Source organism: Marmota monax, unplaced genomic scaffold (assembly GCF_021218885.2).
Source record: "Marmota monax isolate L192 unplaced genomic scaffold, Marmota_monax_Labrador192_F-V1.1 WCK01_AAM20220418_F8-fsc01341, whole genome shotgun sequence".
In the NCBI taxonomy this organism is placed as follows: domain Eukaryota; kingdom Metazoa; phylum Chordata; class Mammalia; order Rodentia; family Sciuridae; genus Marmota; species Marmota monax.
The window spans coordinates 1,814-73,902 of NW_026692977.1; the positions used below are offsets into that span (position 1 = coordinate 1,814).

General features: G+C 41.7%; 1 protein-coding gene across 6 annotated transcripts; it reads left to right on the plus strand.

Moving 5' to 3' along the window:
- Positions 1–15,496: 15,496 nt before the first annotated feature.
- LOC124097793 (HEAT repeat-containing protein 6) lies at positions 15,497–36,901 on the plus strand. Of its 6 annotated transcripts, XM_046452349.2 has the most exons (14): positions 15,497–15,745; positions 17,887–17,994; positions 20,462–20,602; positions 21,043–21,158; positions 21,921–22,035; positions 23,475–23,576; positions 24,511–24,648; positions 26,556–26,854; positions 27,691–27,868; positions 30,144–30,257; positions 32,033–32,146; positions 33,918–34,031; positions 34,721–35,704; positions 36,429–36,901. In XM_046452349.2, the coding sequence occupies exons 1-10, from the start codon at positions 15,527–15,529 to the stop codon at positions 30,153–30,155; spliced, it is 1,428 nt and encodes a 475-aa protein (XP_046308305.1). In that variant the 5' UTR covers positions 15,497–15,526; the 3' UTR covers positions 30,156–30,257; positions 32,033–32,146; positions 33,918–34,031; positions 34,721–35,704; positions 36,429–36,901. The 6 variants fall into 6 exon arrangements, with proteins under 6 accessions (XP_046308305.1, XP_046308310.1, XP_046308306.1 ...); XM_046452354.2 differs by having other exon boundaries at positions 34,721–36,901; XM_046452350.2 differs by lacking the exon at positions 34,721–35,704.
- Positions 36,902–72,089: the final 35,188 nt, after the last annotated feature.

Sequence of the window (72,089 nt, forward strand, 5' to 3'; positions counted from 1 at the left end):
GGATTTTGGTTGACGTTAACTTTGGGGAGAGGAGAATCTAAAGACTAAGAATGTGAAAGTGTTGGAACCGTCAAGTTTTATTAAAAACAGCACACACTGTTGTGTTGGGCTTCAGTCCCTTACCAAAAACTGTTGTAAGACACCCAGGGGACCTGTGGGAGTTGAGCTATTAGAAAATAGCATCGTCATCTGACAGTGTCAGGGGCAAAGTTTTCCTACAGTCTGAAGACACAAGGATGCCCTCAATGGAAGAACAACTGCCTTCTGACGTGGTACAATTTGTGCAATGAAACATTGGTTGGCCCAAGAAATCTGTACTCATTTTCAGACTGGGGTCAAACTGCAAAAAGGCATTTTTCTCAACTCCTACTCTTACTCCTCTTCATTTGCAGGCTTTCATATTCACTCCTATTGCATGTTGAAATTCCAAGTGGCTCAAACATATTCCCGTCATTCCTGTTTCACACAAAATGCATAATGATGTCACCACCAAGTCCTTTGGGCCTCACCGAGCACCCTATAGGCCCCAAAAGTGCTATGGTTTTTGGAAGAGAGTTTCCCCCCACACCCCCCTATTCAAAAGTCCCCACATGGCTAAAAGGCTTGGTCCAACCACGCCTCTTGGCCTGTGGTTTTGGAAGGTTGGAACTTATAAAAGGTGTCAGGACCTTACGCTGCAGGAAGTAATATTACAGGGCCATGCCCCTTAAAGAGGGACTACTGTGGGGGCTACCCACACATACTCCTTCTCTCTTTTGGGGGGGGGGGGTTGTCTCCCCTGCTGTCATAATGTGACCCGTTTCCCTCCCCACCATGCTCCAACCATGAGGTACCTTCCTGGCCCTTGCCAACAGACTGCCAACAGCAATGGAGCCAATGGCTTAGATCTGTAAACTGATTCCAAATATAAACCTTAAATTCCCCGCTCCTTGTAAAACAAACAGCGGCTTTTTTTCCTCAGATATTTTTTGTCATCAGTGAAGTAGGCAATCTGACTAACCTAGGAATGAAATTTGTAAAATCTGCATTAAACAGTATGGGGTTGGCACTTACTGGGTAGATGTATATAACACTGTATTATTTCCCTTTACCATCCACTGGTGGCCCCTACTATTACTCAGAAAAAACATTACTGTGGACTTCTCTCAAGAAAACTAGGAAATCCCCAAAAGTACCCGCCAAGAGAAACTAGGAATCCCTCAAAAATTAGGATGTTAAAATAAACTCTCTTTAGGAGACAGCAGAGGAAGGTGAGTGGTGGTGACAGTGGTGGGTGTGTATTGATGGTGGTGGGGCAGATAAAAGAAAGAAGTCAACACTGGTTTCTCTTGAACAGTGGATTTTTGATGAATTAGAATGTCACATTAGCACGTTGATTTCAAAGAAAAAACACTTCCCCCGCTACAAACAAGATAAACTCTGAGGTTATTGTTTTTAACTCAGTGGGAAGTTTTTTTTCCCTCGCCGTCCCTATAAAAATCCAACAATACTGGCATACGCATTGAGCATGCACCTTTCCCATCCCAGTGGTAAGTTCACCTTAGGGTGCCCTTCAACCAACTCTCCAACACGTTGTGATTTTGCAAGAGCAATTTGCATATGGGCTTGCATCAAGCAACAGTAACAGGAGAGATCCTTGGGTGAGGAGGGAAGTTCAAAGGCCCTCACGGGGGACACGTAGATGTGGGGTGTAAATCACATCTGCTAGAATTGTGTCACATGCCATAGGATGCCATGCAAGGGAAGAAAAAAATGTGGTTGCATAGAAGATCGCAAATTAGGCCACGTTTTCCCTTCTCTCCCCACCGTCCCATTTCCTTTTCCTCCAAAATGATCTCCATGTCCTTTAGTAGTATTGAGTGGTTAAGGCAGAGAAGAAGTCCATTTTCCCCTCAAAACTCCAGAGGCTCTGTTGTATGAACTATCTCATCATTACTCAATGCTACACACGCAATTGTCTATGCCATCCAGAAAGGTCAGGCAATTCTATATCTAGTGATTGATTTTTCCACAGTGGCTTGTGTCCCCCCCTGACCCCAGTGTTGGCCCATACTGGGTCCCAGCTCAGTGGGGAGTAAGAGTATTTAATCTTAAGCGCGGGTGTCCTCCTGCCCCAACCACATTCACTCATCAACGGGGAACTTCACCTAGTAACATGATATTGTGTAAAATAACTTGTCTTCAATTCACTCAGGTGTCTGGCTAAGTTTTAGAATCAATGATCTCTGAGGTCCCAGTAAATTGGCTTTCTGAGTCTCCAGGGTTCTTAACTGGCTACACTATTCTAGGTCTGGTAAAAAGATAACAAGAGGTGTAGGCGGGACAGACATGCCTGTGTTCATTTCTCCAAATGGGATCCACCCGATCCTTCTTCCTTCCAGTCTGTGCCCAGCAAACTGTGCAGCCTTTGGTACCTCAATATGCTCATAGTTTCAGAGCGTAGGGGGCAGGGGAGTGGGACAGTGGAACAGCCAAGGTCCTTGGCCGAGTCATTGCTGGCCACAACACACGCCCTCACCCCGTGAAAAGTTTTCTCCAACTGGAAGCACGAAAGCCCTTGTGGGGTAGGGGAGAGTCTTCCCTAAGACCATTACCTATGCTCTTTGGTCACCTTGTGGAAAGTTTAGAGAAGACCTTGATTGGGACTTTATTGACTCTAACCTTGGCTAATGACTATTTTGGTCAGAAATTGATGATTACGCGCTGAGCCTTCTTGATCTCCATATGGACATCCATTAACCCCACATACAATTGTTGAGCTGGACAGTAATACTAGCTTTAAGCCCCTGGGGGTCCCCTTCCATAGGCCTCAGTTTGAGTATGTCAGGAGAGCAAAAATAACGTACAGGTTCTGATTCCTCTTTATTTATTTTGTAAGTATTTCCTTAATGAGTCCTGGTACACTTTTGGCACAAGCTATGTGCCCTACACCGAGGGATAGAAAGACACACATTCCCTTATTATAAAAAATAATTCCCAATTAGTAGCTGCCAGTTTTTTAGAACGTTCTGGTGCCAAAAACCTGAAGTGTAAAATTTTTAAGAAATTTCCATTCAGCCCTGCCCAGGCAACAAGGTAGGGACTATGATCCCAAGCTTACAGATGGAAGTGGGAAAGTTGAGGAATCCGAAAAGGAACATTAGTTTTTTTCCTTGAGGTCACACAACTAAGCAATGTGTAGAACCCAGTGTCACACCAGATCTTTCCCTCTCCAGAGCCCCTGAATCCTCACCCACTTCTGCTTATTTTGCATCAGTCCCTATTTGCATACCCTATGTCCTTTATGCACAGCCAGAAAAATAGGACCATGTTCTGTCCTTGCTCTCATAAAACCATAGTGTAACAGTTTTTGGCGGATTGGACCATCATCCTAACCTTTGATCCTGATTGAGTGACTCAAAATCCTCTAGTAGCACTTTAGCTTTTAACTCAAAAGTGGTTTTTCCTCTTCCTACTGAAAATCTTGATTCATGTATTGGGCCAACTAATGCTAGATGGGAGCAACATCCCCAATGACCCTCAATAAATTTGACTCCAGTCGCAGAGTCCAAAATTATTTTCTAAGCATTTTGGGACCTAGGTCCTGACAATAAATAAATGTGTTACTATTTTGGTTTCTGCCACTTCACTATTATTTTGAGCATGTATACCAAGTGCTCCTCTGTGACTTAGTTTCCTCAACTGTAAAATGTCCAATAATGGTACGGATGGGACCCCCTGTCTGTACTGAAAAAACATTTTAGAATATTGTTCCTAATTACAGTGGCCCCCGCCCTGAAATGCTCCCCACCCCACAAAATATACATAGAGCTCTCCACCAAGCTTTGTATGCACAGTAAGGGGAAGATGCCTAGCTCCAAACTGGGCCAACCAAATTCCTCTCCTTCCCTCTTCTGGTGATTCACTTTTCCTCCCACTGCCATGGCTTGAGCAAACTAAAGGAAAGCCTCAGCAGAGAAGTGAAAGCTTTAAATAGATGTGAATAAGTCAGGCAGAAATATCCCCCTTTGGCATTCTTCCTACTAAGTTTCTCCTTTTTGGCATTTGGAGTCTTACCTGACAAACCACCTCAACTACCCTTGTTTGGGAGTAAAAAAAAAACCACAAGAAAAACCATACAAACTGTGAAGAGTTTTACCTAAGAATATAAGTGAGTAGCATTTTTAATGGAATTGTGTTACACCTTTGGCTCACATCTCTGGGATGGGCTTTTTATTCAGACATGGGTCCTTGTTAGGCCTTCTTAGTTGATACAAGAGACAAAAAAATCTTTGAGGTGCTATAGACCAAGAAAGGTTCTTATTTTAACCACAGTTTAAATGTTTTTACTTAACTGGTAAGCAATAAAACTAGCTTGCAGTATAGTTTAAATCCAGGTAGGACAGTCCCCATGCATCAACAACTGGGGAATGGTTGGGGTTGCTGATTCTTTCTATGGGTATGTTGGGGAAAGCCTCAGTCATTTGTGCGAATGCAAATGGGATTGTGTTCTACTTGGTAGTACCTTGGGTGACATTTGGTTTGCACTTCAAATTTATGTTGCAACAATAGTCTCCTGTCCTTTTTATACCAACATGGTTCCTGGAGAATGTTGTGTTTCCCTCTATCTCCTTTCCTCAGAGTTAGAAGCTCCATGCAAGCAAGTGCCAAGCTTGTCCTTTGCTCCCACCAACCATTCCCAGCATTTAGGCCCAGGTTGTGGCCCAACAGTAAGGACATAAAGAGTTATTTTTTTTTTTTGACAAAAATGAATGCAGTTTTTTCATTCACCTGAGATGAAGACTTGCCTACAAGCCACAGATCCTGCGAGTGACCTCAGGGCAGGAGTCAGATGGAAGGCCTGTTCAGCTCCAAAGCTGTCCTTCCTGCCAGTTGTGTCTTTCTGAAACTTCCAACTCTGACAAACTTATGGTATCGATGCAGACCCATCGTCTCTCGTGCCTCCCCAAATCCCACCCACTACTATACCAGTGTGTCTGTTGACCCCAGTATTTTACCAAAATCCCCCTTCATTTCTTGCTCGTTTGTCTAACATGTGTTCATTTAATAATTACTGAGAATACATATATACCCATCACTGAGTACTAAAGACACACCAGATAAATAAGGGACCCCATTCAGCCATCAAGATTGTCAAGGGAAGAGAATTGAAATAATACATAATATAATAATAATAATAATAATTAATTAGTAATTAAGTCTAATATTCATGATAAGAACTATGTCAAATGCCAAGAGAAAGTTATTGTCCCAGGTGTTGGCGCTTGAGAAAAAGTTTCAGAACATTACATTGTGGGGCTAAAAATTGATATTAGAAGAAAAATGATTTGGACATACACGAGGAAGAAAGGAAAAAAGAAATTCAAGTTCAAAGAACAGCCTGGCTGTGTTAGTAAAGCGTGATGTACTAGGCAAGGTGCAGCAACCAGTCCAGAACAGTGGGGAGGTGTGTGCGAAGCAAGAGAGGAGGCAAGCAGGCAGGCTGGGAGCCATTTCCAAGGCTCCTGACAGGTCCCACTTGGGCTCTGAGCCAACCTACAGGGCCAAATAAGCACTATGCTCTTAGGGACATCCAGTTGAAATCAAGAATGGAGACAATCCCCCCCAAAAAATTAGCTTAATTTCAAACATTACTGTTGTCATTTCAACAGAAATATTTCTATTTCAAGTTTTAGTATTTTAAAAAATCTGGATGTACAGGGCTGGGGGTTGGTGGCTCAGTCGGTTACAGCGCTCGCCGGCATGCGCGAAGGCCCTGGGTTTCGATCCTCAACACCACATAAAAAATAAATAAATAAACAAAAATTAAAGGTATTGTTGTCTAACCAAAAAATAAATATTAAAAAAAAATCTGGGCTTACATATGGAGATATCATCATAAATTTATCAGTGTTTTAGGGTTCTCTAAATGTATTTATCCGGCGTTAGTCCCTGTTAGAAAAATTAAATATTAATTAACCTCAGTTTTGGAGCTAGGTCAAAATTGAGTAAAGACAGTTTGACAAACTGCTTTAATGCAGGCGTCTATAAACTGTAACCTCTTAACTCTCTCAAATTACGTGATTTATGAGGTCATTGTTTACCCAAAGGACCACCAGCTGGCAGCATTTCAGGAACTGTGACAAATGAACTGTAATAGGAAAGGTCTTTTCCTGTAGTCCCAGAATTAGGAACCCAGTAAAACATCAAATACCTACTTTCTCAAACTAAAGTCAACCATCTCCCCCAGGAACCTATAAAGAGGCTGCAAACTGATCCTGCTACCTCTAACCAGCCCAAACATCTTCTTTATCTACATTAATATATCTTCTGAGACACAATTCATGGCCAAAGTTGTACATGCCCTCCCCACCCCCTAGAATCACTGGGGAAGGAAAAAGAGTATTTTAGAAAATCACTCATCTAGATCAGAAGTTTCTGCAAGAAGGAGGAAATGAAATCTCACTCCTTAAGCTGGTTGGTTTCTACACCCATCCCACCTCCCACTCCAGGACTGCAGGATAGAGGCACCCTAGGAGAGGTAACATGTATATAGGAAATTGGGGTCTCAAACATGAAATACCCTACTTCTAAACAAGGCAAAGTGGAACTCTATCTCAAGAAAATGACATATATTCAGGCAAAGACCAGTGTACCTGCCAGGTGCCCAGCAGCAGAAAGCATTAGACGAAGGCAGAGGGAGAATAAGGTAGCCCACTGTGTCACCAGCAGGGATAGGGAAGCATCTCTGATAGCTCCCATGCTCTCAATTATAGAGGTGAAAGTTGGGAGCAGGGAGGGGAGACGTGCAAGAGCAGATGGCACCCTTGCTACCTGGTACCCGCTCCTAGATTGGAATTTCTCTGGACATACGTCAACACACGTAGTACATACCTGGCCCACAGCAGACATTTATACTAATATTGAAGATGAAAAATTGAATGAAGGTTAGTAATGAAGGTTAGTGCCCATCTTCCCACCCCACCCACCCACCCTAGCTTTCCCAGTTTAGGAGTCCTATTTGTTGGGTAAGAGGAGGTGTTCCCTGGCACAGAAGCTTGTTTAAGTAACATGGTGTTTCCTGGTCAGGTATGGTGTGGTCTCCCACAACGCCAGTTTCTGGGCAGGGCTTAGGCTTCCACGGTCCATAGGCCCTAGTTGCATGCCAGCTCAGTGGGTGGAAGGGTATAAATCTCAGCTACTCTGAGCCTGCCACATGTGCACCTAAGACTTCCAACAGCAACATGAAGTTGGGAGGCTTCCTTCTCCTTGTGGCACTCATCTTTCCTCAGCCTTGAGTTACAGGACGCTTCAGGCTGCGGTGAGACCATTGCAACTTTTGGGTGAGTCCAGCCAGAAAGTGGCCCTATTCTTCCAAATGAAAACTCTAGAACGTAGAATTTCAGGTACCAGTGTGTGCAGGAGGAATGGGGAGAAGGAGGAAAGATTCTCCTTAAACAGACATTGAAAGGACCCCCCCTACACACACACACACACTTTGGTGGCCACCACGCAGCTTCCCTGAGCAGGAGTTCTCTCCTGCCCCTGCTTTCTCTCCCTCTTTCCCCCGGTTCATTCCACCATCTGGACTCTCTGTTCTTCTCCTTCTGTCCCCTCATCAGCCATCCTCCATCTCCCTCTTCACTAGCTTCTTTCTTGAATTATCTGGAGAAAATATTTGCTTTAGCATGCTAAACATGAACCATCACGACTTCTTCTCCCTTTACCACCACCATTTTCAAAGGAGTATTCTTAATTCTCTGTAACTTGGTTCCTAACAAGCTTGAAGAGAATAATGGCTTCAGGAGAATAATGGGGCATGAATCCAGGCTGTGGATTCCTGCCGCCATTATTCTCCTGAAGCTTCTCCCCGTGGTCCCCTTGACAAATCCCCTGACTTCTCAATTGCAGAGTCTTCAACCTCCACAGCATCTACTATTCTTTGCCCTCCTTTAGTCCTCAAGCTTTCTTCTCTCCTTGATTATCTTTCACTGTATCTTATTCTTCTCCCTAAATATTAGAGGAATTCATTTACTCCTCTCTCTTCTTTGCTCTTTTCCCCCCACCCCATCCCATTTTGGTTCATTCTTTGAAAACTGTTTCTTCACCTGCTCCTTCAACTCTCGCTGCCTCCACTGTTTCTGGCCTGATTACTCCATCCATCTCAACAGCTTCAACACCTTTCCCTAACTCTAGAGTTTTCCTTTTGCAGTTTGCATGGCTGTTAAATCCTGCTCCATCCTATTCTCCCACACCAGAATGATCCTCCCAAGTGAATAGCCTCTCTTGGCCTATCAAATGAAATCCCAAGTCCACAGGTCCTGGACATCTGCCTGCCTTTTTTTGTTTGTTTGTCCCCTGCTTCCATTTCCTGCTTAGCTTCCAGCTACTCATAATACTTATGCAGACTTCCAATTGCCATTCCTCCTGGATTCCTCTTATTCCAGGGTGGGGAGTGAGACCGATGAGGTGCCTAGGGTTCAAGATTTAAAGCTGCACTAGATCGCAAGGTTGTGCACAAGTTCCTCCTTAAGTTTTGGACGCTATGCACGTCACTGACCTCCCCTCACTCCAACCCGGTTGCATTTTTCCATTGTGAATTTTTGCTAGTAATTCTTTTCTCACAACACTCCACCTGCCTCCTCCCACTAATTCTGCCTTCAAAATATCCCTGCTCTTCAAGATTCACCTTTTACAATTACTCTAATTGGAAGTAATGACTTACTTCCTCTGAGTCCCCTGAGTCCTCTGGATCTACCTCTCTTGGGACACTTGTGAAATATTGTTGGGGTTTTTTTTTAACATTTAAAAAAATTTTTTTATAATTGTAGACGGGCACACTACCTTTGTTTTATCTATCTATCTATCTATCTATCTATCTATCTATCTATCTATTTTACGTGGTGCTGGGGATCCAACCCAGTGCCTCACATGTGCTAGGCTAGTGCTCTACCACTGAGCCACAACCAGTCCTGCTACTTTATTTTTAGTACTTGGAATGTAAGTCTTATCTCAACTGTTAGATTCCGAGCTGCTTGTCTTACATCTCTATATTTCCTGAATAACTTCCTCTATGCTTGATATATAATAAGAAATCAACAGTAAGTACTTATGAGTGACTAAACTGCCATCAGTGGGGACAAGGGATCTTTGATGTCCTCACAACAAATCAACAACAGCTACTGGGAACATGGAGGGATCACACTAATTCCTATAAAGTACATCATAGACATCCCTCAGGGCCCTTGTTACACCCCTCAGATACTGCTAGTCAATCATGGCACTCTTTTCTCTCTGAACATGGATATGGCATCTGAGCCTGGTCAGCACAGTACCAAAGAGCCACCTCCATTGATTGGAGTTCACAATGGAGAATGAGCTTTATTTTTTCCAGCTAGATCTAAGGGCCCCATTTTACAGAGGAGGAAACAAAGGCCAAGAGAAGTCCAGAGATAGAATCAGGTAGAGCAATTCCTGAAAACAGCTAAGTAGCCAATCTAGGCACAGCATACATTCATCTACAGCACTGCATGATACTTTGCTAGAAGCCCCTGTGAGATCTTAACCAGATCTTTAGTCCTACTTCATTGGTTCCAAAAACCAATCTTGAGACTCTGGGAACTTGGGGACTCTCCACTCAGGTCAAGAGTGACTCCTTGAAATTTAGAGATGTACTCTTCATGTCAGGTCAATTTCACCATGTGGGCCAGCAGAAGGCCGAGGGACCAGGCAGGTCGGGGTGAATCCCACTTCTGTATCTATTAGCAGGCCAGTCACTTCTGTGAACCCCAGCTGCAAAAACCTATAAAATGGGGATAGTTAGACTGATCGCACAAGGTGACTGCAGGGGACCCTTGAAGATAGTCAGTAAATGTGAGTCTCCCCTTCCTTGCAATGTGGGGAAGTAAGGACATTCAGGGGGCCTCTTTGCACTTACCCTCCACAAACACAAACACTTTCTCCCCATCTGTAAGGTAGGCTTTCCTTTTGAGGTTATTTAACTGAGATATACAATACGTTAATGAGTATTAGTCTGCCAGTAATCATTTATAAATTATAATACTAAATTGAAAGAAAGAAGTGGAACTTCTTCCTTAATCCTGGACTGTCATCCCCAGTGCTTAAGCCTCAGGCACAGTGGTTTTCAGCTGGTCTGTTCTAACTTAGGGGCCTGTGCTGAGCTCTGCAGAGGTGACTGGGACTGTGGACCAGGGGAGCACTGTGTCAGCACCGGGTGTGGACATAATTGTGCTTCTGACTAAACACAGGTAAAAACATCCTGCTTCCCCAAACTTGCCCTACCCAGGCAGGTTGTACACATGGCTCCCTTTTAGACTTTCCAAAATTGGATGCGACAGAAGCCTGTCTTCTAGTAGCCTTTCCCTCTTCACCCCCCAATAAAAGATGTATCCCATCACAAGATAGTGATTTCCAAACTTTTAAAATAATTTCCTTACCCGGTATATCCTGGGGGAAAAAAAATCAGGCTATTTTTTTTAGGAAAAAAAAAGAAGATAAAAATAACCCATAATCCCACAACCCCCCAAAATGTCTGCTTAACATGATGATGCATATTTTAAACATAAATATATAATATGTATTTTAAAATGAGAATCTTGTACCTATTTCAATTTCTCAATTATTTGACTTAAAAATCACTAGTGAAAAATTTTAGTATTAAAAGTGAGTCTTCCATTCCATCATCTCTACTGGCATTAAGCCCATCATATATGCTCATGTACTTGGTAACCTCTAAGATAGCTCTTATTTTTATAATATTAATATGACTATAATGAATAGTAAAATAAACATGCCTGTATTAATTCTCTTGGGGTAAATTCTAAGAAGCATAATTATTGACCAAGTATAATTATTGACCATTTGATAGATATTGTCTTGTTGACCTATAAGCATCCCTCTCCTATAAAAGATATTTCAGGAATACATGTGGTAGTTTCTTTATTTTCAGTAGCTATTAATTGAAGAAAGCATAGTAAAAAGCCACCATGATTCAGTTTTGATTATAAATTAAGTTGTACTAAACACAATAGAATCAGTATACATTTTTAAAACAAACCATTTGTATTCAAAACATATTACTTGCCCAATCCACCTGCAATCCTTGGAATGCTCAGGACCTTGCTCGCCACTTGCAGCTGCTATGGATTTTCAGAATTGTATTCTGTGGATCCAGGTCCCCCAAACAGTAGGTCTCACATATAAATTTTTTGTCCATTTCTCAAAGAGTTATCTTAAGGGCCATCTTCTCTAATAACTGCTCATCTCTTCCTGTAGTTTCTGCCTGCAATGATGGGACTGTCTGGAGATTCTTGACTGGAAAGAGAAATGAAAATCAGGACCTGTGGATGGAGACTACAAGTAGTATGGAGGAAGGGAAGAGGAGGTGTTTGTTTCAATAAATAATCACTTTAAAAGCATCCACACTACTTGAGTTATTTGGTGAGAGGTGGCAGTGAAGATAAGGAAGGTGAGGAGGAAGATACATGACATTTGTTGAATATTTTCAATGCAACAAGGAATATGTTAAATTCTTCGCAAGCATTATCTAAGTTATTCTTTTTGTGGGGAGGGGGGAAATGCCAGGGATTGAACTAAGGGGCACTCAACCACTGAGCCACATCCCCAGCCCTATTTTATATTTTATTTAGAGACAGGATCTCACTGAGTTGCTTAGCACCTTACCATTGCTAAGGCTGGTTTTGAACTCGAGATCCTCCTGCCTCAGCCTCCTTACAAGCATATGCTACTATGCCCAACTTCTAAGTTATTCTTACAACAATCTTTTGACTATACTTATCATGACCATTTCATAAGTAAGAAAAGAGTTTGGGTAAATTTAGTAATTTGCATAAAATTAATTACATAATTTCATAAAATAGGTGTTGGGGCCTACACTTTTATCCTGTGTCAAACTCTGAGGGATAGGCATTATAACACAGTAATTAGAACCATCTACTCTGAATTTCAAACCAAGGCACACATGCAGCTGTGTGGCCTTCAGCAAATATCCTGACATTTTTGTGCTTCAGTTTCCTCATTTGTACAATAGTATAGACATCATAGACCTACAAAGAGTTTAGTTCTTGTACAGTGCTTGGCATAGTGCCTGACATAGTGGTCCCAACAGTTGGTTCCCCATATCCAAACAGGTTCTGAATCCATAGATTCAACCAGCTGCAGGATGAAAATATGTGGAACAAAAAAAAATTGTGCCTGCCACCAAATGTGCAGACCTTTTTTTCTTCTCATTATTCTTTAAACAATATAGTATAACAACTATTTACATGACATTTACATTGCAATAGATATTATGAGTAATCTATAAATGACTTAAACTACATGGTAAGATGTCTGCAGGTGATATGCAAATACTATGCCATTTTATATAAGGGACTTGAGCCTTCTCAGATTTTGATATCCTCAGGGGAGTCCTAGAACCAATGAATCATGAACTCCAAGAGATAACTATATTCAATAAATGTTTACTACTATTACTATTATTATTTTTACCAAATAGATGGGCTGTTGACCCTTAATTTTACAAGAATCTAGAACAAGACACAAGGCCAATTCTCCTTCCCAGTCTCTAGTTTCTAGTTTTAATCTGGATACTGAAAGTCAGCCCCTCATTTCTGTTTTTCCCCCCATTACAAAAAATATGGCAGGTAAAAATGTCTAATAATTTCTTGTTTATGTTCTTCATAATCACAGACCTAAGACTTAGCTGGCCTAGGTTAAAGTCTGATTTTGACCAATGCTGTTAATGTGGAACTTGACAAACTATTTAAGCTTTCTAGCATTATTTCATTCACTATAAAGAGAGAAAATAATAATATCTCATCATTTGAATGCAAAATTTATAAAAATTCATACTTTACAAAGCATTTTCATAAAAAGTGCCATCACCCAATAGATGAAAACTAGAGGGCCCTGGATAAACAATTAAAACAGTGAATTTACTCATTTTATCAACAAGTATAGGTGTATGCCTACTGCATCCATGTGCTTGCTAGCACTGAATATACAATGGTCAATGACACAGACAAGATTTGTGCCTTCATGAAACTCACATTCTAGAAGAGGAAACAGATAACATGTAAATAAACAAACAAACAAAAACAATAACTACAGATTATCATAAATAAAAAATATACAAGGATGTGAACTAGAGTGGGGGTATGCAAGCTTGATTTACGTTGCAAATGTGAAAGAAATGCAATTCCAGAATAAGGTTCCAGATCAGCCAATGAAGAAGTTAAAAGGGAAATGGCTATAAACTTGTTTAACACTCCTTACAGCTCCGCAATCACTCTAAGACTATTTAAATGTTGAGAGTACCAAGGATCAAAGATGTGTGAGGAAATTTTCTTGGGAGAGACTGTTAGTTTTCATAGTCTCAGAGTTGGAGGTGGGTGTTGGGGTGCTACTGTCTAACCTCAAGTCAATGAAATGGGCTTTCAAAAGTTTCCCTGAGAGCTTGATAAATTTTTCCTTCAGTTGCTGATCACCATGAAATAGGAATATTTATTTCTATCCACAAGGATATAATCTATCATGACTCAACAGATTGACATTGGTATACTTTACAATATCTGGGTCATTCAATATTAAATAACACTATATATGGGTAATCTATGTTGTAGCCTACTACAAACCCCTCTAAACCCAGATTATTCCCAGTCTCTTCACACCAACTCCAGTATGGTAAGGACCAGGCCTTACATCCTTCTATCCTAGGGTGTTGAACATCTCTTAAGCACTACTTCAAATACTTTTGGTCTTAAACGCTTAGAACCATACTTACAGCAATGGTTTACCTCAGTAAACTATTTAGTAGTGGTTGTCAAATATAACTTGTCAGAACCTTGCCTCAAACATATACTCTATATCCCAAACCATCTCAGTTTTGCCTCAGGGCTGCTTTAACTACGCAACAGGAGACTCCTCTAGGAAACATTGCACATCGATGCATGTTAACTACAGAGCTAATGCCTAGCCAGGTGATAATTGACAATAGAGGTCAAAAGCTGGCAGATATATGCTTCTGTCCTCCATTCCTCAGGAGGGAGTTCTGAGAGCATTCCATAAGATTTCTCAGAAATTCCAGAGGATTGGGCTGGGGCTGTAGCTCAGTGGTAGAGCACTTGCCTCGAAGGTGTGAGACCCTGGGTTCAATTCTCAGCACCACATATAAATAAATAAGATATTGTGTCCATCTACAACTAAAAACAAAAAACTCCAAGGATTGAGTGATAAGAAACTTCTTGCAATGCCCAACTCAATAGCATATATTTGTATTGATTCTCCTTCCTTCCCTGTTTATTCCTGAATAGATGACTCACATACCAATCTTGTCTGAGGCTCTATTTTGAGGGAGTCCCAACTAAAACATCTAGAGACTAGTTTCAGCTTTTGATCGTCTCTGAGAAAATGCTTGAACAGTATCACAAATACACATGCATACATGCACATATATAACACTTATGTACACTTATTCCAAGAATGAACAATAATATACAAGCATAATGGAATCTAAATCCAAACAAAAAAATAAACATTTTTCCCCAAAGAAGCTCAAATTCTTCAAAGAACTAGCTCTGCTAAAAAGCACATTCACAATTTTCAATGATGACCAGTGTTTTATTCTGAGGATAAAATATGTATATTCAGATGACTTCAAGATTTTTCCAGGAGCCAGAGGTGAAGATTTGTAGAACTCAAAAGTCCTAAAGATGCTTTTCTCAGTCTACCCAAATGTGAATGTCCAGTCTTCACCTCCTGGGTGACTGAAAACTGATCATTGTTTAAATGGCTATTTTACTTCCCATTCTCGCCTTCAAGCTTTCAGAAAATCTTGGGGTCTCCAATGCCAACTAGGTCACCCCCAGGCAGGTTATATTTTCTATAGTTCAATTTAAACTTCAAAATTACTTTCCTAGTGGTGAGAGGTGGCTCTAAGAACACTCACTGTCAGAAGAGAAGCAAAGGGAACAAAGAAACAGTCAGCTGTCACCAAAGTACTGGAAAGCTGCCCTATATTTTATTGGCCAGATTTTAATCACATAGATGGAATCAATTGCAAGGAATACTGGGTAATGTAATCTTTAGTCAGGGTGCATTTGTGCTTGGGGAAAAATCAGGGGTTCTAACACGCTGTAAGAGGAGTAGAAGGACTTCTGAGAACCAGCAGTTTCCGCCACTGCCATTTACTGCAACCCTTCTCCAACTGCAGCCCTAATCTGAAACTCTAGTACTCAACAGGACTGTCAGCCCTGCCCAAAAACAAACTTTCTGAGAGGACAAATAGAGACTCCACTTTTCAGCCTGCGCTCAGAAGAGGTGGGCGGGCGAAATATTTTTAAGCTGATTTCAGAGAGCACCTGCAGGGTACCCGGCTGAAGGGTACAGCAGTCATGGAAACCTCTTCGTTGGCCTGCCTTTCTGGTCCATATTAGGCATTCCGGAACTAGATTGCAGAACCCGGGAATGCCCCGGAAGTATTTTCCAGGGGCCTTACATAGGGAAGATGGCGGCGGTGCAAGTTGCCGGCTCGCCGTCGTGCGGGCAGCTACGAGAGGCTCCGCGGGAGCCGCCCCCTGAGCAGGACAATGGGTTCCGCCGGTTGTCGGCCAGGCTCCGCGCCCTGCGCCCGGATGACAGCAGCTCCGCCCGCACCGAGATCCACCTGCTCTTTGACCAGCTCATTTCCGAGAACTACAGCGAGGGCGGCGGCGTGGCCGCAGAGGTAGGCGCCTCGCCTGTGGGAGACCGGGAGCCGCGCTGTTGCCACGGCCCCACCCTCAGGGAACCCAGCTGGTAACTCCAGCCTGCCTCTCCTGGCTGTTCTCACCCAGCGCCCCGATGACTTAAATCCAGGCTGGCTTGCTCCCTCCGATCCTGGCATATTCTCTGCTGTCCTCCGTCTGAAAGATTCTGCAGTGGTTGGCAAACTCTCGTCTTTCAAAGCCCAGTTTGATGATTTCTGCTCTAACACCTCGCATCTGGCACCACCTTTCCATTCTCACGCTCCACTTTCATTCTATGCATCCCAAACGCTTTTGTCAATTAAATTCATAACTACTGTTTATTTAATGTGTACTTTACCATGAACCATTCCAGGAATCTTAAAGTGTGCATAATTATTAGGTCGGTTTTTTTTTTTTTTTTTTTTTGCCGATGGAAACATTGAAGTTCACAAAGATCCATTATCACGTTGTTGGCAAACAACAGCTAGAAGTGGAGCCTCAGTCTGTAACAAAGTCCCTGTATTTTCCGTTCTTCCTCTACCCCCTCTGCCTCCTCTTTAGAAGTTCTTTTCGCTATCCGAGAAATCTTTTTTATACACACCAAGTCTTGGATATCACTTAATAATTTTCTAAACACTTGAGCCACAGCCTTCTCATGCTCACAGGCAACTCAAGCTTGACAGTTTTTAAAAATGAATGTTACCTCTACACACTTTCATCCCCAATCCATCCCATCCTCCAGGACATGCAAAACACAAACCCTTGTTCTTTTCCCTTTCCTTTGACTTGGAGCCTGTCCAATCCAGATTCTTCAGAATCTCTTTCAAACATGTTTCTCAGTCCATACCATTCTCTTTGTTCCCATTGCTAGTGCCTTTGGCAAGATGACTCTAGCTTGGACTATTGCACTGGTCTTCTTCTAAACTGAATGCCTTCCTCTGGTCCAACCCTTTTGCTGTGCTGCCAGAGTGATTTTTTCCTTTGGTTTAAAAAAAAAAAAAAACTGCCTATAAAAATGAAAACCTGATCTGGGAATATCTATACATATGGTAAATGGTTGAAGCAAAATTGCCCAACAATGTATGCAAGTCAATATGGGGTTCAAGAAAGGAGAAGAATTTTAAAATATGCATATGTTTATATATGCAGAAAAAATCCAGAAGTGTTCACAGCAAGATAATAGTGTGAGTGGGATTAAGAAGAAGTCAGGAAGACTTTTGATTTATTTGTATGCTTTGATATTTTTGCAAAAATATGTGCTTTTCCAGTTTTCTCTCCTATCACTCCTCCTTCTGTGTCTTGTCTGCATTTCAAAGGTACTATTCTTGCTGCTGGTGTTTTGCGTCTCCCAAGTCTTTACACAGTTCCATTTTTTTTTTCTTGAAGTGTGTTTTTGATAGCTGATCTGTTTGCAAAAATTCTATTCATCCTTCAATTCATTCCAGATTCTATATAACTGTACACAATACTGAATAATCACTATTTTCCCACAATGTTTGTACTTAATTCTTTCAGCACTTAATTTAATTATTTGTGTATTTTCTGTCTCCCTCACTAGACTCTGAGCTCTTTGAGGTTCAGAAAAATGTTTGCTTCACTTTTGGAGCCCAAGGACCTAGCCTACTACCTGGCACATAGTAGGTGCTCAGAGCCTTTATATTCAGTAAACACCAATAAAGAATGATATGATTTGCAAATAGTTTCTTCTTTTTTTAATAATTCCCCAATTTTACGTAAAATTTATGTGTCGTTTCCAATTTTCCTAATGACATTGAAAATCTAGTTGGCTTCATTTTTTGATATATTTAACTTCATTATGTGCTTTTATATGCTGGAAGCCTTTCTTTGGTTATTTAATTCTATTGTCTATACATGGTAGAGACTCTGGAGTCTTTAGTTTGACAAAAATGATATTTATACTTTTTTCTTTTTTAGCACACCCTATTTTTGTGCTGTTATTTCATCTTTTTCTGCCTCACATTTCATTCAGATGTCATCTTTTCCCATTCTTCAGTATGAACATTCAGTTTAATTCTCCCATTTTCCTGTGTTTGGTGCGGGGATGGGGGTGGCTTTCACTTGATTAATGGGAATGTTACCTTTGTGTGGTTTTTTTGTTTGATTGTTTTTTTCTTGGTAGGATGTCAGTGCTCTTCTTGTCCAAGCTTGCCGACTGGTGCCTCTTAATCAGAATCATCTTGTCAGCAAAGTGTCTCAGCTGATCCACCATTTACTAAACAGATTACAGGTAATCATGTATGTAACTTTAGGATTCAGATCATGAACTTTGAGAATAAGCAAATGCTTTTGAAATACTATATCCATAGTAGGTATGATAAACTAATCTTTTGAGACACTAGGAAAAGCAAATGCCTCAGTATGATATTAAAACAAGCGAGGCATGGTGGTGCACATCTGTTATCCCTGCAACTTGGGAGGCTAAGGCAGGAGGATCACCAGTTTGAGGCCAGCTCCAGCTACTTAGGGAGATCCTCAGCAACTTAATGATACCCTATCTTAAAATAAAAAGTAAAAATACTGGGGACTGGGAATATAGCTTAGTTAGTAGAGTGAGTGCTTGCCTCACATGCACAAGGCCCTGGGTTCAATTCCCAGCACCACCTAAAAAAAAAAAAAAGTAAAAGTAAAAACATCGGGGATGTAGCTTAGTGGAAAGCACCCCTGGTTTCAATACCCAGTACCAAAAAAATGAAAATGATACTAAAACAAACATAACTCTGACCAGAAGAACATTATTCTGCACAATTCTAGAAGTTTGTCTATTAGAAGCATATTAGAAGTATTCCTGTTGATTCAGTAACCACTGTGTCAACCAGGCCTCCTGACCTTAGACTTTTTTTTTTTTTTCGTGGTATGTACGGTTGACCAAGATACATCTCAGGATTGAAATGATCCCAGAATTCTTTCCTACCAATATTTTTTCTCTTTCCTCAAACTATCATTTTTTTAATTTATTTTTTATGTACATAAAACCTAAGAAGTAGCTTGGGGAAGAGGGTACACCAGGATAAAAAGACACCAGTTATTTATATCAAGATCTAAACTGCAGCTCCCTACCTATTTCTAGAACCTTTTCCAACTTGCTAGATAAACCCACTTTGATTTTTAGGATTAAGACTGTTACACATGAGTACATGAATGTAATTGAGAGTGAAAAGCGTTATCAATTAGCATATGTCTACTAGGATGCTTTGGGTTCAAAAAACAGAAAAGTCAATCCTAAGTACCAAAACAATAAAAAAGAAGAAACAATTAATGCCACACTTCAAGTCCCAAAGGAAGCAGCTCTAGAGTCCCTTATTAATAAGAGATTTACTAGCATTTTTCCATTCTGCAGTCCTTAGTGTGTGTTATACTCAGCCTCTCTGATAGTCATAAGATGGCTGCCTCCATTCTAGGCATCCTATGCAAAATAACTAAATAACATTCCACAGAAACCAGATTATCCCTGTTAATTTTGTGTCTCTTTTATTTACAAATGAGGAAATTTGTCCCATAAATTCTCCAGTAGACTCTCCTGATATCTCATTGGAGACTTAAGTCATATAAACATCTCTCTAAACCAGTCTCTGAAAAAGGGAATGGAATTACCATGAGTGCTTAAAACAATGATTTCAACCTTGACTGCACATTAGCATCACCTAGAGGGCGTAAGCTTCCTAAATGATTACACTATGCAGCCACAGTGGACTTACTTCAGGGTTTCTGACCCTCGACACTATTGATTTTTTTTTTTAAACTATTGATGTTTTGAATTAAATAATTCTCTATTATGGAAGCTGTCCTGTGCATTGTAGGATATGTTTAGCAGCAATCATCACGTCTACTCATTTGATGTCAATAGCACCTTTTTAATTGTAACAATCAAATATGTCTACAAACATTGTGCCAGATGTTCCCTGGTGGTCAAGATTGCCTCTGGTTGAGAACTACTAAACTAATTAGGATTTGCTAGAGGTTTTATGTGAGAGAAATGGGCATTTGAGTAGAATCAGAACTCTGCCATGAGGGAAGGAGAACATGGATGCCGATAGGTAGCCAACAGTTTCTACTACATGAGATAGGCTGTTTTCAAGTTTAGAATGTTTCAAACTGATGGGAGGTGGCTTCCAAATATTGACTAGTCTCAGGGGTGTACTTGTGACACCTATAGTCCATAACCAGCTTTCTGGCATTTGATGACTATTTGTCCTGTCATGTCCATAAATTGATAGTTGGATTAGCCTGATCTTTGCCAAGAAGATTATAAAATAAGGGGGGACAGAGATGTGCCATTTCTCATTGTATTCCCTACACCATGCTAGCAACACAGTAGGTAGTTAGCAGGCATATTTATTCACCATATATTGAGTGATTATTATATATAAGGTAGTTTAATTGAATTAAGACAATTCAGTGTTTTAAGTCCTGTCGGTTAATATTTACAGCTATCAGTGTATAGTTAGTTCAAGGGAAAGTTACAAGGTTTTACTTTGAGTGGAGGGACTAAAGGGAGAAGTGAACGAGACCCTGGGACATGTCAAAGGCCTCTAACCTGATCAAACTTTCAAAGATTTAGAGGTGATCCTTTCGACCCCAAAAAGGTGGATATATACTCCTTGCACAACTTGATTCAGGTGAGCATAGATAATCTCTAAAAAGACAAAAACATTTTTAAGAAGTTAGATCATCTGTATTTTTTCCTCTCTCGGTAGGTGATTGTTGATGAACAGAACTTGGATTTCCTGATGGGATATACTATTTCAGCTATTCATCAGTGTAGTTCCTGGACACACATGGAAATCCTTCAAGCCCTGGCAGCTCTGGTTTACTGTAATGGCTCAAAATGTCAAAAGGTAATTTTAACTGTGTCCTGATTTTTTTTTTTTTTTTTTTTTTTTTTTGAAAGATGAGGAGCAGAGGCTTTGGAGTCAACAGACCTATCTTTAGGTTTTTATCCTGCCATTAATTGGACATGTAGCTTTGATTTACAATCTTAGCCTTGTAAATACTTGGCACTCTTAACTGTTAACTATCATTATTATCATTACCCATCATCTGCACAGCCGTGTCTAAAAAGCTTTAGCAACTACCTAGTAATGATCCTTCTGCCATTTTTTGGCATATTTACTACACCCATCTGAAAGATTTACCTAACAGCTAGTCTTTTTTTTTTTTTAATAGCTAGTCTTTTGACATTTAACTGCCCTTTAGTTAAAAAAATAAAATCTGTCTAAATTGTAATATTTTCCTGGAAGCTTTTCCTAAACCAACATTGACTGTTATTTTATTGTAGTACCTTCCAGACTTGCTAGGCAAGACCGGCCTCTTAACAACATTGAGTGACTTGGCTCAGTCTGACCCTGAAGTCAGGAGAGCTGCAGTGCATTGCATGGCAAACTTATGTCTCAGGTATGTGGATACAGGCAGTTTTCCCAGTAGTTAGAAGATAGTATCTCTCGGGCCCTTTTATAGATTGTTTCATCTGTCTGAAACAAGAGCAACTTAGAAAAAATATCTCAATTTGCATTTCCCAGGTTATTTAATAAGGTCATTATATGATGTGATTTTAATCAAATAAAGTTCATAATGAAGAAAAAATATATATGCTAAAAGTGATAGTCAATGTTTTGTTTTCTATTGGTATGAATTCTAGTCATATTGTCTTTTAGAAGGGTATAGTCGTACCAGTTTAAGCTCTGGTGAGATTTATCTGTCAAGGTTGGTTTCTTCTCTCTTAAGAAGATGTAATTAGTCTACAATATGCAGTAGAAAATGAACAGCACAAACTTGAATTTGTATCTAGGTAGCACAGTGGTGTATGGTGGCTAAAAATACAGGTTCAATCATGTGATTCTAACTCTACAGAACCTCTTTACATTATTTTTCTCTTAGAAATGAAAAGCAGAACTCAAAATTTCTCTTTGTCCATACTTCTTCCACTACAAATTTCTGTAATTTTTCCCTATGGAAACCATTCATCCTTCTTTATATTTACTGGAGACTGTGCCTGTGCTACAGCAGTAACTAACCGCCAAAGTGCACAGTTTTTCTAAGTATAGTCACATTCAGGGGTGTATTACAACTCTATTAGTTTTTATTACTGCTATTATTCTTTTGAAGGCACCATTTCAAAGGACACAGCCTGAGTTGTTTTCTCTATATGTGTTTTAGTGTGCCAGGACAGCCATACCTGGAGGAGCCCTACCAAAATATTTGCTTCCAAGCTTTCTTGACCACTTTACAGTCTCCAAAATCATCAGATATGGATGACATAACATTTTGCATGGTAGGTAGGACTATTGCTGATCTTACAAATTGATGTAGATATGTCTAGAAGCAAGAGTTGAACTGAGGCTGTTACCAACAAGTTTAATTTTGGCTGCTATGTTAGTTTTGTCTATATATATGTATATATATATCTACATAGAACGTTTGTAAGCCAAAAAGACTGAACCATATCTTTGGGTTTAAATTACAAGAAACCTTTTTTATTTGTTTTGTTTGGCATTTTAGGTTTTAAAAGAAAGCTCTTCTCATTCTTTTTCCTCCTGAGTATAAAAACAGTCTAGTTTCAGACTAATACCTGATGTTTAAGATGAAAGGGAAGAAAGTAGACTTCAATAATATCTGTACTATTTTATTTCTTCTTAAAAGAATTATATGCAAATATGGTAGTTTCTTAACATGTTTTAAATTCAGGTTGACATATTCATACATTACAGATCCAGGATAGTAAAAGTTTCTTATAGTCCCCTACTCAGATATAATCACTGGAGATGATCTGTGCTTTTAGATTTTTTTTCTCTATGTGAATGAGTATGTTTATCTTTTTAAAATAGAATCATGTTTAATATGCTGTTTTGAAACTTTCTGTATTTTTTTTTTAATCTTAATATCTGTGGTACGTTTTTTCAGTACCTCTTAATGTACTTCATGCTTTCTTATTTCTGTAGCTAGGAGATCTTGGGCAAATTACTTAACTGGTTAGAGCCTACATGTTCCTTGCTGAAATGGTACTAATGTAACTACATTGTAGGGTTCATGTAAAATATAAATAAAAATAGAGCTTTTAAAGTGCTTGACACAGTACCTGCAACTGTTGTTGCTGAGTTTCACATTTAGGAGGTTAGCTTCTTAGGTAATCATTCTCATGATCATCAAATTGGATAAAAATTGCTTTTTAAAAGTTTTTCCACTATTTCAAACAGGGCTACAGTTCACATCCTCCCCTATAGGGAGTAAGGATGGAGTCCTAGAAGTGAGATTACTGAATCAAGAAATCAATCTTGATCCAGAATTTGCCTTTAGAGATTACATTTTTATCATTTACCATCTGCTTCTACATTTACACCTTTGACTTTAAGAGCTACTGAGGTTGCCATATTGGAGAACTTCCCTGCTTTTGATCTCTACTATTACTTTTTCATTTCTTATCACAGTCTTCCCACTAAATCTCTTCCTTTTTATTTTCCTTGTCCACTATTTATATATGCTGGTTTATAAGTCTGTAGTATAAGACTTCTCAAGAGTACTCTTCTAGAAAATAACTCAAAGTGATTTATCAGGTCATTTTTCTGGATCTTAACCTCTGCTTTGTGTGTTTCAAATGGTTTTTTCATCATCTAGAGAATTTTCCTCTTCCATCTTAAGTGATGCTGAAGAGTAGATCCCTGGACAACCAAAATTTATTCTGCCTTCTAACTAAGTCTCTCTTTGTCCCCCTAGTTGTTACAAAATGCATTAAAAGGCATTCAGTCACTTCTAAATGGTGGAAAAATGAAACTAACACAGACTGATGAACTTGGAGCTCTTCTAGCTGTACTAAAGGTAAGGCACTTCTTCATTATGATTCGTGTTTTTCCCATTTAAACCCCAGATGTGAGTACCGTTTCATATCATCATTCAAAGGCTAACTTTGAAGGTATCAAAAGTTCTCATATATTCTAAGAGAGCAGAATACAATGTTCATATATATAAGCATAGTTAATATTAAGAATAGATAATAGCCTCTTTTAAATAAATATACCAAAATTTAAAAATTATCTTTGAATCTTAGGAAGGAACAAGTTGTGAGATTAAATCTGAAGATAATTTAATCACAGCTTATCTTGAACCAGCTTTTACCTTATTGTACTTGAGAAAAGAGCCAGGGCTTCTGCTGGCATCCTCTGTCATGTAGAAGGCAGGTTAATTAAGACATGTGTCAGCACACTGCTGTCACTAGCTTCCAAACCTGCCAAGCAGGAGGACATGAACTCACCACTCTGGGGATCCAGCTATCTCAGCCGAGACAAAAAAAAAAAGGAGCTTTTGTGCTCACCTGAAGTCATTGCTATCTGTGACAATATAGCTTTATTAAAACTAAAATTTTAACTTTTCCCATGTGCCATTTCTTTTACCCTCAAATAGAGACAGACAGCTAGATTTAGAGACAGATGACTAAATAAAAATGATAAATTAGTTTAAAAATTAGTGGATAGATAAAATAACTGGATAAGATGATGGGATTAAATAATTAAATAAAGTTATGCTAAAAATCAAACCTAATCTGATGTGGCCAAACCAGATCCAGCTTTAGGATAGATGAGATTAAGCTCTTCTTTAAGCCTTAAACTTTCAAGGTGTCAAAGTTCTGTCCCATTTTTATTACTTAATAGTCTTTAAATCTTAATCTGTTTGTGTCCTGATCCAGAGCATGCTGCATAATTCTGCTGTAAGATTTATATTTATGTGTGTGTTTTCCTTATTCATCACTTTTTAGAAAGCCATGTTTCATGGACTTCCTGGACTAAACATAGAGATGCCCACGGTGTTATACCCCACTCCACTTCCTCAGTATGATGGGCGACCACCTGTCAAACCACAACAGTCAGAATCCACTGCTTCTCGACCAACGGTGGTACATTTATGTCTATTTGAATTTAAGTTGCAGATTGTTTTGAATAGTTTGCTTTGTGTATTTTCTATGATTTGCATTGCCACTGCCTCAAAAGCCCACCTTGAACTTGATTTCAATTTAAGGTACTTAGCAAAGTAAATTTAAATTTATCAGACTATTGAAAGTACAATTTAAAGCACCTTATGCTCTAAGCGGTCCAGACAGTGTAACACCTTACAAAAATAAGCATTCACTTTATATACAAAATCAAGCATTCTCATCCCCAGACTTCTCAAAACCAAGGATCAACAAATTTTTTTCTGTTAAGGACTTGACTGGTAAATATTTTAGCTCTTTGTTGCAACTACCCACTTCATGGTCATAGTGCAAAAGCAGCCAGAGATGCCCTGTGTAAATGGAAGGGCATGGCTGTTCCAGTAAAACTATATTCACAGAAACAGACAATGGGCCATAAATTGGTAGCCCTTCTGTAGACCATTAGAAGACCACCTACCGGTCCGCACAATGTCTCTACACTTCTGACATTTACCACATTTCTCAGCCTTCCCTGATAGCTGCTGTCTCCTTCATGTTTCTGTTGGAGAACCTATAGCATACAGATATGTGGCCAAGATTTTACATCCAAAATGTAATACCTGATTAAAAAAAAAAAAAAAAGCTTAAGATTAAGAATTCTTTCATTCATTCACCTATTCAGCATTGACCAAACACCAGACATTGTGCTAATATACCATTGTGAAATATACCAACACTGGCTATTCTTAGGAGTTTGGAGGGGGAAGCAAAGATGCATATATAAACTTCATAGTAATATTAGGATTTCTTTCATCAAAATATTCGCAGAGTATTCAAAACACATGCAGGATACCCCGTCCAAATAGAGGAGGAAGAATCTTTTAAAAGCTGTAGTGACTAAACTAAGATTCAGGAGTGAATAACAGTACAGAGAGAGGAAAGAATGTTCTGAGGGAACAAAGGTACATAAGGGAATGAGTGTGCATAGCTCATATGTTAACTGTAGGGTAGAGATTCGGGTTCATGAAGGGAAAGGGGAGGGCAAATAAATGTGCAGCAAAGGCAAATCCTAAGGGTCTTGTATAGTATGCTAAGAATTTGGGTTTTTATCTTGTAGGTGAGGAAAAAATCTTAAATAGCAGAATGATGTGATTGAATTTGCATCTTAAGAGAACCACCATGGTAGTAAATAAAAGAGTATGGGTCTGGGCCACAGCCAGTAGTCTGAGGTAGAAATGATAAGAACCTTCCCTCTTACAGATAAGGACTTTGAAAGATAAGGACTTTTGAGAATTTGAAAGAAGGCACAAGTTTCAAAGATATTTAGATGTCAGAAAGAAGAAAGTAGGGAAAAAGAAACTGGCTTTTATTTAGCATCTTCTTCTGTGTAGCCCCAGGGCCCTAGTACCAGCAGTGTATGTAATGGATTACCATCTTGCATATCTTAATTGGGAGAGCTGAGAAAATAGGCACTAGCATCATTTCCATAGGCTTTAATCTCTATTGAGAAGGCTGAACACTTTCACTATGCTGTTCAAGGTAGGTGCCTCATACTTACAGATCAGGAAGGTCAAGCTCAGAGAAGCTAAGTGCTTTGCCCAGAGTTACAGAGGTAGAATTTGAACCCAAACCACATGTTTTGCTGTGACCCATGGACTTCATGCCTTATTTCTTAAGTCCAGGATGGTGTGTGTGAGTACTCAGCATTGTGTCTGATGCATAGATACTAAGTAAGTGTTACTTTTTTCTTTTCTTCTCTTAGTTCTTGTTTCTTTAAACTATGTGTTGGGAACATATTTAGTCATTTTCAAATGAGGAAGTACCAGTGATTTTGTTAAAAGTCATTTATAAATAATTATCATATGTATGTCTTCATTTGCTCCTAAAATCAGAATAAAAAGAAAAAATACAAAATTAAGCCAAAGAAAACCCCACAAGGAGAGGAAGAGGAAGAAGAATCTAGTAGTGAGATGGAAGCAGTCCCAGGCCCTGGCACAAGCAGAGTGAACATGCATGACAGGAACACTCGATGCTCCTCCTCCCTGGGCGTCCAAGGTTTGCCAGTAGATGGAAGTGGAACTCTGGGAAAAGAGCGGGTCTCCTCACCCTTCACCACTTGCAGCTGGAAAAGAGTCAGCAGTAGTGAGTCAGACTATTCTGATGCTGAAGGAGGCTTACAGGGTAAAATGAGGTAGTAGTATTTTGTTATATTTTTATACTTTAATATCCTAAGTTGCATGTCAGTTTATAGCTTTGCTTAAAAACCTGACTGCTACCTGGATTGAAACTTGAGAATTCTCATTTATGTGGAGCTTTGCATTACTCTGAACTTGCTTTGCTCACTTGATCTGTCCTTGTATGTTCCTTTCCCTGTTATAGTCTTTTCTCTCTTTCTTTTTGTTGCTGTTGTTCTTGGTGGGGTTTGTTGTTATTGTTGTTGTTTTGGCCATTTTGTATTTTTAACAACTACTCTTCTTCAAAATAAGCTCAAAAATCATATTCTCTGGGAAAACTTGTTCAATCCCTCCCATTCTGGTTTAAGAGCCCCTTCTGTGTGACCCTTTGGCTTAACCTCTGCCCTAGTGTATTTCAAATGTGTTATTATTTCTTGAGCTTTCCATCAATCACCTCCACTTAGCATGGGCAGGGGCTTCATTTGTCCTCCAACCCAGCATAATGTCTGATTCCTACATGGGGTCATTCATGGGATATTTGTTGAATGGGTGGATAGATATTCTGCAGTGTTTCATGTCTAATACTAGTTTCCTAACATCAAAATGTTGCCCTCTTATATTCTATCGAGTTGTGGTTTTTGTCAGCCTTAATACCTTATTAGATAAGCAAATTGTCTTAACATGTATTGATCATATCTTTAAAAAATTTTTAATATCATGGCAACATCTTTAGGGGTTATTTTAGGTTTAATTTCTCAATGTATGATTTTAATTGTCTAGAATAAATAGCATTTCATGTTGCATTTTTAAAAAGCTGTTTAAAAACTTTTCTTCCTTATTTTGGATATGAAAGGTCATACCAAGCCAAAGTTCGCCAAGGAGCATTAGCTTGTTTTCTTTCTACTATAAAATCAATAGAAAAAAAAGTTCTGTATGGCTACTGGTCGGCCTTTGTTCCTGATACGCCTGAGCTTGGAAGCCCACAATCTGTGTCCTTAATGACACTTGCATTAAAAGATCCTTCTCCCAAGGTAAGAGCATTTAAATTCTAAGCTTTATAACAGGAAGGGAAAATTTACACATTTTGTTTTTTATCTCAGCACCATCCAATCTTAATTGAATACTGCTCTGAGTAATCCTGACCCAGTTCCTGACTTGAGAACTCCTGGACAGATAAGAGGGGATAGGAAATGGGCTCTGTGAATAGCACATTGAGGGGAATTGTATAGAGGCCACTTCTTGCCCTCAGGCTTTCTGAAACCTGAGCACACAGAGTTGTAACTTGGGTATCTCCTTTGAGCTCCACTGAAGTTGCTGTGTCTCCCCTTTATGAAAATGTTTATTATCATGGAATTTATAATAGCAAAATATGAGAAATGGCTTAAACAACTCAACAAAATTATTATGGTACATATGGTTATAAAGGATGTGTAATGCTCAGAAAAATGCTCATAGTGTTTTGTGAAAGCACAAGACATAGAATTGTGTATGTAGTAGGATCCCACTGATTTTCTTCGTATTTAAAAAAAAAAATCATGTATAATAAATACTTGCTTCTTTTTTTAATTTTTTTTTCCTTCTTGTGGCAGTAGGGATCAAACCCAGGGCTTCACATATGCTAGGCAAGCACTGTACAACTGAGTAATTTTTTGTTGTTGTTGTTATATCTTTATTTATTTATTTTTATGTGGTGCTGAGGATCAAACCCAGTGCCTCATATGTGTGAGGCAGGCACTCTATCATTGAGCTACAGCCCCAGCCCCAAGTGAGTGTTTTTTTAAAATTTACTTTGAGATAGGGTCTCACTAAATTTCCCAGCCTGGCCTTGCATTTGGGATTCTCCTGCCTCAGCCTCCCAATTAGCTGCAATTGCAGGCTTGTACCACCATGCCTAGCTATAAATATTTGCATATTTTAATAAGAAAAAAATTATTTTTTAAAAAAGAAAAAGATGGTTTTGTTAGCCTGGATGGCTATAGCAAGATATTTCATGATATCTTGATATTTCAAATATCTGCCTCTGCTTAAATAGGTAAGTTCCTCTCTAGAAGTTAGTCTCAATCAAATAAGGAAAGTAGCCTGCTATTTAGAGTCCCCTTACAATAAAGTATATTAAAAAGTTATGCCAAATGGCATCTGGACATTCTCAGAACTAAACTACCCATTGAAAGTGAATAATTTTAATTAAGGTTTCTCCTTAAAATGGGTAGTAATCCACAATAGATTGGAACATCTTATAATCATGTGCTTGAATAGCTAATTACTGGGTAAAAAAAACTTCTAGATGATCCTTTGGAAGCTTATGTTAGCATTAATTATACACAATAAAATTCTGTGGTACATTTCAAATACTGTAAGTAACTAGATTAGCAGAAATTTTGCAGCTCACCTGAATCAATAATAAATGGGAGAAAAATGAAAAATGAATGGTAGCAAAGATACCAGTAATGAAGCCATTCTCCTAATTAAAGGGAAAACTACTACAAGGAATTTTAAATGCATATTTGAATGCTTTTCACTAGGGGGAACTGCCAGTGTGGCCAAGAAGATATTGCTGTGGGGCAAGTAGAAGCCAAGTTAACCACTAACACTCCAACTGCCTAGCTAAGGGAATGAGAAACATTCAATCTTAGGGGATGAATACAGAAAGGCTATGAGGTCATATCTGATGAAACTGAGTTAATTGTGAATTGTGCTGCTGTAAACATTGATGTGGCTGTGTCCCTGTAGTATGCTCTTCTTAGGTCTTTTGGGTATAATCCAAGAAGGAGAATAGCTGGGTCAAATGGTGGTTCCATTCCCAGCTTTCCAAGGAATCTCCATACTGCTTTCCAAATTGGCTGCACCAATTTGCAGTCCCACCAGCAATGTATGAGTGTACCTTACCCGCCCCCCCCCCCATCCTCGCCAGCACTTATTGTTGTTTGACTTCATAATGGCTGCCTTTCTGACTGGAGTGAGATGGTATCTTAGGGTGGTTTTGATTTGCATTTCTCTGATTGCTAGAGATGGTGAGCATTTTTTCATGTATTTGTTAATTGATGGTGTGTCCTCTTCTGAGAAGTTTCTGTCCAAGTCCTTGGCCCATTTGTTGATTGGGTTATCTGCTTTTTTGTTGTTTAAGTTTTTGAGTTCTTTGTACACTCTAGAGATTAGAGCTCTATCTGATGTTTGAGGGGTAAAAATTGGTTCCCAGGATGTAGGCTCCCTATTCACCTCGCATATTATTTCTCTTGCTGAGAAAAAACTTTTTCAGTTTGAATTCGTCCCATTTGTTGATTCTTGGTTTTAACTCTTGTGCTATAGGAGTCTTATTAAGGAATTTGGGGCCTGCCCCCACGAGATGAAGATGAGGACCAACTTTATCTTCTATTAGACGCAGAGTCTCTGGTCTGATTCCTCAGTCTGCCGTCTTGAAAGGTACCTAAACACGCTCCCCGAGGGAAGAAGCCCCTCATCCCTGGATCCACCATCCCACCTGGGGTTTCTGACAGGAAGAAGCCCAGAGCCCCCACCTCTGCCAGCTGTCAGTAGTTTGGACACCTGGGATCTCCAGGTCCAGGGGTAGCTCCATTCCCACCATTGATAGCAGGCCCCCAGCCTGGGCAGCCCAACCCACTCAGCCCTTGGTGCTGACAGACGTAGAAATCCCACCGTGGGGGCCCATGTCAGCACCCACACACATTCTGTCATGTATGACTAAAAAAAATAAGTAAAAATTAAAAAAAAAGGTGGCAGACTGGAGCTGTCTACTGCTGAGGCCCTGTGAGTACTGTTGGGCTTTGGGCCCTGGTGAGAGAGTAGGAAGTTCCTACTGGAGTCAGATGGAGGCCCCAGATGTGGGGGAAGGGGGACTGTGAAGTCATAATGGTGTTCATGAGGGTGGCCCCCAAGGGAGCCCCTGGCTGCAGAGCCAAGCCTGCCAAGGTGCTGGGAGAGGGCCTGGGAGGAAGGGCCAAGGAACAGTTGGCAGGCTGTGGAAGAGGGGGACACAAAGTTTGGAGGTAGGAGGGTGTCTCTGGGAGGAGAGAGCAGCGCCCACCCACTTTGGGCGGGGAGGCAGTGCTGGGGTGGTAAGGCAAGGTCTGGCTGAGGCCCACTGATGCCAGAGGCTTGGCCCCTCCCCAGGTAGAGGGGCGCACACATGGGCTGGGGTTGGGGGGCATGGTATAGCTGTCCCAGATGGCCTGGGACTCACCCATCAGAAGGCAGTGGATGTGCTGCGGAGCTTTCTGTTTCTCCCAGTTCAGGTCCTCAGTGGTGACTGGACAGGCCAGTTCCAGAAGTGGTGGCAGCCTCAGAGGTCCCCCTATTGATGTGACGGCAAAGGAAACTTTCATTCCTGTGGCCTACCCGTATTCCCCATGGATGAGCATTTCTTCCTTGGCAACGGCTGTCCCGCTCTGCCTACAGCCACCTTCTCACACTGGGCCTTCTTTGCCATCCATTTCCCTGCAAATGCCATGATCTTGTTATTTTTTAGTGCTGAGTAATATTTCATTGTGTATAAATGCCACATTTTTTAATCCATTCATCTCTTAAAGGGCATCTAGGTTGGTTCCACATTCTAGCTATTGTGAATTGTGCTGCTGTAAACATTGATGTGGCTGTGTCCCTGTAGTATGCTCTTCTTAGGTCTTTTGGGTATAATCCAAGAAGGAGAATAGCTGGGTCAAATGGTGGTTCCATTCCCAGCTTTCCAAGGAATCTCCATACTGCTTTCCAAATTGGCTGCACCAATTTGCAGTCCCACCAGCAATGTATGAGTGTACCTTACCCGCCCCCCCCCATCCTCGCCAGCACTTATTGTTGTTTGACTTCATAATGGCTGCCTTTCTGACTGGAGTGAGATGGTATCTTAGGGTGGTTTTGATTTGCATTTCTCTGATTGCTAGAGATGGTGAGCATTTTTTCATGTATTTGTTAATTGATGGTGTGTCCTCTTCTGAGAAGTTTCTGTCCAAGTCCTTGGCCCATTTGTTGATTGGGTTATCTGCTTTTTTGTTGTTTAACTTTTTGAGTTCTTTGTACACTCTAGAGATTAGAGCTCTATCTGATGTTTGAGGGGTAAAAATTGGTTCCCAGGATGTAGGCTCCCTATTCACCTCGCATATTATTTCTCTTGCTGAGAAAAAACTTTTTCAGTTTGAATTCGTCCCATTTGTTGATTCTTGGTTTTAACTCTTGTGCTATAGGAGTCTTATGAAGGAATTTGGGGCCTGCCCCCACGAGATGAAGATGAGGACCAACTTTATCTTCTATTAGACGCAGAGTCTCTGGTCTGATTCCTCAGTCTGCCGTCTTGAAAGGTACCTAAACACGCTCCCCGAGGGAAGAAGCCCCTCATCCCTGGAGCCACCATCCCACCTGGGGTTTCTGACAGGAAGAAGCCCAGAGCCCCCACCTCTGCCAGCTGTCAGTAGTTTGGACACCTGGGATCTCCAGGTCCAGGGGTAGCTCCATTCCCACCATTGATAGCAGGCCCCCAGCCTGGGCAGCCCAACCCACTCAGCCCTTGGTGCTGACAGACGTAGAAATCCCACCGTGGGGGCCCATGTCCGCATCCACACACATTCTGTCATGTATGACTAAAAAAAATAAAAATTTAAAAAAAAGGTGGCAGACTGGAGCTGTCTACTGCTGAGGCCCTGTGAGTACTGTTGGGCTTTGGGCCCTGGTGAGAGAGTAGGAAGTTCCTACTGGAGTCAGATGGAGGCCCCAGATGTGGGGGAAGGGGGACTGTGAAGTCATAATGGTGTTCATGAGGGTGGCCCCCAAGGGAGCCCCTGGCTGCAGAGCCAAGCCTGCCAAGGTGCTGGGAGAGGGCCTGGGAGGAAGGGCCAAGGAACAGTTGGCAGGCTGTGGAAGAGGGGGACACAAAGTTTGGAGGTAGGAGGGTGTCTCTGGGAGGAGAGAGCAGCGCCCACCCACTTTGGGCGGGGAGGCAGTGCTGGGGTGGTAAGGCAAGGTCTGGCTGAGGCCCACTGATGCCAGAGGCTTGGCCCCTCCCCAGGTAGAGGGGCGCACACATGGGCTGGGGTTGGGGGGCATGGTATAGCTGTCCCAGATGGCCTGGGACTCACCCATCAGAAGGCAGTGGATGTGCTGCGGAGCTTTCTGTTTCTCCCAGTTCAGGTCCTCAGTGGTGACTGGACAGGCCAGTTCCAGAAGTGGTGGCAGCCTCAGAGGTCCCCCTATTGATGTGACGGCAAAGGAAACTTTCATTCCTGTGGCCTACCCGTATTCCCCATGGATGAGCATTTCTTCCTTGGCAACGGCTGTCCCGCTCTGCCTACAGCCACCTTCTGACACTGGGCCTTCTTTGCCATCCATTTCCCTGCAAATGCCATGATCTTGTTATTTTTTAGTGCTGAGTAATATTTCATTGTGTATAAATGCCACATTTTTTAATCCATTCATCTATTAAAGGGCATCTAGGTTGGTTCCACATTCTAGCTATTGTGAATTGTGCTGCTGTAAACATTGATGTGGCTGTGTCCCTGTAGTATGCTCTTCTTAGGTCTTTTGGGTATAATCCAAGAAGGAGAATAGCTGGGTCAAATGGTGGTTCCATTCCCAGCTTTCCAAGGAATCTCCATACTGCTTTCCAAATTGGCTGCACCAATTTGCAGTCCCACCAGCAATGTATGAGTGTACCTTACCCGCCCCCCCCCATCCTCGCCAGCACTTATTGTTGTTTGACTTCATAATGGCTGCCTTTCTGACTGGAGTGAGATGGTATCTTAGGGTGGTTTTGATTTGCATTTCTCTGATTGCTAGAGATGGTGAGCATTTTTTCATGTATTTGTTAATTGATGGTGTGTCCTCTTCTGAGAAGTTTCTGTCCAAGTCCTTGGCCCATTTGTTGATTGGGTTATCTGCTTTTTTGTTGTTTAACTTTTTGAGTTCTTTGTACACTCTAGAGATTAGAGCTCTATCTGATGTTTGAGGGGTAAAAATTGGTTCCCAGGATGTAGGCTCCCTATTCACCTCGCATATTATTTCTCTTGCTGAGAAAAAACTTTTTCAGTTTGAATTCGTCCCATTTGTTGATTCTTGGTTTTAACTCTTGTGCTATAGGAGTCTTATTAAGGAATTTGGGGCCTGCCCCCACGAGATGAAGATGAGGACCAACTTTATCTTCTATTAGACGCAGAGTCTCTGGTCTGATTCCTCAGTCTGCCGTCTTGAAAGGTACCTAAACACGCTCCCCGAGGGAAGAAGCCCCTCATCCCTGGAGCCACCATCCCACCTGGGGTTTCTGACAGGAAGAAGCCCAGAGCCCCCACCTCTGCCAGCTGTCAGTAGTTTGGACACCTGGGATCTCCAGGTCCAGGGGTAGCTCCATTCCCACCATTGATAGCAGGCCCCCAGCCTGGGCAGCCCAACCCACTCAGCCCTTGGTGCTGACAGACGTAGAAATCCCACCGTGGGGGCCCATGTCAGCACCCACACACATTCTGTCATGTATGACTAAAAAAAATAACTACCAACTACCCCCTCCCTGATCTCACACCCCTCCAAGCTCTCCCCTCCCCGACCCCAGGGACTGCAGTTGACTCCAGCACAGCAGTCTACACCCCAGCCTGGAGTGGGAGAGACGGTGGAGACAGTGTGACCTCCAAGAAGACAATAGGTCTGCTCACAAAGGAGGACAGGCACATGTGGGAAGTTAAACAGCCACAGACCAGAGAAGCACACACACACGCACACTAAGCACAAACAAGCATGTTGTATCTTTTTCACACGGTAAGCTGGAGGCTAGCAACGCAAGCCCCAGAGGACAGGTGTGTCACGCCGAAAATCCTGATGCTGCAGGTGCTTCTCCGGCACCCAGCCCTCTAATATATCCTTTTTTTTTTTTTTTTTTTTTTGGTGACAAGTCACTTCAACACCAAGGCCCTTCAGAGCAACTTCATTTATTCAAAAGCTCTTCTGAGCAGATCTCTGTTTGCTCCAAGGATCTATCTGCGGTTGACACCTCTTCTGTGGTTATAGAAAGGCGGTCTGAACATCTCTAGGCTAACTCATTCCGGTTGCCAATCATCCAGAGAGCCTGGGCATCCAAGACTCAGCAGCGCCCATGGAAGTCCAGGACGATCTGGGAGAGAAATGACACAGGGGTGGGAAGTGAAGAATCTCCATGGTCAACAATTCATGGTCTAACCCAGCGCCTAGCACTCATCGTCTAACCCAGCACCCAGCACTCATGGCCTAACCCAGCACCCAGCACTCACTGCTCCTATGGATGCATGCACATGTGAAACAACCCAAATGGACAACGAAGGGGATGTGACAAAGAAACAAAATACTGTTTTAGCTTAAAATGCTTTTTCACACTTTTTATTTCTCATTAGTGAGCATTTTAATTTAACGGTCCCCGATTTCCAGCTTCCCTTCCTTCCTATCGCTTCCTTCTGCCAGCTTGTTCTCCGACCCATCGGATTGCTCTTCCCTGGTGTCCCTGTTTTCCAAACTTCGTGCCACCGTTGTTGGTGCTGTTGTTTTTGCAGTGCTGGGCATTGAACACAGGGCCTTGCTCTTCCGCTGAGCTACAACTCCAGCTCCTGCCACTGTTTCTCTGTCACCTCCTGCCATGCCGGTGCCCAATTTCACCTTTTGGATCCTATCCCTCCTTTAGGGCTCCTTCTCTAGCCACCTCCCACTTATCTATAGCCCACTCATCCTTATGGAGACCCTCCTCCCACTGAGGACCTTGACACTCTGCCCTCTGGGCCTGTCTCACCACCGCCCTAGGTCACTAGTATTCTAAAGTTAGAGAGACAGCGAAAGTACCAGAGAGAACCCACTCTATCATCCACACAGCCCTCCAATCCCATCTCTGCCTGGACATGGGACATCAACAGGTGAGTCCCATGCTCACCCTGACCTCAGTCTCTCTTTGTGAGAGGAAAGATTTGAAGAGGGATTCAAAATGTGTCTCCTGGTTCTCATAATTTAGAAACCTTCCCTCAACAGTGCCTCCTGCTGCAGGGTGGTGAGCTTCCTTATGACAGAGACCTCATGGCTCTCATTGGAGTTCCTGCAGCAGACCTGGCTTGCACGTCGACACTCAATACATTTTACCCAACCAGTATCTTGATGGATCCTGGCAGGGCCCTAGGACGCTGACTCTAGGCACAGACCCAAGTCACTGGAGGTGTGAGGAAGCAGAATGGCCTTCCAGGACCACACAGTTAAAGACAGGCCAAGGAAAGGCTAGTTATTAGAAGGAAATATCTAAGAAACACCAGAGGAATGGTTAAGACAAGTTCTTCCATGGACAGATTCAGACCAATGCAAGCTCAACAGCATGTGTTGATCCTTAACCGGAGGCAACTGTGCCCCCCGAGAGACATTTAGCAATGTCTGTGGACATCTTTTCTGGGAGGGAAGATGCTATTGGCATCTACTGGATAGAAGTCATAGATGCTGCTTAACACCCCAGGATGCACAGAACCATCTCCTACAACAAAGAGTCATCTGGCCCCCGAACGTCACCAGTGCTGTGATGGAAAGACACTCCTGTGTGTATCACACACCCTTCTCCTTCTCCCATCCTGCCTGAATCTTTCTCCCTCCTTCTCCCAGGCCAGCAACACATTCCAGATGATGCTACAGGAATATGGTACAAGGCCACACAGGAGCACCCTGCTGGGAGCCATTAGCCAAGTAGGTATGACAATTTCCTTGCCAGCGTACCCCATGTTGCTTAGTGGAAGGACATTTTGCAGTGACATTGCATGTAGGTGACCTTGCTCAAGGACCAAGGCGGATCCGGGTTTAGGGTGTTCCCGGTTTAGAATAATCTGGGTTTAGGGCGTTCCTGGTTTAGGACTATCCCGGTTTAGGGTGGTTCCAGGTTTAAGGTTACTCCTGCTGGGAATAGGGCGTATCCTGCTGCCTGAGTTCCCCTTGAGTTCTCACAGGATTCAGACAGTATTTTTTGGGAGATAGAAGCCCAGTGGGGGTGGATTTGGGCAGAGAACGTGGATTTCCCCAGAACGTGATTGTAGACGGCTGGTGTGAGTTCGGGAATAAAGAGCTGCTGTTTGAATCTACAAGCTGTGTGGTGGCTCGTGATTGTGTGCCCAGCCAGACTGTGGCAGCACCCAACACAACTTCCTTGTCTTGAAGAAGCAAAATTCAAAATCGAGCTCTAGCTCATCTTTCATAGAACTTCCTCCTTTTGTCTTTTGAATGTCTCCCTGTCATTTTTCTACAATGTGCGTGCGTGCTGTGGGGTGAGGCTGGGTGAGTGGGAAGAAAAAAAATCAGGGTGCCGAACCACCTGAGGAGCATTCGAAACACAAAACATCATGTGATGAAAACCGATTCATGCAACTGTTACGAGGCACCGAGGAGATGGTGCGTCCCCTCTCCACCAGGAAAAAGGGAGGGCCCTTCAGAATCCACTTACAGAGTTGCCTGTTGACAGATGCAAGAGAGAGGCACTAAGAGCTCGGGTGTTCAGAGCTGCTGCCAACAGAAAGAAAGCCAAGTGGGAGAAGATAGCAGCCCTTAGCAGATCCAGTTTGCAGAAGCTGTTTGCACATAACTCTTCAGGAACACAACGTGTGAAGGAGGGCTCCCCTATCAGAGTAAGTGGGAGTCAGGAACACACACAAGGCCACTAATGTGATACCTCGTTCTCTCAGCCATTCTGAGCCTTCACAGAGAGTACAATTCATGTGCTTTAGGATTGCCCCCCGCCCATGTAACTTAAATAGGAATCCTCTTGTTCCTCTTCCTGGTTTTTTTTTTTTTCATTTTCATCTCTTCTTTTTTTTTTTTTTTTATTTTTTTTTTTAATTTTTTATTGTTGGCTGTTCAAAACATTACATAGTTCTTGATATATCATATTTCACAATTTGATTCAAGTGGGTTATGAGCTCCCATTTTTACCCCATATACAGATTGCAGAATCACATCAGTTACACATCCATTGATTTACATATTGCCATACTAGTGTCTGTTGTATTCTGCTGGGGAGGGGAGGGGAGGGGGGATAGTAGAGGATAGGAAAGGCAGCAGAATACAACAGACTCTTCCTGTTTTTCTGCCACCTCTTCTTCCCAATGGCTGAGCTGACTCACCCCGTTTGAATATAAACTTCCACCTTCTCATGGAGTCTTAGGTCACTGAAGCAAATGAAGTACAAGTTGAAGGCTCAATCCTTATACCCCTAGTGCAGGGCACTGATTGGAGCCAGTGCACACTCCAGAGGGGTTTTACAGGGAAGGCTGGAAAGCACTGTTGTGAGAGCAGTCACGATTGAACTTGAAGGAGATGAAGCCTCTCAGAAGCCTAAAGCCATCGTAGGTGGGGTCTGCAGCATTCCTGAGAGAATCAGGAAGCAGGAAACTGAAAATCTTAAGTTTTCTTCTGCTCTACCCCACGTGAAAAAGAGAGAGGCCACTTGGATGCAACGGCCATCAGTTGACTAGGCAACAATTCATCTCAGAAATTGTACTATTTCTGCACCTAATCCTAGTTTTTTATTTTATTCCAGAGGTTCATAGCCACTAAGACTTCAATTTAAAAGAACTAGGAGGGAGACCTGGAAGCTGTATTTTTCTAAAGCATTTCAAAGGGATCTAATGATTGAGAAGACTGGAATTCGTTGAGCCATGAAACTTCCCTCTACAAAATATGGGATTGGGGGGAAGCTATTCCCGGAAATCATGCTTATGTTCTATGCAATTATATTTACCCTGCAGAGAAATGCACCTCCTGAGAGGCGAGCACACACCTGGTTAGGCAATAGCAATTAGGAACTCAGGTGATAGTGAATGAATGGGAAGCCAGGAAGTCAATGTACCTTCACGGCTGAACTTTGAGAAACTGTAGATAGAGTGGCCATGAACTCCCTGCAATTAGTATGTTGGCTCAGCTACAAGGAAGTGACCAGTCTGATATGAACCAACAGATAAGAGGACACCAGAGAAAGAGGGTGTCAAAAGCAGAGAGGAACCAGAATCGGAAAGGCATTCTCTCCCCTTCCACTGGTTATAAGCAGCACCAAAGCCACAGGGGAAGGGAACAGTGGACAATATTGTTATGGATATGAGGTGTCCCCCCACCACAAAGCTGCTATTAATTGCAAGAATATTCAGAGGTAAAAATATTGGATTATGGGAGCTGTGACCGAATCAGTCCATCCTCATGATTGGACTGACTCGGTGGGAGCTGTGGGTTGCTGGGGCATGGCTGGAGGAGGTGAGTCACTGGGGGGCATGTCCTGGAAGGTTGCATCTGCTCTGCAGCCCCTTTGTCCCTGCCCCTCTGCTTCTGAACCCCATCAGGAGCTGAGCAGCTTTCCTCTGCTTGGCCCTTCCCCCAAGATGTGCTCCCTCACCTCAGGCCGTGGAGTTGGTCATCTGTGGACTGAGAACTCTGAAACCATGATCCCCAAGTGAACTTCTCCTCCTCTCAGTTGTTCTTCTTGGGGGTTTTGGTCACAGCAATGAAAAAGCTGACTAAAACAGTAACAGTCCTGGGCTAACTACGTCCCAGGCTTCATGCTTCGTGCTTAACATATAATTATCAGAGCAACCCTGGGAAGTAAAATCTGAGTATTACTCTCATTCTACAGAGGAGGAAACTGAGGCTCAGGGAGCTCAAGTGACTTGCCCAGGGTCACATACAACCTATAAATGGCAGAGATGCCCCCCCCCAAAAAAAAACACTCCTTTGCTTCCAACCCCATGCTCTATTACTGCCTTCAAACTCTGAACACTGGAACCCCATGATGGTCGACTTTCCAGAACCACAGTTTCCATATACATGGATTCAATCAATCACAGATTGGAAATATGCAAAAAAAAAAAAAAAATTGGGTCTGTTCTGAAAATATAGACCTCTTTGTCATTGTTTCCTAATCAATACAGTGTAAGAACTATTTACAGCTTGTTTTTATTATACTAGGTATTATAAGTCATCTAGAGATGACTTAAAGTACACGGGAGGATTGCTAGGTTACTTGCAAGTACTGTGCCATTTTATATAAGGGGCTGGGGCATCTGTAGGTTCAGTGTCCACACCAATTGCCTCCCTCCAGATAGCAAGGGACAGCTGTAGTTACATGCATGTTCTCTGTGTGGCTGTTACCTGCACTTATTCACTGATCGAGGACTTCAAATGGAACTTATCCACAGAGCAGGTTCAACTGTCTCTTAACTCTGTGACAATGTCTTCTGAATTATTCTTTTGATACTCTTTGCCAAGTCCTGAATTAAATGAAATTTTTCAAAACTGTAGAGCACCGGAATGAACAAAACCAAAAATTCAACTGAACACTTCTGTGAAAGGGAATGTGGTTGCCTATTCCTTATGGATCATCAAAGCCACGTTCTCCCCCCGCCCCCCCACCCACCACCCCAACCCTTACTCTCAAGTCACCAGCCTTGGCTCTCATTATCTCTCCCTTCTAACATTCTATATGTGCACAATGCAAATGCTATATGATTAAGTGAATCTGAAGTTTTAATGTAAAGAAGGCATCATTGAGATCCCATGGGATGGCACTCTTCACATAAAATGGGGAACTGGGACAGGTCAGGCCAGGAAGGAACCCAACCAGGTCTATATGACAAAAGGATCCTTGGAGAACAATTGGAGAGGGAAGACGAACAGATGTGTGATATTGCAGGGAGAGTAGAGCACAGAGGGCCTGGCCAGATGGCATGTGCTCATTTAAAAATATTCAGCAAATTTTGATTCCCTACTAAATACAAGGCCCATGGCTATGCATGGAAATGGTAATCAACTACCAATAGGAATGACAAAACTCACGCAGAGGAAAATCACAGGGTGATCAGAAGAACTCACAGGCATCAATTAAAAATCTCAGCCAGCTATGAAGGACGTGTGATAAACAGTTATCTTCTAATAATTCCTATCCTAAAGATAAAGAAAGCAATTATACTAATAGCAATGCTAGCTCACATTAATGAGGGCTTACTAACCTGCCTTGAATTATATGAAGCACTTTATAGAACATCATTTTGTAGTTCTAAATCTCAGAGATGGGTTTTTATCATCGGCCTATTAAAAATGAGGAAACTGAAGCCAATACAGATCAACAATTTCCCCAAGGTTGTATGACTGGTGAGATGCAGAGACAGGACTTGAACTCCAGAGTACTCTGACACCAAAATTCCCATCAATGTTTTTCCAAGTTAGGTCTCTGATCACCTGCAGCAGAATCTCTTGTAATGCTTATTAAAGTTCAGATCCCCGAATCCCACCCGATGCCTCTGGTGTAGGGACTCAATGCTTGGGTACCAAGACCTCACCTGCCTCTTGAGGACAGGAAGGATGCTACTGTGAACTGAATCCTGTTCAGTCCAGAAGAGCTGATTAAAGGCTGAGAAAGGATGGGAGCATCAGGAAAAAGCGACACTGTTAGGAGACAAGCACAGTCAGACTGACATCAAGAAGGTGACCTAGAAAAGATCAGGGAAGACAGAGCTAGGTTTCTATGGATAAAAACTCAAAAAGGGAGGTCAACTTGAGAAAAGTAGGAGGTCTGTCCTTATCTGGCCTGGACTTTGACTCACCAACTTGATTACAGTTCACTACAACCTGCTCTTATCTGGATGGAATGTCAGACCCAAAGGACAAACCAAGCTCATAAATAGGGATCAATGAGTAACAAGACCAAAAGATGAGGCAGCTGGGAGCTGTTTGGTACAGGCAAATGGAGCAAATCTGGCCGGTGGTTCAGGACTAAGACTGCATGTGAAAGGGTAGTTTGGGGCCTGCTCTCATGTGAGGGGCTTGAGTCAAATGGCCCAGATAGGTCCACATGTGATAGTATACTGTAAGAAGGGATTCGGGCATTGAGTGGGATATTGGATTACATGACCTTTGAAGTCTCCTAGGTTTTGTTGATTCTACTTTTAAATAATTGAAACTTTCCCCTTGTATCATTTCTTTAAGGTTCAGGTTGTCAGAATCGGGACCCAAGTATGGCTCATATTATTTCTACCTATAGAAAACCTGAAGAATGAATCTTGTGGATCAGAAAAAGTCAATGGGTCACAATGTGTGTGTTATAATTTTCTCTCATCTTATGATCTTAACTCTGGGGTATGGGTACTGCTCCGGTTGAGAAACTGAGAAATTCTGGGTGAATGACAGGAGGAAAGGGGTTGGAGGGAACAGATTAAATATCTCACCTGAAATATGATGTTAAACTCTGCCTGGAATGTCCATTCTCTAGGTACGCACTCTGATGCCACAGAAAAATAAACTCAGACTCAGTTTCTTCTATTTCACAATCAATACAGATCATTTCTGAAACCAGATGTGTAGGGGGTTTCATCTACACACCAAGCAAGCAATTCTACAGTGGAGGCAAGCTGCGTGTCCCCTAATTCAATTCTGACACTGTCTATCCGGAGATTGCACCAGATCCCAGAGGCTGAGGGTTCGCTCGTCGAGACTGTCCCCATGTCACAGGCCCATTGCAAACCCAGGTTGTTTTACCTGTGCTTTTGATTGACTGCTACACATCAGAGTGCCCACAACCCCCACCCCCCCGCCCCGGATTCAGTGATTGCTAGAGCAGCTCACAGAACTCAGGCAAACACTTATATTGAGCAGTTTATGATAAAAGGCATTACAAGAGACACACAGGGCAAGGTTTGTGTGAGGGGTACAGAGCTTCCATGCTCTCTCTGTATGCTACCCTCCTGGAACTGCGACATGTTCGACTCTCTGGAAGATCTCTGAACCCCATCTGTTTGGGATCTAATGAAGACTTCATTGCAGAGACACAATGAAGCAGGGACAACCATGTGGAAATGTGATTGGACAAGAAGGGTCTGTTCGATCTCTAATAGACTGAGAGGGGGAAGCCCAGCAAGACCTGTCTGTTCACATCCTTCTTGGCTTCCCTGGATGGGGCAGGACCCCTTCTGAAATGGGGGTCTTAGGATCTACCATCAGACGAGGTACATCAGAGAATTTCTTTGTGGCCAATCTCAACATAGGAAGACAAGGGGAAGATTGGAGTTCTAGAACTTGCTTTGGGGAGGAGAAATTCTAGCATCTGCAATTTGCCTTATGGAGGGAGTCATGAGCCGGAAGTCATGGACAAAAAAAAAAAAAAACAATATACCACAATAGCAAAATATTAACTACTTACTGTTTTGTCAGGTAGAAGGAAGAAAGGGACTGGAATGGTTTTCTTCCAACTTCAAACATATGTCTCCTCTAACCTGTATTCTGAGCTTTCAGGAGAAAGGGGGCGGGGTAGAGAAAAGGAAGACATCAGCATCCCAGTTACGAATGGGGTAGCAACAGAGGCCCCAGGGTTACCCAGAGAGGATCTAGGGTGCTGACTTTTCTTGTTTCTTTTTACTTTACCTCCTGCATTTTGTCTCAAAGAGCAATCTCTTAATTGGATGTTCATGTTGGGTAGTAGGAACAACTCATTATCTAAATCAGAACTTTAAAGTCTTGAGTATAGAATCTCAGGTCCCAGACCTATGAATCCAAATGCGCATTTTGACAAGATCCCTAAGTGATTCTTAAATACTTTAAAGCTTGAAAAAAACCTGCCTTCAAACACCATCAATCTATAAATTGTTTGTAAATTGGCTTTTGGGGTTTCGTCTCATGGGTTCCTATCACACTCTCAAATTTTCTTTTTTTTAATATTTATTTTTTAGTTGTAGTTGGACACAATACCTTTATTTCACTTATTTATTTTTATGTGGTGCTGAGAATCGAACCCAGGTCTCGCATGTGCAAGGCGATCGCTGTACCACTGAGCCACAACCCCAATCCCACATCAAATTTTCTATCTCTAGGACTATGTCCATTGGCCAGAATAGTTTGAGATTTATTGATTGCCTCGCTTGGGTCATAGAGAAAGACCAGGTGGCCCTTAAAATGTAATATCTTTATGCAAATTCATTTACTAATTTGTGAGCATGCTAATTAATGCACCAACTGGATTCAAGAAATACCTATTGAGCACCAGGCACAGCTGAAGGAGCATGGTACTGTCCTAGGACGTTTTAGGAACAGGCCTAGACAGCCAAGTTCAATCCAGTGTGATAAGCATTTCTGAAGTTAGGAAAGAGGATGCATTCTGCTGGAATTGTTATAGTCAGAACCTGTCACAAGCAGGAATAATTCTGGAGGCAATTCCAAACTGCCTGTCTCCCCTATCTGATGCTGTTTTTCCTGTGGTCTTTTATGTGTGGCTCCTCTGCCCACACAGGGGGATGAGTTACTGGGACAGTCCGGTGACTCACAGGCTACTGATGGTGATAATTTGCTTACATTCTTCTCCATTCCCCAGTGATCACTACTTGGGGTGTGATCTTTTCCTTAGCCTGGGGTTTCTTAACTTGGGGTCCATAAAGAGGTCACTTCTAGAAATGGGAGACAGAAGGCAATCTATGTACAAACTGTTTTGGGTATATGCTTACTATATTTGTCTCAGGAGAGAAAGTCCATCCATTTTTACCAAAGGATGAAACTCAGAAATTGAGAGCATTTGGTTACTGTCCATCTGCAACCAAGAAAGCCTTATAAAGACAGTTCCTTCTCTCTCTTCCTCCTCCTCCATCTGCCAACTTCCTCTAGGCTTAGTCTGATTCATTAAAAGTAGAGTATCACAATTGTTCCAAAGAATCAAGGAAAGACCCTGGCCCCACTCGACACTGTCACAAGTAGTTGGACCACCGATGTAGTGGGGAAGAGAAATCCCTAGAACTCAGCACCAAATCTTAGCAATTGACCAGCTGGCCTTCTGGCTTTAATAGCTCAAAGTGAAATGATGAAATTTTGAAGTCACTTTCTGAGCCGTCTGGGTGGCATAAGGCAGTGACCCCAGCCATGAAAACTATCTTTCCCATATGAAATGCCCATAGAGTGTCAGGTGGGGATCCAGGGAAAGAGAAGGGGCCTACAGATAGGCAAGAATAATTAATGGTCTGATTGTACTTTAAAAATTTAGGCTTCAGAAAGCACAGAGAGTAGATATGCAACCTTTGATGTGTCAGTCTTGGTTCTAATCTAGCAGTATGAAAAGGAGGAAGTATGCTTTGAATTCTCTCTAAGACAGGGAGTCCCAAATCATTCCTATATGGCTGTGAGTACATTATGAAGTTACTTTGCAAAGCAAATCTGCTCTACAACTTCTGCTCTATATAATTTGAGTTTGTAAAATAAATTTATAAAATGCCCTTGGAATATGCTGTGTGGCTATATTTTTGCTATCCTTTTCCTATCCTGCTTCTGTCTTGCTGGACTTATGCTGAAAGAGTTGACTTCCTTGGATGCAGAGCCCCTGGTAAAGGGGGAAAAAATGGTGGGGCAGCTCAGAAACATGTTAGGAAAATAGAATGGGAGCAAATACTCGCTGTGGAATATTCAGAGTTAATTTTCATTGATAGCTCAGAGCAGACTTGCAGTAGTGGTTGGCCATAATAGAAGGGTTTTTGGAACAGCAGCTTTTGGTCAATGCAAATGCACGGTGCACAGGCCTGTCTCCAGGGGAGAAGGAGACAGAGCCTGGAGATCTGCTTCTGGGGCAGGAGATGAGAATGAGGTAAACACTGTATAATAAGAAACAATTTCATGTTGAAATTCTACCAAGGGGAAGGATTTACAAACCCACATCACATGACCTATAGATTCACAGACTGTTCACTATTCATTTATCAGGCAAGCATTTATGAAGAGCTTCACACACATCCTAGGCAGGGTGCTGAGCATCAGCATCACACCCACAAACAGAACAGCCCTGGAGGCCCTTAAAAACTCATGAGACAATTAGGGGCATCCAGTGCTCTAATAGGGGCAGCACATTCAGGATACTGGGTGGGGGTGGGGAGGCATAAAGGAGAGACAGCCACTTCTGACTCAGGAGATCAGAGAAGCCTTCCTGGAGGAAGGGATGCTGAGGTTGACAGCTGAGGGGTGAACAGCAATTAGCTGGGCCACAGAGTGAGAGATGGCATGGCAGGGAAGAAAATTTCAGGCAGGGAACAGGATGGACCTTCTCTGGGGGATATGGATTTGTTTGTCAACTAAGGTAAACACTTCACTGTTCAGTGGAATTTCCTGTTCATTGTTTATAACCTCCAAGCACATCTATGCCAGTCAGAGCTAACAGATGCCCTGGACCATGGTTTTCCAAGTATTGGCTCATTCTAAAAGGTCTGCAAACTCTTGATGTGACTATTGTTTCCTAGATGTTATTTGATATTTTCTAAATAAATTTAAAAATATTCAGAAGGTTGTTATATTTAGGTTGTTAGTTGATGTTTAACTTTACATTTAAAAATAGTTTAAAACTTACAGAAATGTTTTTAAGATAGCGCTCAGCACCCCCCACACACACACACCAAAACGCTCATATATTTAACGACTTTACCAATTGTTAGCATTTGCTTTATGCATTGATTATCTATCAACCTATATATATCCACACATCTTCCTTATTCCTCCTCCTCTTACTGTTATTATCGTTGTTGTTATATTCGCCTGTTTATCACGTTTTACTCCTAAAAACTTCATTAAGTGTCTGTTAAGAACAAGGATAGTCTCTTTCAGAAACCCAGCACAATGATCAAATTCAAGAAAATTAACATTGGCATGACTCTACCATCTATTTCACCAAATGTCCCAACAACATCCTTGACATTTTTCTGTGCTTTAACACAAGAAGAATGAAATTGCAAAAAGAAATAAATCTCAAACTTAGTGTACTTTGGAGGTTCTTTACGTTGGCTAGACCAGGATCACATACTGCCTTTAGTCATAATGTCTCTTTGGTCATTTTTTTTATTAGTTGCTCAAAATATTACAATGATCTTGACATATCATACATTTGATTCCAATGAGGTATGAATTTTTATTTTTCCATGTGTACAGATTGCAGTATCACATTGGTTTTACAGCCATATTTATACATACAGCCTTACTAGTGTCTATTGTATTCTGTATTAATTTTTATTTTTTGGTAGTTGTAGATGAACAGCATGCCTTTATTTTATTTGTTTATTTTTTAATTTTTTAATTTATTTTTATTGATATATGACAGCAGAATGCATTACAATTCTTATTACACATATAGAGCACGATTTTTCATATCTCTAGTTGTATACACGTATATTCACACCAATTCGTGTCTTCATACCCGTACTTTGGATAATAATGATCATGTGGTGCTGAGGATCGAACCCAGTGCCTCACATGTGCAAGGCAAGTGCTCTGCTACTGCACTACAACCCCAGCCCTCTTTGGTCATCTTTAATCTGGAATAACTCCTCAGCCTCTTTGTCTTTCATGCCACTGAATTATTTGAAGAACACAGATCTCTTGTTTTGTAGGATGCCCCTTACCATGGGTTTGTTTGATGTTTCGTCATGATTAGATTCAGTTTATGTATTTGTAGCTGGGAAGGATACTTTTCAGGAGATCACACTAGGAAGTTCATATTGTCACTGTGTCTCACTATTGCTGATATAAACGTTTATTTGGCTTTTTAGTATATTTTATTTTTTTTTTAAATTTTTTATTGTTGGTTATTCAAAACATTACACAGTTCTTGATATATCATATTTCACCCTTTGATTCAAGTGGGTTATGAGCTCCCACTTTTACCCCATATACAGATTGCAGAATCACATCAGTTACACATCCATTGATTTACATATTGCCATACTAGTGTCTGTTGTGTTCTGCTGCCTTTCCTATCCTCTACTATCCCCCCTCCCCTCCCCTCCCCTCTTCTCTCTCTGCCCCCTCTACTGTCATTCATTTGTCCCCCTTGTATTATTTTTCCCTTTCCCCTCACTTCCTCTGGTATGTACTTTTGTATAACCCTGAGGGTCTCCTTCCATTTCCATGCAATTTCCCTTCTCTCTCCCTTTCCCTCCCACCTCTCATCCCTGTTTAATGTTAATCTTCTTCTCATGCTCTTCGACCCTACTCTGTTCTTAGTTACTCTCCTTATATCAAAGAAGACATTTGGCATTTATTTTTTAGGGATTGGCTAGCTTCACTTAGCATAATCTGCTCTAATGCCATCCATTTCCCTGCAAATTCTATGATTTTGTCATTTTTTAATGCAGAGTAATACTCCATTGTGTATAAATGCCACATTTTTTTTATCCATTCGTCTACTGAAGGGCATCTAGGTTGGTTCCACAGTCTTGCTATTGTGAATTGTGCTGCTATGAACATCGATGTAGCAGTGTCCCTGTAGCATGCTCTTTTTAGGTCTTTAGGGAATAGACCGAGAAGGGGAATAGCTGGGTCAAATGGTGGCTCCATTCCCAGCTTTCCAAGAAATCTCCATACTGCTTTCCAAATTGGCTGCACCAATTTGCAGTCCCACCAGCAATGTACAAGTGTACCCTTTTCCCCACATCCTCGCCAGCACTTGTTGTTGTTTGACTTCATAATGGCTGCCAATCTTACTGGAGTGAGATGGTATCTTAGGGTGGTTTTGATTTGCATTTCTCTGACTGCTAGAGATGGTGAGCATTTTTTCATGTACTTGTTGATTGATTGTATGTCCTCCTCTGAGAAGTGTCTGTTCAGGTCCTTGGCCCATTTGTTGATTGGGTTGTTTGTTATTTTATTGTCTAATTTTTTGGGTTCTTTGTATACTCTGGATATTAGGGCTCTATCTGAAGTGTGAGGAGTAAAGATTTGTTCCCAGGATGTAGGCTCTCTATTTACCTCTCTTATTGTTTCTTTTGCTGAGAAAAAACTTTTTAGTTTGAGTAAGTCCCATTTGTTGATTCTAGTTATTAACTTTTGTGCTATGGGTGTCCTATTGAGGAATTTGGAGCCCGACCCCACAGTATGTAGATCGTAGCCAACTTTTTCTTCTATCAGACGGCGTGTCTCTGATTTGATATCAAGCTCCTTGATCCATTTTGAATTAACTTTTGTGCATGGCGAGAGAAAGGGATTCAGTTTCATTTTGTTGCATATGGATTTCCAGTTTTCCCAGCACCGTTTGTTGAAGATGCTATCCTTCCTCCATTGCATGCTTTTAGCCCCTTTATCAAATATAAGATAGTTGTAGTTTTGTGGATTGGTTTCTGTGTCCTCTATTCTGTACCATTTAGTATATTTTAAATGGTAACAAAAGTATACACATCCAAATATACTTCTATTCAAATTTTATCACAAAGGAGATAAATGAGCTAAACTGCTCAAGTTTACCTTGTTTGAATGCAGCCTCAATGTCTGTGTCTTCTGCCACCTCTGCATATATTTGAACTGTATGTGTGTGTCATTGTTTAATATAGTTATAGCTGTGCACTGGCCTTAAAAAGACTGAATGTAAAATTATACAAGTAAAAATTATTGCTAAGCCAAGTGAATCAGAATCTCCTTGATATTGTACAACCAAAACAACATATACAAGTAAATTGGAATCCTGACAGTGATTTAAGTTAATGGTGAGCTTCATTGGACATATTTTGAGTTCATAAAAAAGACTTCTTAGTCTCAATGCTTGACTTGATACTAATTTCTACTTATAACATAACTTAATACAACAACACTTTGAATATGTTGTGCATATGTTTTATATTTTGGATATATATGTATGAGATAATGATTCTAACAGAAATCTCTTACTTTAGTCATTTGAAAATCACATCCTATCCTACTACAGCTCCTAACACCAAACAATTTCTGCAGTCCTCTCATCATCTGCAGGCCCTGATGTTTCTTTTCCTGGTAGCTGGGATTTCACCCTACTTTTCAACAATTCTAGGGCTCAGGTAGCACACATACATTCACTTACCAGTGTGTTTGGTTTTTTTTTTTTTTTTTGGGGGGGGGCGGTGTTTCCAGCTTGCTCCAAAGTACACCAATATTGAGAACTATTTTTTTTTTATTTTTCTTTTTTAAATGTAGTCCTATTTATTTCAGGGCATACCAATAAGAACACTTAGAAATGCAAGCATACTCTATGTAATTGCTTGCTTGACTACCCACCAACCCACATAATGACTCAAACACAGGACAGTCCTACCTTGAAAGGGTCTAGCTCAGAGCTCTTGTTCCAAAAATGAGGACACTGAGACGCAGACAGGTGTCTTCTGAAGGGGAGAAGCTGCTAATGGCAGTCAGGTTGCAAGCCAGATAGCTCTGCCTGTGCCAAAGTTCCCACTGCAGAATAGCTCCCTTGAAGGTGATCAAGCCACCGACCTCCCTCTCTTTTGGCAAGTATGGGTTGCTGGCAGCTGAAGCAGACCTTGAGTAAGGTCCTTCATCTAGTTTACTCATCTCAAATTCAGCCACAGAGCTGAAGCCCAGCCAGATCCTGGGAGGCCTCTAGATTTCCACGTAGATTTTGCAATAGAAGATGGTCCTAATGGAAACACAGGACTGGAGAAAAGCAGATGCCTTAGAATGGCCTTAAATAATTTTTCATTGGTAAAATGCATTCTGTGTTCTAAAAGATTTTCCAAGCTTACCCAATGTATCTTTACCTGAAGACCTCCTCCAATTCATTTCATTCCACGGAACCAGGATGAATTTCATATTCACATAGGCAAAACAGTACAATAGCTAATTTTGGTGGGTGCCAAGGGGAATATCAAGAAGCATAGGACATGGTCCTGTGTGAAAGAAGCCTACAACAATCCAGGAGAGATTTTGCACAATTTTATTAAAAATGTATTAATACAAAGTAAGACTGGTGGTATGCTCAGATGGATGGAAGAGAAAACCAGGATCACTGGGAATGGAGACATTCCACCAAAAGGCTCAACGCTGGGGTTCATAAGTCAACAACCTGCACGAAGTTACAACTTCTCCACTTCCAAACTGTGTGACAACTTACTTAAGTTCTTTCAAGCATTTAGGACAGCTCTGGGCATTTCTGATGCCCTCAAAATGGGAGCTATTATCATCTGTGATTGAACCACCACTTTAAGGATGTAAGCACAGGAGTGATGACTGCGCTGCAGGACGATAGAATCATAATGAATAATCCTCACCAAAAGCTTCACAACCTACTTTTTCAACCCTATTGTCATCTAGCAAGCAAGGGCGGAAGGCAGCCATCCTAGAAATCTGATTCCACTGAGGTCTTAGGGCCGCCCAGGATTCCAGCGTCCATCTCTAGAGGGCGCTGCCGCCCAACCGCCGGGCCTGCCCGGCGCGCGCTCTCGCCCCGCGCGTGCGCGCCGCCCAGGTGAGGAGGCGGTGGCCTGGGCCGCGGCGGGGGCGGGCTCCTTAGAAGGGGCGGAGCCTAAGAGGCCCGGGCGGGGCAGGGACAGAGAGACCAAGGCCAGAGGCGGGACCAGCCGCCGCCGTCTCCGTCTCTGTGTCCCGGCCCCCACAGCGCCCGGCAGCCGCCGCGGGAGGAGCGGAAACCGCCGGGTGCGCCCGCCCAGAGCCTTGCCGGCCCAGAGCGCGCAGAGGAGCGGCGGGGCGGCCTCTGTCCAGCCCGGACCCCCCGAGCGGCGCGCGCGTCCCCTCCGCGCAGCCCCGCCCAGACCTCGCCCGAGCTCGCCGCTGGCCCCTGAACCGTCCCCGGGGGCCCGATCGCGACCACCTGAGATCGCCGCGCCCACCTGCGCCCGTGTACCGGCACCATGGCGCAGCAGGAGGACCTGGAGTTCGGCAAGGCGGACTTCGTGCTGATGGACACTGTGTCCATGCCCGAGTTCATGGCCAACCTCAGACTCAGGTGAGGGCGGAGCGGCCGCACGCTGGGCTTTCCCGAGAGGGGGCGCTCCGGCGGTGTGGCCAGATTCGGGGTGTCAGGGGCGCGCTCAGCGCGAGGGCTGGAGCGCGGCGGGATTACGGTGTCGGGGGGGGGGTCCTTTGAATTCGGGGGGTCACGTTTCCTCGAGAAAAGACGCAGATGGGTGTGGCTTTGGGGCTCAAGGGGCGTGCCGGTGTTGTGGGTTGCGCTGTCCTGAGGAGGGGTGTCATCCTTGGTGGGCAGGCTGAGCTGGAGGTGCGTTTGGGGCAGCGCACCATCCTGCCCTACGCCAGGTAAATCGTGTAGGCGGAACCGAGTGACCTAATGGAAACAAAAGTAAAAGAAAATAAAAACTTTAGGGAGAGTCCTGCTGGCTCTCCCCAGGGCCGTAGGAAGACTGGAGAGTTGTTTTGGAAAGAGGCTGGCGTCTCCTCCCTGTTTCACACTTGCTTCTTTTCTTTTCTTTTCTTTTTTTTTTTTTCTTTCGTCTTCTTTTTTGTTCCTGGACTGTTTCCATCATGTCATTCAGGATGCTATGGAGTGATCCCTGAGCTGTCTGTTCCGGGATGCCGGCTATTTTTTAGTTATTCGCTAAACGTAATTAAACACGTTTCCAGACATCGAAGAGACTGCTATACTTGGCAGTGCCAAGATAAACTGTCTGAATTTGACAAGGAGTTCATGGTTTCCGTTTTTTTTGTTTTTTGTTTTTTGTTTTTTCAAGGAGTTATGGATGGAGCCCTTGTGTTACTGACATCCTTGAGAATGTAGTCACAACTGAATCCCCCAAATGGGCTCCCAAGTTGAATTTGTTATGTCTTCTACATGTGATAATTTCATTTTTGATACAGCAGTATGTAAGCAGAGGTTTAAAGCAATTCGACTTTAAAAATACTGTAAATGGAGTTTCAAAATAGCTGGTTGGGGGGGTGTTTTTCTGGAAGTTTTGGCCCATTTTTTGTAAAGTTTATAGCTGAACGTCACCTTAAGCTTATAACATGAAAGTCATAATCTAGTTTGGATGCTTAACTAACCCTACTTGTCTGTATTGTCCCTGTCAACTCTAATTTCAGAATTCTGTTAAAAAGCTGGTTTACTCTTTGAAATTGCAAACCACATGAAGAATTCATCTCTTCTTTATCAGTTTCATTAAGTCCCAGAGGGAGAGTATGGAGCAGGAGTACAGACCTAAGTAATACACGTGTCTACCACAAATTGACCTTGAGCTGCTCAGTGGGCCTTGGTTTACTAATTTTGTAAAATAAGAGGGACCTCCAGAATTTCAGTGCTTATATTCTGTGATCCAAGTTTTCCAGGATATCTTTCAATGATTCCTAAGTTTTCCAAGGGTAGACAGTCTCAAAGTTTCACAGTATCTTTCTAAATAGCGTTGCATAGTAACATAGTTGTTCCTTATCAAGGAATTGGTTCTAGGACTCCCTGTGAATCCTAAAATCTGAGGATGCTCAAGTTTTATATAAAATGATGTAGTAGAGTAGTCCCTTCATATCTATGGGGAGTATGTTCCAAGACACCCTGCATACCTGAAACCTCAAGTAGTACTTAACCCTATAAATACTGTTTTCCCTATACCTACATATCTATGACAAAGTTTCATTTATAAATTAGATGCAGTAAGAGATTAAAAACAATAACTAATGAAATAGGACTACTATAACAATATATTATAATAAAAGTTATGCAAATGTGGTTTCCATTTTTCCCTTTCAAAATATTTTATTGTACTGCATTCATTTTTCTTGTTGCCTGTAGATAGTTAAAATTAGAGGAAACAAAATTTCCGGTTGTGGGATTACCATACTTGCGTGTAACTTAAGCACGTCCTCTGGTATACTTTAAATCAGCTTTAGATTACTTACATACCTAATACAATATAAATGCTATGTGAATTAGTTGTCGTACTATATTATTTAGGAACTACTGATGAGGAAAAAAAAGTTTTATGTGTTCAGCAGAGGCACAATTTTTCTCCAAATATTTTCAATCCTCAGTTGATTGAGAATGTAAACCTAGAAGACACAGCGTCAATCATAATCAGATTTATTACACAACATTATGATAAACTGCTACATTTTAAATATTTTTTGTAGTTGTACACAATAACTTTATTTATTTATTTTTAAGTTTTGCTGAGGATCGAACCCAGGGCCTTGCAAGTGCGATGCGAGCGCTCTACCACTGAGCCATAACCCCAACCCTAAGCTGCTACATTTTTTTCCAAAGTTTGGATTCCCAACTTTTTATAGAAATTGCTTCAAATACCATATTAATCAAAATGACATAACTCTACATCAGCTATGACCAGTATCCACTATTATAGTGATAAAGAGTCAGACTGTTGAGGTAAAAATTCTAGTTCTACCACTTTTTTTTTGCTGTGGTTCTCAGACCAGTTATTTAAATCTGTCTGTGCCTAGATCTTCTTATCTGTACAATTGGGGTTGTCTTAATTGTTAAATTAGTTAATATATGAAACTCCGAAGATTAATACCTGGCAAATACTTATTAGCAATACTATTTAAAAAGTTTTCCCAAGTGCACATAAAGCAGATAAAGTGGTAACTTAAATAATAATTTCATGGATTGGTGTTGTTTAAAATTATTAAAGAGATTCCACCCCTCCCTCCCTATGGGGGAAGATGCCTACTTTGAAAATTTCCTTTTTAATTTAGTCACTCTGTTTATATTCTTTTCAGTTTATCAGACACTAAGTACATTTATTAAATAATACTGCATATGAGACACTGTATAATAGTTGAATATAGATTCATTCATTCTAACCTCTATATGTCACCGCTAGCAAATACATGACATTAGTTAGAACTTTGCAGAATTTTCCAAATTTGAAATTGAAGGCTGTGTATAACTGAGTTACATCAGTTTGTAGAACCAGTCCTTTGTAATATACTTAAAACTCTTGTGAAAGTTATTCTTTTTCTTTCTTTCTTTCTTTTTCTTTTTTTTTTTTTTTTTTTTTGTAGGGGGCAGTGCTTTCCGGGGCATTGAACCCAGGGCCTCATATATAATACACAAGCACTTTACCACTGAGCTACATTTTCAACCTTTGTGGAGTTTTTTTTGTTTGTTTGTTTTTTTTAAATAAATAAATTTGGGGAGGGCACTTAGAATGACTTAAAAAAAAAAAAGGCTTTCACATTCATTGGTGGCAGAGTCTCTAAGTGTCCTGTTTGGATCTTTAAATCTCTAAGGTGAACCTAATTTAACTCCTGTGTGCACTGAAGAGAGTGCTGCAGTTTGATTGTGCCTTATTCGAGGTAGTCCTGAGGATGGAGTAGGTGGACCCAAAGAACTCTGAATAAGCTATGCTCCTTACCTTTTAAAGAGGTGGCATGTCAGCAAAAATAGGGAGAAAGTGAAAATTTCTGTTGATATAAAGAATAGTTCAAGAAAACAACAGAAGAGATGAACTTTACAGAGCTTAAGTGATTATTTGTGAAGTAATTAAATGAGCTAATTGTGTTGGGAGTTCAGAAGAGGGAGAGATGCGAGAGGTTGTCTCAAACCCCACAGAGAGGAGGAGTTGAGCTGAGTCCCAGAGGATCGTCTGCATTGGTCTAGGTAGGTGTGTAGGTGGAGAACATTCCAGGTGGATAAGTGGCATGAGCAGAGGTTGATGGCATGAAAGCTGACTCTGTTTGAGTGACAATGAATAAGACAGGTTGTCTGGAGGGGAAGGAGTTGGTGTTGGATCTGTGGGAGGATCACCAGCTTCTTTAGCACAGTGCTTGGCTTATGCCCAGGCCTCTAGGGCTACCTTTACACCCAGTCATCACATCAGCCAGGATCCTAGATGTTCAGATGTGTGTGTGCTCAACAATGAGAATTGGCTGCAGTTCTCATTGTATAGAACAGTTCTTGTTCGTGATTAACTTATAAGAGTAGATTCTCTGTAGTCATTAACATAGTCACAGCAAAGGGAAGCTCCATATTGTCCTTTCCAGCCATAAATCAATCCTCTGAAAGAAAAGAGTTCTCTCCTGGATAGTTTGAATTTTGTATCACCCTAACATCCCTCTAGATTATTTAGTGTTCAGCTGTGTGCACTCCTGGGATCCTGCTTCTGTGCCCCTTGGATATTTGTTTCACTTTGTAGGTGACCAGAAACAACCATTGTAGATCAAGTAGGTACAATGAGATGATGTTGAAGTGTTTTGTCCCATGGAACATCAGTGGTTTGGGCTGCACTGGGAATGTATGGACATCTCTGGAAGCCTAACATATACTTCACGGTCCTGTGAAATGAAAGATACATGTCTCAGGGACAGTGTCTTCAGGTCTGGCTAGTCCACTCCTGAGCAGCAGCCTACATTCTTCATTTTATGCAGATAATTAGGTGAAGAGTAAGTAGCACAGGGAGGACCAGGGGTTCCATGCAGCTTGCCTGGAGGGACTCTCAATTAGATAGGAGGCCACACTGATGGTTACAGTGGAAGAACTCCAGAGTAAGGAAAAGAGGGACTATGGGCTGCAGGTTCAAAACAGAAGTGGCTACAAAGAAAGCAGAACATGGTGGTCATGCTGTGGTTGTGGCTTCAAGTGGACATTGGAGTTGTAGGCAGGAAATATCTCTGATCATGAAGACAGAAGACACTTGACCACAAGGGATCTTACTCCAAGGCACAGATCCTTGAGAAATGGACTGAGGAGTATACTACCACCACTACCTCCACCTCCACCAAGAAGAAAAAAGAAATAAAGAGAACAAATCTTTCCTGGCAAGAGACTTCTGTAAGGAAAAGAAGGCAGACTTCAAGATGCTAGCAGATTCTGTTATGAGAATAAGAAATACAATTTGAAACTCCTCAAATATACTCACACTTCATCCACATCATCCCTTTAATATTGCCCCCTCCAGACCCCTATCCACAGACACACACCTACATCCATTTTTTACAAATAATAATAGTAAAGGAAAAGCTGCACCAATTGTAGCAGGTGGATAAAAATCAAGCTTTATCTCCAAGAGAAAAAAACAAGATTAGAAGAGAAGTGATTCTTTTTTTCCCACTCCTTTTTTTCTGTGTAGTGGTGTTGGGGATTGAACCCAGGGCTTTTCACATACAAAGCAAGTGCCTTACCCCTGAGCTACATCCCCAGCCCATTTCTTAACTTCTAACCTAACACAAGACTGTTATACCTCTACTTATAGCAGTTTTCCAACCTGAGCACTGTTGACATTTTTGGGCTGGATAAAACTTTATTGTGGGGGCTCTCCTGCATGGTGTTGGGTGGTTAGCAGCATCCCTGGCCACTATCCACTGGATTCCAGTAGCACATCTTCCCCCTCATTTATGACAACCAAAATGGTCTACAGACATTGCCAAATTTGCCCAGAGTATGTGTGTGCAAAATCACCTCCTGCTGAGAACCACTGACCTGGGCTACTCTCATCCCCTAGAAGGTCCTCCTCCTTCCTTCATCTCTGCCCTGTCAGACTCCTACTCATCCCTCAAGACCAGTGCTGAAAAGTCTTTCCCAATCCTCCAAGATGGGTTAATTTCACTCTGCTGCCAGGATACATGGATACTTGGTGATAACTTAGAATTTATCATGTTTCATTGTTCTCTGCATGCCTGCTTCATCAGCCTATGCCATGCTCAAAGAAAGTCATGTTGTCCTGAGGTAGATCCAGGTTTTCTTTGAAACTCTGAAACTTAGTACATTGAAACTCAGTATGGTTGGGAACTACCATCTTTAAGAAAAAGAATATAAATTATGAATGCAAAAATAGATACAGGGCTTTGGAAGGGGAAGGTACCAGTGAATGTCTGAGAAGCATATCTCTGCTCTGTGTCCTCTGTCACGCTAAGAATTTGGCATCCTTCTGCTCAAAACAGCTTGAAATAAGTTAACTAAGCAGTCAGATATTGACTGTACTTCAGCTGTGGAATTCTTACCTTTTTTTTAAAAAATGCAACCTTTTCAAAAATACTTATTTTAATTCACTTAACTGTTGGGAGGCAGGCAGTGAATAACGGAATTAGTGGAAAAGCAGTGACCACATGCACACATGCTACCACAGCACCCCTGTATTTATTTTCTATGGCTGTTTGGTCATCTGGAAGATTCAGTGGGACAAAAGATTTCTCTTGCTTGCCAGGGGAAAAATGAGATACCTTGGGTGGTCTTCAAGCAAATGTAAACCAGCAATTGGTCTAGAGCACTAGTTAGAAGTAGCCCTAGTTAGATTTATAGGAGAGGTGAATGGCACACTAAAGCTTTTTGGCTTCCACGTGAAATTCTTTGGCAACTTCTTTTGGAGGCTTTTGGAAAAGGACAGTTTGCTCTGTGCCTGTTTTGCACATTGGCTTCATATTGGGACAAAAATGGGAATTTGGGGTTTGGAGCTGCCATTTGGAGTGAATCACCCTGCCGCCTTGTTTCCTTTCCTACTCTGTGACAGATTTCCAAGACTATTTTTATTCAGGGTCATTTCTTGACCCTAGAGACTTTTGCTGAATTTAGCTTCCAAATAGAGCCAGATGCGGGTGGAATCAAGCACTTAGAAGCTGTTACTGGTTTGTTTCATTACAGGTTCGGAAGGGATCAACTTTTACATGAAAGAGACAAGATTTGGCTTTTTGCCGAACTTTGAGATAGAAATGGCAAATCTGGTATAGAAAATGCATTTCCTTGATGATCTGTGTGTAAGCTATCTGCATTGTGAAGTAGTGTTATGTGGAGAGCTGTGCATTGACATTTTCACCTATGTCTGAGCCTGCTCAGCAAAACATACCCTATCTCAAGCAAGGAGTGGCTCTGTTTTATAATTCTTTAGCATTTGCTACTGTGCTGCCTCTGGGACTGGACTGGGTCATTATGTCATTACCCAGCCACTGCTGAGTCAGTCTATGGGGGCCCTGCATTGCCAAGAAAGGCTCTGGCCCCAATGGTAGATTCCCTGTTGACACACCTCACTGACATGGTCACTAAAAATGTCAACTATATTCATAAATGGGTCAGAGGGTAACAGCATTTAAAAGCATACATTGGAAGCCTCTAATAATCTATTAAATCCCTTGATTGAGATGACAGTTTTATTTCCTGAGGCTTCTTTTGTCCAATTGCTATGTAATTACTGGTTAGAGCTCTTGAAGAGAACAGTGTTTCCCAAACCTTAGTTTTTGTCATTTATGGGAAGAGAAAGGAAAGCTTGCTTAAACAGGGAGCAGTGGAAAGAAAGAGCATAGGCCTGAGAACTGATGGACCAAGTCCAAATCTCTGCTTCACTTTTTCTTTTATTAGCATTTTGATTTAGGATTCCCTAAGCCTCAGTTTCCTTATTTGTACAGTGATCACTTCTTAGGGTTATTGGGATGAAATCACATGAGTAGGAAGTGCCTGGTCAGTGCTTGTTATCTAATTCCCTCCTCATTAATGTTACTGTCCCCCTGAGTCCTCCCCAGATGGCCTTACCTCCTTGCCCTGTCCCTGTAACTACTGTAGAGCTGGGTATTTGCACTTCTTTCTTGTCATTTCTACCTTCCTCACCAAGACAGATTTATTTCTTTTAGTGTTTTGTGTGTGTGTGTGTGTGTGAGAGAGAAGTGGGAGGTAAGGATGAAAAAAGGTTCTAGAAGGGATTCAGATTACCTAGGGGAGAGAGCAATGGCATTAGAGGTAGATGTGGACCTTAATCTTTTTTGTGTCCAGTTATTCCCAGCTGTGTAGCCTTGGACAAGTTACTTAGCCTTCTCGAGCCTCTGTTTCTTCATCTGTAAGGATGATGTGTTATTGTGAAAATTACATGATAGCACCTGTGTAACACCTAATGCGGTGGCCAGAGCATGGTGCTCAGGGGCTGCTGAATTCCCTGGGCCAGCTTCGTGCGGCAAAAGTGTGCTTGCTGCTCCCACTTCACTCCATGGCCATCACCTTACACATACTCATAATCATGCTTCCTTCAGGGGTACTGCTATTTGATTTCTAAAAATCGTTTTAAGCCCTTTAGAAAATGAAATCTGCTATTTGTATTTTAAAACATCCAACATATTTTGTATGTCACAGTGCTCTGCTTTCATGAAAATTTATGATACTGATCCTCAAATTGAGGCACTTAATGCCAGGTGATGAACTTCAGGTATAAAGTCTTTTAAAAAAATCAAAACTCATTTCCTTGTATTACTACAGATTCTATATTATTTTCATATCATCTCCTGGTTGTAAAGCTGGCAACTATTTGAATTCTTGATGTGTTGGGCCCTCTGATGGGGGAAACTTAAAAAAAAAAAAAAAAAGGATAGTTTAATTGGGAGTAAAGGACACCTTAACAAATTGATCAGTGTAAGGTGGATTATGATTGAATCCACATGAAGAGTGCAGACAGTTGTTTTAAGGACCTCCCAGAGAAAAGGAATCAACCTGCTATATTTTTAAAAGAATTGATGACAATATAATTGAGTTATGTGTCTGTATATATTTTAGTTCAGAGAGAATTCAGAAAGAAAAAAATTGAGACTGGAAGTAGGTAGAACATGTTCTGCAGAAGAGGCAGAACAGGAGCAGACCCTTGTGGAAGCAGACGTCTCCCATTCGGAGCAGCCTTTTCGCTGGGGGCCTGGGCCTTCTGGGTTTTTTATTCTTCTCTCAACCCACTCTTCAGTTTTAGTGGGCTATCCGTGCTGCTAGGCAGCTTCCTTGCTCAAAAATATTTACCCCTACACTATCTGTACTTTTTTTCATTCATTTCTTATGCATCCTCCAGATCTTCCATGTAGAGATTGAGTTAGGTTGAGGAGGATCCTCTTTAGAAAGTCACACACTGCGAATGCAGCGCAGGCACGTTAGTGTAAATTGGCTCAGTCCAGTTAATTTCTTGTGCCCCAATGAAATCCATCAGAATGAAGAACTGAAATGTTCATTTTTGAGAAGTGATTTTGCAGCATGGTACTGATGGTAGATGTGGAATGGAGAACTGGAGAACTGAACCCTAATGGGAAAGGATTTTGTAGTTCAATTCATCCTTGGGGAAGCAGGTTATGATGACAGGGGGGAGGATCCCCAAGGAAAATGTTGCACAACTAGAAAAAAAAAATGTGTCTTTGGGCATAGAAGAAGATGAGGGAAAGGAATTTTCCTCTCATTTATCGTATGCCCAATTATGGAACTCCCAAGACTCAGCACCCAGACTGTGTGGAGAACACTCTGGCATGGCATTGTGGGTTAGAGACGTGAGTGAGCCAGTCTGTCAATCTGATGATGGCTTTCAACATCTCTTAATGAAGTAGAATGATCTGCTCTTGAAAAGTACGTCGTTTTTAAACAAAGGGCTCCAAGAAGTGACTTCAGTTGACAGAGGCAGGGAATGAAGGACACCCCCCCAGTCCTTCATGCAGCTTTGCCCACCTCCAGCCTCTCATTATCCCCAGCCTCACGCTGAATTGACCCCAATTTACAGTCCTGCTCAGCCGCTCACGTGGGACGAGTTGCCATTAGGACTGAACAGGACTTCCTTTGTTTCCCTCCCATTTCTGCTCCTCGATGCACAATATAGAAATGGATTTCACTTTAAGAAGATCAAAGCAGTAACTCTAGTATGGCTATGTTGTTTCAATAAAAAGATTGTTGACTGCTGAAGGTGGGTTTTTCTCAAAGAGCCACTGGCCCATACAGAGTCCTAAATAATCCTTCTCGAAGAAATGGGAAATATATCAAGGAGCAAACATAGGTTTCCTTTCATTCCTCCTGTCCATGTTTCTTACTTGGTTATATTACGAAGTCTTGAGAGGAAAAAAATGACCACTTGTGTACACAAGGTTCACATAAGCAATAGAAGCAATGAATCAATCAAAAAAAAATGGCCTCCTCTAAAACAATGAAGAAAACACGGAGAGAAACTAATTTTTTTTTCTTTTTTGTAACCACAAAGTCAGCTTTGAGCAACTTGTATAATGGGGGAGCATCTGTAGCAGGGTGGGTGACCCCTGATGGTTCCACCTCAGTCCGATGCCTCGTGTTTAACAGTGAGTCAAGAACAATTTTATAGTCAATTAAAAATGATAAACCACCATGAAAACCACAATTGTTTTGGATAACCCTATCAATGGTAATGTTTCTACTCTTAACTTGATAGATATCTAGGTCATTTTAAGTTGTATTCTAAGATAATGTTGGATTAACCGAATTCTGTCATTTCTATTCTATGTTCCTGTGATTAAGAAGAAAACCTTTAAATTTTTTTGTAAAAACCCCTAGAATAGTTTAAATGCCAATGAGTGCAATTATGAGGAGTTTCTTGTTGTTTTTTAACCCTATTCAGCCTGTCTGATCAGTTTATGTTTGTGTCCTACCTCTAGCCCTGAGGGCAAGGCAAGATCTGATCTTGGAAGGCTTAACTTTCAGGTATTAAGGATAAAAGGTTTTCCCATCAATGAATCTTGCTATGTTGTCCAGGCTGGCCTCAAACTCCTGGGCTCTAGCAATCCTCCTGCCCTGACCCTGGCCGCTGGTACCACAAGAGACACCATCACACCCAAAACTGTGCTTAGTATTTCTGCCTCTTTGATTCTCGGCTGAACTATACATTTACTCTTTGTTTTTTATGTATGTTTCTAGCATACTGTATCTGTATTTATAAAACCTGCTTTTGTTGTAATTCCAGCCTTTGGGGAGATAGGGAAAATGAAATTACCATCTTTCTTGATGGCAGGGGGACAAAAAACTAAAATATATTCAGCATCTTTGTGAAATGGTGGGCATCTTTTCTTTTAAAAGATTTGTAGAATTCATTCATATGAAGCCTAATACCATATGATGACAGGGGAAACGCTGAGTGGCACTGCACTCTTGAGCAGTCTTACCATGTCACTCATCTTAGCAGGTTAACTAAGTTTTTAATCAAAGTCCAGAACTTTTTATACATCCTGATGCCTTTAGATAGCTTTCTGTCATTTGCTGAGTGTCTCTAAGCAAATCCAGTGACTGTGCTCATTTAGACTGGTGCTTCTTACAATCTGTGTTCTGTGTCCCAGGCCATTGAGGTCCCCAGAGCAGTCTTGGAATCCAGGTAAGGATGGGGTAGGTCTTCAAGCCACCTGCTATCCCTTGCTCTTGGCAGCAGCTCTGTGTCTGTATTGTATTGGGTTCCAAGGAATTTTTCATTTGGAAAAAAAAAATTAAGCAGCAACTTGCAAACTACTGTTATAGATGATTTTTTTTCCCAGAAGGCTTTATATATGCGCACATGCACACACACATGTGCACACACATGTGCACACACACACAGAGAAATATTTCCAACCAAAGTGAACTTAAAAGTGACAGTGGAGCATAAAATAATGAGCAAATACCTCAGTTATCTGAAGTTGACTGTACTGTATTCAGTACAACTTAAATAATTTACTTCAGTTCTCAGAGTCTTTATGGCCCAGTCTTAAAGTGGGACTGTTCCTACATTAAAGGTTATTACATCAAATGGGCTAATGCAGGTTACTTAGCATTCCTAACGCATCGAAGGCACTCAGAGGTTAATGTTTTCTCATTTTTGCTTCCTGGTAGCAGAATATAAAAGATGTGATTTAACTTTTTTCCTTAATGACTTAGATCATCGTGACCATAATTATTAACAATTGTCTTCATGTCTTTGGTATTTATCATGATGTGTAATGTTTTGTTCCACATCAAATTGATTTGAATGATTTAACTTTCCAGAGTATGTGGTTAGGTCTTCATTGTTTCTTTAGTGTTGCCGCTGTGAATTTTCTCTCCCTCTTAATTTACAAATCTTAATCTGCTCTGGGTTTTGGCAGTCAGCTAATAGACTCATATAGAAGGGTATCAAGAAGGAATTAATGTGTTCTGATGAGACTGAAGGGCTTTTATTATTTTTTATTTTTCCTTCCATATTGGGTTCTGATTCCAGGGGTCTTGTGACCTTACCATGAGCTATACCCACAGTTCTTATTATTTACTTTTAATAATAAGTTTAATAAAAACTTTTAATAAAGTTTTGAGACAGTGTTCCCTAAGTTGCTGAGGGTCTTGCTGAGTTTGTAACGGCCAGCCTGGAACGTGATCCTCTGCTTTAGCCTCCCAAGTCTCTGGGATTACAGGCATGTGTACCATGCCTGCAGGGGCTGTTTTGGTATATCACCTGTAGGGTATGAGTTTGAAGATGCTGCTTTTATCTTCTATGCTGAGGGCTTTTTTTTTTTTTTTTTTTTTTTTGGTACTGTTTTGGCATGTTTGGCTGGAAAGGCATGTAGGGCAACACTGAGTCTAAGTAGGTAAGGTGCCACTCTAAAACTTCCTGCTGTCACCTTAGTATTTTGAATTATGTTGTGGTTTCGAGCAAAACCAAAAGCATGATGGGCGGGATTTGTACATGCTCGTGCACTTTATGAGTGCTTGTTGAATTTGGGGGGTAGGGCAGCTGCTATCTGGCAGAGATCTCTGTTACTCTTTTTGCCTCCTTACCTCTTAAGTTCTTGTCTTATCTGAAACTTATACTGAAAATCCCAACTCTCTATTTATTTTGTTATTCGTCTTTTACGTAGTTATACATGAAGCCAGAGTACATCCTCTGTCTATTATTATTAATTATTATATTATTATTATTAGTATTATTATTATTATTATTTGGTATTGGGGATTGAACTCAGGGGCCACTCAACACTAAGCCCACATTCCCCAGCCCCCGATTTTGTATTTAGAGACAGGCTCTACAGAGTTGTTAGCACCCTTGCTAATGTTGTTCTGAGTCTGGCTCTGGAGAAACTTGTAGTCCCCCTCTTGTCCTCAGGGTCTCCCAAGCCAACTTGGGATTACAGGCATGTGCCCAGCTAGAAGACATCTCCCTTATTTACCTTCTTAAAGAGATCCGAGAACTGGACCTAGTTTTTTTTTAATCTTGCTTGTATCAGAATTACCCCCCCCCCCAAGTAGTTTTGGGGAAGTATTCCCGGAACCTTATCTCCTTGGAGATTTCGGAATTTACTGAAGCCTCATTAACTGTCCAGATGAATTACCAACCAAAGTTTGATGAGGCAAGTCACTATCCTAGGCTAATGTGTTTTCATTCTTGCAAATTGTGTTCTATTTGAAGCCAAAGGGGTGTGACTGCTATTTATAAGCTGACAGGCATGCGTAAAAACAACAAATACAACATCCACAAATAACTCAGTGTTTGTAGTTGTGTGATAGTTATTGTAAGCAACTTAAGTGTTTGATCAATCACCCTGTTATTCTTCACTTGTGCACACAAGTTTTCTGTTGTTTTTTTTTTCACCCTAGGAATGTGGCTGTCCACTTTTGCCAAATTGAAATATTATTTTTGTATCTGTTCACCAGATTTTCTTTCATACAAAAAAAGTATAATCCTACCAGCCTCCTTAATACCGTGAGTGTAGTTCCTGTTCCGTTGGTCTTTTTGAGGTGTTGTATTAAAAATTGGGCATTCTTTCCACTTACACACTTAGTTTTTATAAGCTGGTTGTCTCATTTAGTGTGGTCTCATCAGGGTACTCCCATGTCATTAAGTTTCCTTTGAATAGTATGGTGGGCCACCATGTCAGTATCTTCCATTCTTTTCGGGTATGAAAGGAATAACCCCTGGCAGGCATGACTGGTTCACTGCCTCTCATTGATGCTGATCAACCACTGGGGGACATGCTAAACTAGCAAAATGAACCAAAGGATAACTCCATCCATGAGGGGGGGGGGCGGAAAGCAGTGTTGCCTTGCGGGGAGAGTGGAATCTCAGCTGGAAGGTGTGCTTTGCATTTGACCCAGAGCAGGCACTTGTGGGGCGGGAAGATCTTGCTGGCTTTACATGGGATCAGACAGATGGGCAATCTATAGGGTAGAGGTCGTGCAGGGAGAAGCAAGAGGAGAAGCAGACAGGGAGGAGGGGTTCCAGGCAGTGCACACCAATCACATATGCAGAGCTGCAGAGAAGAGAAGAAATTACTTTTAGGTAGTTAGATAGATAGAAAGACTTCTTTGTGAATTTTAGGAAACCTGAAAGGCAGCCATTTCTGAGCGCACCTGGGGTCTCTCGGAGTGGACAGTGGGGACGGGGGCGTGCCTTGATGGAAGCCTCCCTCCCTAGTCATGGGACCACACTTTGCCTGGAGGAAAAAAAGCGTGTGGGAATGAAGGGTGCAGACTTGATATTATGTTGGGAAGCAGTCAAGGGGGCTGCCCTGCACATCTTGCAGTAAGATGTCAGTGTCAGGGCGATGGCATGCTTCTAGAAAGCGGGGGGGGCCCTTTTTAGGAGTCCACATCCCCCGGGGCCAAAAGCCCCGGGCCATGGACTGTAGCTACCCGTGTGTGAATAAATTAATTTTCCTTCAGGCTGATGGATTTGAGTGCAGAGTTTGGCCATGCTTTTCTCTGTTTCCTGTAGTGATAGTAAACACAAATGCAGGTTCTGATGTGATCTACTGCAGCGTTAACAAACGTGATTGTCTTCTAATCTTAAGTGTTTTTATTATATTGAAATACTCCGGTGTAGAATCTGGATAATGACTAATATAGGCCCACATGTAGACTGATTTGAGGAGGTTTGTTTTTCGGGCTTTGTGCTTCAGCCACGCCACTAGAGCAATCCTGACGGCCACAGCATCCTCTGATGAAGTCTAAGTCGTCAGAATAATAATGCCAAAAAGGGCCCTTGTGCGTCCTCACTATTGCACAGGGTCACCCTGTGGCCTATGAGGGTATCTTAGGGTCGTACCAGCCAAGCATAGAAGGGAGGGGAGGGAAAGGGGCACAGACATGTGAAACCTTGAGATCCATTAGTATTTTACAAGGACTGTCAGAATCAGAAAAATAAGGACCCTAGATAGTACGGAGCATCCAGGGATGATGGGAAGGGGGGAAACAACGAGCTGTGATGTCATAGGCGGTTGAGAGGAAAGTGGCGGCGGTGGCCCAAAGACGGGGACACCCCAGGAAGGGGAGGGAGGGAAGAGCGGGATGAAGCAGGAAGTGTCCATTAGTTGGTCAGCATCAAGGAGGGCCTAGGGACTGGCATGGAGGTGGCCCCCTCTCAATGGAGGGGCAGAGCAGCAAAAACAGTTTGTGGGGTTTGAACAGTGAGTGGGGAGAAGAAAGCAGAGTGGGGTTAAGGCCCCTGCAGGACGTGTGCCATGAGGGAGGAGGGAGGATGAGACCGATGGCTATGGGACCACCACAGAGGCCATCTTCTTAATTCTTCTATTAGTTTTTAGCCTCGGAGAATTGAACATGAGTAATATATAAATGAGCCCATGAGTAAATAATAATGGGAAAGGACAGGCCGGAGAGAGCAAGGGAGGAGGTTGAAAAGAAGAGAGCGCTCTAACACTTCGACAGGTGGACCTGAGGAGATGTCAAGTGCTGGCACCCAGGGATAGGAGGGGAAGTGGGCGGGTGAGGGAGGCTCCCTGCTCATTAGCCTAATTTGCCTTTTAAATCTCTTCCCACTGAGCTGAGCACAGAAGCTTTGGTTGTTTGCATTTGGGAGTCGTCTCTCACTGATCCCACAGCATAGCGGCTGCATCGGTTCTACCTCAGCATTTCTAAAAAAAACACTCACATCCATCCAACAGTACGCATACCCTGCTTTACACATTCTGAGAGTGATCGCCAACCAAAGGTCCATCTGTTTTAAAACTGCTTGATTGAGTACAGTCTTTAATAATTTGCTGTTTTGAAATATCTTCCTTGCAAATGGGCGTTAAAGAGGGGAACAAGGACATGGGAACTATGCTCTCTGCCAGTGAGGGGGGTGCTGAGCCTGCCGTAGTGTGGAGCCTGTAGTGTGTGGTGACCCTGACAGCTTCATCCCAAAGAACTCTGTCGGTTTCAGATCTGATGTATGTGTTCAAAACATGGACTGCTTACTTTGTCATGGAATCTTTCTGTCATTTAGTTTGAGTTCTGAAGAACGGTTTAGATCTGCAGTAGTTGACAAAGATTTTATAAATGGAGTGAATGATATATGAGGCATGCAAAAATGCGATAATGCTAGACCTGCTGTGTAAAAAATAAAAGTGTTGTGTTTAAAGCTAAATGCAGAAAGGAATAAGAGCCAAAACCTGGAAAGAAATGCAAGTGTCCATTAGTGGGGGTGGAAAAGTAAATTGTGGTATTCATACAACAGAATGCTGGATGATAACAAAAGGGAATGTATCATAGTTACATGCATCAGCATGAGTTAATCTCAACAATCATAAACATTGAGCAAAAGAAGCCAGCATTGAAACAATACCTACTCTGTGCTTCTATTTATGTAAAATTCAGAAACAAGCAACACTAATCTGTGGTGTTAGAAGTCAGCATAATGGTTCTTTTTGGAGGAGGGAGAGGGGAGCAGTGACCAGAAAGGGCTTCCCGTGCGCTACTAGTGACCATCTTCAGTTACACAGGTGTGTTCACTTTGGTGATTCATCAGGGTTGAATACTTAGAATTGTGTACTTTAATATACATGATTACACTTCAGTAAAAATGTGTTTTTAAAAAAAGGCGACAAGGAGCCTTCAAGGAAGTATTTGAGGAAACTGGAAGATCGGCAAGCAATTAAAAGTTGGTAGAAATCCTTGACCTTATACAAGGCATCGTAAACCTGGTGGCAGCCAGGGAGGATTGAAGCAAACACTCTGCTAATGTTAGCTAAAGGCACACCATGATTTCAGTGGATTTTGCACAGGCTGGAAGAGCAACGGCCAGCTATGCAGCGTGTGTGTGTGTGTGATGTGAGTGTGCGTGGTGTGTGTGTGTGTGGTACAAAGATGGGAACACATGCACATGGGTGTATCATATACGACATTTCCACAGGAACCTTGGCATGATAGTAGCATGAGGTTTGGATTCAGCCAGGCCACTCATCCAGGGGAGATCCCAGCTCCCAGCTTCCCATGCATATGTTCTGAGGCTGTAGGGATAGACTTCATCTTGCCAGTTCAGCCTTCACCCTGTGTGAATTACATCTCTCAAGTCACTTTCTAATTCACTCTGAGCCTCCAAGCCTTTCAAGGCATGTTTCTATTCCCAGGCTGTGTTTACCTGGCTCTGATCATCTGTGTACAGGAAGTACAAAATAATTCTGACATTAGTTTGTCAAATAAAATTAAAGTCTGTCACCACTGCATGAAGTATATAGTGTATCCCAAAGTGAAGCAAGAATTATTTTGTGGATTGTTTGTTGTTAGCGACTGGCTTCATCAATGATTTCCACTTTTTGCTCAGAAAAAAATAAAATAAAATGAAGTTGATTTCTTTAGATGTGCAAGCTTCTTCACATTCAGGTTTATTTCAGGTGGGGTGGAACTTAGCTTTTTTTCTTGGAAAAGCTAGGGTGACTGTCACTTGTGGCGGGGAAATTGTGAAATGGTTTAAGTAAGGATAAAGAGATGTGTGTTTTCAGAGTTTCAATAGATTTTTCAGTAGTCTTTCTTCTGCCAAGAGCACTTCTAATATTGTGTCATAACCCTTTTATGAGTTAGATCTTCTCTTTATAATTCTTTTCTTTTGTTTTTTTTTTTTTTTTTATGCTTACAGAAACTAGAATTCTCAAGGGTTTCCAATGCCATGTGTTTGCTAAGGAATAGAAAAGAAGTCTCTCATGAAGTTGTGAAAAATGGGGATTTTAGTGTGTCTTTAGTTTGTTTTCTGATTCCAGTTATGGTGGAGTTGTTGACATTGCTAGTGAAAAAAGTATCAGATTTTTTTTCTTTCTTTTTTCTGGGAAACAAAAGATAACTTTTTGCCTCCATTTGAAAATTAGTAAACTCACGAAAGCATGCCCTTCCTTTTAAGCATTATATGCCGCAGAAAAGAGAAAAAAAGGCAGGGAAAGATTCTTCATGCACACCCTCGTGGTTTTTTAAAGACCTGGGTACGTTAAACATCACTACAAGGTAGCTTGTGAATTTGAAAGCCCCAATACCCCCATGCTTCATAATGTTGGATCTTATTTGTTTTAACTAGTGTATTGAGGTACGCTTCACCATTCTTACATATGCTGGATTCTTGTGCATCGTACTAAGTAGTATTGTGGGGGACAATCCATATAAGTTTACTTAAATCCCCCATCCTGTTCCCTTTTTTTGTGGTTTGGGGGGGGGGAGGGGAGTAGGGGGAAGGCACAAGTCATTCATTTCAGGCATTTAGACACCATATCTTAATTATACACCAACATTTATCTGTGGGGGCTATGATTAGAGGGTACAGAGCAGGATGACAGCAGAACCCTGGTCCTGTCCACATATACTCCAAGGTCATAGAGGGGTTAAAGATGGGACATGGAAAAATAAATTGCACAGCAGTGTGATCCGTGATGGGTTTAGAATATGGATGGCATGCCACAGGACCCACAGGAGGACACATCTCTGGGGGTAGGTAAATGACTTAGAAAAGAGTCCATGACAAAGTAAGCAATTCCATGCCTGTGTGAAATCGGCAGAGTTCTTTGGAATGAAATGCTAGTCAGGGGCATGTTCCACACTCGGGCCCATACTATGGCAGGCTTGCAGACACCCCCGTACGAGGAGGGGGGCAGGATGTTTGAAGTAGACTACTATTATTAGACTAATTTTTTAAGATCATAATGTCTTAGCATGGATTCGGAGAGTAGAATTACTGGTTTTTTCTTAAAAAGGTGTGCAAAAGCAAGGGTAAAATGGTACATTTTTAAGACGTGTTATAGGATGTGGCAAGACTCAAAAAAAGAAATAGCCTGAACCAGAAAGTAATGGTAGGCCAAAGAAACTTGATTGGGAGAGAGGAATTTCTAGAAGGAAGTGGTCAGCAGAGTAAATGCCACAGGAGAGGTCACATAAACAAAGGATATGGAACAAAGCCCATGGGTTTTTGGTGATGGGATTGGTTGTGGTGGTAAATGGTTAAGAGTCTAGCCACAGGCCCATTAATGAGCTGAGGAACACATGAAGTGGATACAGTTTATTCCAGGAATCCTTAGCAATTTTCAGAAGCAAAAGAAAAGAAAATTGGTTATTAGGTCGAGGAGGTTGCAAAATTGATGCCCCACGATGATGTTGTGGGTTGTTTTGTGTTGTTTTTGTTTTTTAATGGAGGGTTTTAAGCCACATTTGTGGGACATAAGGAATTATACTAACCAATTGAACAGACGTTTGAGGAAGTTGAGTGAAGATGGGGGTTCCAGAGCTTTAGGGCCACCTCCTCGCAGGGACTGGTAAAAGGAATGGGAGTGGCTGTACCGGGGCTGAAGGAGTTCGTCTCAGGATGAACGTGGGTGCCTGAGGTGGTATAGGCAGAGAAGGACAAGCCCTGAGACGTTGAGGAGAATGCATTGAAACATCGCATGCCGTAGGTGCGTGAGTCCAGGGCAGCTCAAAGACAAGTACGCTGATTCCCAAGTAATTGTTCCAGAGTCCTCCGACATTGAGAATCATGGAATGACACACCTTCCAATCTGCTAATCTCAGGAGTAACGATTCCTTAGCAGTCATTTAGTCCAGGTGCAGGGGAGAAGCAAATCCACCTGTCAATTCCTCCGAAACATTTTGTAAAACCAAGTTCACTTACACGAACTTGAAAGAAACAGGGCATTTGAGCCCCATATAAGCTACGTGATCAAGCCTCTCCAGGCCCTGGTAGTGACTCTGACCTCAGACTCATAATGCTGTAGTTAAGTTTTAGAAAGTGAGTATATCCTTGTACAGGTGTATCTTAAACAGGGTACGGAAGGTTGATTTTAGCGGGAAGAAAAAGAAAGGCAGCTTTGTGTATTCCTGTGAAAAATGCTTAAGTTATTGGAAGTACAAACAATGTTTAAGTCAGTGAAAGTGGAGAGAAACTATGAAAGAGAAGGCCAATAGAGCACTTTAAAAAGCCATTTAGTTTTTTACCGCTCAAAACATTTTTATGTGAAGAATACTTGGAAAAAATGTATCAAATACAATTTTGTGTCAAAGTAAAGCGGCTACATTCTTTGAGAGTTACTGCTGTCTGTTCAGATGGTGGGAGAAACAGTAGTTGAGGGCGGGTTGTTGGCCTAGAGAATGGGAGTTGGCCATTAAATATCAAGGAGTGTAATGTTTTTAAAGAGAAAAGTTCACCAATTTTGATCTATTAGTGTATTGAAAAGAAATAATATTTCTCTACCAAACTCTTTTTGCTTTACATGGTTTGGCGTATATAGTTTCAATAGATGTAAACAACCATTCTCAGGAACAGAGCTATTAAAATGCATTTGAAAGTCAATTGACAATGATCGCTTACCCAAAAAAAAAAAAGTTAATTTCCCAAAGGATTGCCGTCCTTCTGATCGATATTTATGCCAGTGGAAGTCCAGTATTTTACCACAAAAATTTGCCTGTAACCTTTTGTGATTGAAAAACATATTACTTGTAATCAAAAATGCAGGCAAATTAGTGTGAGGAGAGATTCTAAATAAGCTTCCAGGTCGACATATAAAATTTCGTGGATGACAAGGCATGATAGTAAAGGAATGCATTCTGTGTTTTGTTTTAAATGGTAGAAAGGACTTGAAACGCTACAATTCAGGCTTCAAACATGTTTTACAGCTGTACGA

Coding starts and splice junctions, on each gene's coding strand:
- LOC124097793 (XM_046452354.2), top strand. CDS start 15,527: ATGGCGGCGGTGCAAGTTGCCGGCTCGCCGTCGTGCGGGCAGCTACGA. Junction 22,036..23,474: donor ATGACATAACATTTTGCATG/GTAGGTAGGACT, acceptor TTGTCCCCCTAG/TTGTTACAAAATGCATTAAA. Junction 23,577..24,510: donor CTCTTCTAGCTGTACTAAAG/GTAAGGCACTTC, acceptor ATCACTTTTTAG/AAAGCCATGTTTCATGGACT.